This window comes from Rattus norvegicus, chromosome 8 (genome assembly GCF_021556685.1).
Source record: "Rattus norvegicus strain SHRSP/BbbUtx chromosome 8, alternate assembly SHRSP_T2T, whole genome shotgun sequence".
Classification (NCBI taxonomy): Eukaryota; Metazoa; Chordata; class Mammalia; order Rodentia; family Muridae; genus Rattus; species Rattus norvegicus.
Window position 1 is genome coordinate 36,255,419 of NC_141541.1, and position 60,948 is coordinate 36,316,366.

Consider the following 60,948-nt stretch of genomic DNA (forward strand, 5'->3'; position numbering starts at 1 on the left):
CGTTGGATGGAGTCAGGGTTAGAAACTCAAAAAGAACAAGAACCTGGAGGCAGGTGCGGGTACAGAGGCCTAGGAGGGCTGTTGAGATTCAAAACTTGTACCATTTCCTTCCCAAGTTGCTTTTGGTCATGGTGTTCATCACACCAATAAAAACCCAACTAAGACCGTAGTAATGCTTGTGCAAGTCTATAATAAAGGAAAAGGAAGCGGGGCGAAAAGAAATGTGCAGTTTGAAGAGAAGCAAAGGCACTAGGGAGCTTAATGTTCGGCCAACGCACGTGCTGAGAGTCAGGCTGTCATTAGTCGGATTAGCACAGTTTAGGGCGAGGCATCCTGCTCCATACAGTGATAAATGAAGAGTGCCTCGTGGCAAAGACCTCACCCAGCTAAACCTCCAATTTGTGAGAGAGCCTAAGAAGTTGTCTGTTCCTGGAAAGCAACCAAATTAGAAAAGAAAAAAAAAGCTGCTGCTAATATGATTCAAGGGGGCCGGGCATCCAAACTGGCGGCCACGCCCCACAGCGAAGTCTCCCATAATGCTGGCGTTAAAGGCACGAAGGATACAAGGATGAATGGTTTCAGGGAGAGCAGTGAGACCAGGCAATACACTTGGCAGAGAAATCTCTTCACGGAGACTGGGAGGGGCCATTGTGTAAAGCTGTGGAAGGCAAGGCTTGGTGGCAGTAATGATCCCGAGATTTTGGAGACGGCAGAATGTGAGAGGCGTACCCAGGGGAGCTGCACACAGGGAGTAGAACAAGCCCCAAAGGGAGATGAATGTTACCAGCAGCAGAGACATCTGAGAGACATTTGAGATTGAGTGGCGCTATGGGATCTGTGTTTGTGTTTGGTGTCTGTCTCGCTTTGGTCCCATATTAACTCCCTAGTATCCCTAGTTCTCCCTTCTCGAGAACTCTGCGCTATTGTAGGTTGGAAATATGTAATTTGTCTTTTGATTTTTACAGGCTTTACAATTAAGAGATTGCCTTGAGCCTTAAAGGATGGGCGTTTGAAGGGCGGTGAGACCATGAAAAACTACGGGGACTTTTAAAGTAAACGGCATTTTCCGTTATATATAGCCACAAGTCCATGGGGGCCAGGTACTGGAATGTGGTGGCTTGAGTGAGAACTCTCCCCTGTAGGATTCAGGTATTTGAATTTGAATACTTGGTCCCCGGTTAGGGGTGCTGTTTATACAGATAGCAAAGGCTGGTTGGAGGAAGGAGGTCCCTGGGACAGGCTTTGGGAGTCTGGAGCTGCACCTCACTTCCAGTTTGCTTCCTGTGCTCTCTGCTTGTGGTTGAAGTCGTGACCTTTCAGCTCCCTCCTCCTGCCGCTATACCTTGCTGCCATCCTGCCCCACATTACAGACCCTATGGAGCTTTAATACAAAAGAGACCTATCCTCCATAAGTCACCTTTGGTCATGGCATTTTTTTTTACAGCAATAGAAAAGTAACAAATAGACCGAAAGCTCGATTATCTTGTTAACATGTTCTTGGGAGTGGGGGGCTGGGAATTGAACCCAGGACCTTCGCATTTTGGGCCAGTGTTCTGAGCTCCATTCCTAGTGCTCCCCTTTATGAACTCACTAAGTAGCCTGGGTTAAGTTTGAACTCACTAAGTTGCCCTTTCTGGCCTTCACGATTTTTCCTGTTGCATTCTGTATGCTGGGATTACCAATACGGAAGCTCACCTATTTAAATGAATTGAAAATATTTTAAAAGTCTGTCTGTCTGTCTCTCTCTCTCTTTCACACACACACACACACACACACACACACACACACACACACACACACACACACAACTTACAGGTGTTGGTGCTCTAATGTCATGCTCATGCTGTGGGTGTCAGGGATCAAACTCTTGTTGTCAGGATTGGTACAGCAAGCGCCTTTACTGAGTAGCCCATTCAGTTGGGATAACCAAACAACGCACATCCTGCCACTCCCCTCCCCGCCCCTGCCCCCCCATTGAATCAAATGGCTATGTAGGTGCCCCTGTGTTTTCAATCATTGCTGTGTGGCCAGAGAAAAGAGCTGGCAGGGTATTCGTTACTTTCATTTCTATGCATCACCTGCTCTCTATATGTAAATGCTCGTCCCTTCTTTACCTGCCTGAAAGAATTCTCTGAGATTATCATGTTAGGAAGCAAGCAGCCATAGCAAGGATCTGTAGCCCTCGAGTCCAAAAGGCAACACGGAGAAACGGACTGGTTGTCGTCCCGCTGCTGATTGGTTCAGACGGACTGGATGAATAAGGGATGTGGCTTTTTTTTTTTGGATAAAGAGCTGGTGAAGCTGGGACAGGTGGACAGGCTGATAAAAGGGGAGGAAGCCAGAAGTAGGTGGGATGGAAGCCAAAGAGGACAGAGCAGGGAGGTAGTGCAGTGAGAGCCAGGTGGAGGCGTTGGGGTAAGTTAGGACGCTAATGGAGAGACAGCCCCAGCAAACAGGTGACAGCTTTAAGCTATATAGACGTCTCTGTGCCTTTATTATTAATAAACCGCAAGCAGAACCCAAAGGCCCTGAGACACAGGTCTAGGACCTACCTCTAAATAGATTGTTAAGGTAAGAGTCTTGGGCTGGAGAGATGGCTCAGTGGGTGGGAGCTCTGACTGCTCTTCCAGGAGTCCCGAGTTCAGTTCTCAGCAGCCACATGGTGGCTCACAACCATCTGTGATGGAATCTGAGGCCCTCTGCTGGTGTGTCTGAGGACAGCTGCAGGGTACTCACATAATACAATAGATAAACAATTCTTAAAAAAAGATAAGAGTGTTTAAGAGTTACTTCCTTATTTACTATTTCTTGTCATCTTTATTTCTTTTTGATTTAAGTATTCATGTAGGGCCGTTTTTCTTCTGCTTTTAATAAGTATGTACATTGATCTGTAAATAAATCTGCATGTTTGGAAAAATACTGCATTGTTGAGAAGTACTTCTCTTGAATATTATAGATTGAATTCCATCTCCCCGCTTCGTACATAAAAGTCCTTACTCTCAGTACCTCAGAACGTGGGATAATTTGGAAATAGGGTTATCACAAAAGTATTTGTATGCTTTATATATCTATATATGGATGGAATGAAGTCTCTTGTTTGTTTTTTGAGGCAGGTTTCTCTATGTCCTGGAATTCATTCTGTAGGTCAGGCTGGCCTCAAACTCAGAAATCCTCTTGCTTCTGCCCCCCCAGTGCTGGGATTAAAGGCATATGCCACCACCACTACCTGATTTAGAATGAAATCTTTTTTAAAAATGATCTTTAATCAACTTTTGCAGTCACTATCCCCCTCCTGTTCTGCCCTCTGTCTGTTCCTTATCCCATTTCTCCTGCCCAGTCTCCAAGAGGATGTCCCAATACCCCAACACCCTCCCACACATACCACCAGGCCTCCCCATTCCCGGGGCCTCAAGTCTCTCAAGGGTTAGGTGTGTCTTCTCTCATTGAGGCCAGGCCAGGCAGCCCTCTGCCATGTGTGTGTCAGAGGTCTTGGATCATCTACTGTATGCTGCCCAATTGGTGGCTCAATGTCCGTGAGATCTCGGGGCTCCAGGTTAGTTGAGACTGCTGGTCTTTAGAATGAAATCTTAGTCCAGTATATTTGGTATGTATCTAAAGGGAAGGGAGCATAATGCAGCCCAGGCTGGAGAATTCTAAAGCTGACGGGCAAACCATCAAAAACTAACAAAGGGGCAGGCAACATGATTCCCTTCAGAGCCCCACAAAGACCTCTAATTCAGAAAAGTGAGACAATGAATTTCTGTAGCTATAATATATGACAATAAATACATGATCAACTCACGATTCTCCACAATGTGAAGATGGTGTTTTGAGTAGGAAAGTCATATTCTGGTTGTACATAAATAACCTGAGGACTTAGGATGCTGGACATTCGTGGTAACCAAAATCTACTGTTGGGTGTAGCTTTTGCTACCCCGCCTAAGCTCCAGGAACAGGTTGAGATGCCAGCCCCTGCCACTGCCCAGAGAATATTGGATCTGTGGATGGAAAACGCAGGAAACGCACACACACTGTTCAATTTCAACCTGCTGTACTGGCTCAATTGCTGGGCTGCTGGGCACTACTAATCTACAGTGGCTAGTAGCGTGCCCTTCCCAATGCTCATCACTTCTCAGCCTGCCCCAGCTTCACTTGCTCAGTTACCTTTAGTCCCAGCTCGATACCCCAACCTCCCTCCCGGAGAATTGGCCTTTAGATGCTCCGCTGGAGAGCGCACGTGTCTGGTTGGCTTTTCTCCCTCTAAAGCATGGTGAAAAAAAACTACTTTCCTCTGTGTCTCCTGCACCTGCTAGCTCGCTTGGGGAGGTGGTGGTGGTGGTGGGGGCGGCTCCGAAATCCCGCCTCTTCCTTCCGCTCAGCAATTGGCCCATGACATCTTTACTGATAGATCAAGAACCAATTAGGCAATTGCAGGGAGCCGAGCCTGCTTAAGCACCCACTGTCTCAGGAATGTTTCAGGAATGTCAAGCCCACTTACACCCTCTGGGACACCTCACCAGTTATCTGATCTTATCAGCACTCCTGTAATTTGAGATTTAGGGTTATAGGAACGTAAAGAACAATGGGAGGGTGGTGACGATCTTAGGCCCTGCGTGGCCTTCCTGCCTGCTTGTCTTTATAAGCCGCTGTTTTTAATTAAAGTTTGAGAGCTTGATTAGACCATAGGCTTGTTCTCCTTCTTCGCGCCTCCTGGCCCCCATTCTTCCGCCCCCTCCCAGGTCTCCGCCGAACCCCCACACGCCGGGGCAGGGAATAGCCACATAAGACATTGGCTCCAAGTTTATCATCTCAAGTCAGTCAAAATTAAAGCTGTGGACCTCCTAAGCAGAAGCAAACTTTACCAAGAAGGAAGGAAAGGTGAGACAAACATCTAAAAGAAGAAGTGGTCTCCAGAATAGAGAGCCACAGAAGTGGTCTCCAGAATAGAGAGCCACAGAACTTCCTCCTCTGGTGTTTTTTGTATGCATGCGCCTCTGGCCCAAGCAGGGCATGGATCACCCACCGTTCCTGGGTTTTCTACTCAGTTAGGGATGGTTAGGTGCGGTTGAGGCATCACTTCACCCCACCCCGCTCCCACATCTATACTTGATTCCTGGTTAGTTAGCTGCAAACCCTATTGGCTGTTAGTCACTGCTGTTGCTACTGTTTCAGCCTTATGGGCAGTTCAAGGACTGTTAATTATAGGAGGCCGTTCTTTGTGCTCACAACCTCCAAGTAGCTAACTCTGCATCTGTGGGGTGGTCTGGGGGATCTCTTTCCTGAAGTTTTCTGAGAAGCTAACTTAAAAGAGTTCCTTCCTACTAGAATTGGTTCTTATTCTAAGCATAGTTTTGCTTTTTTTTTAAAAGATTTTTCTTATGTGATACTTTCCCCAAAACTACCATGTGTGGACCTCCAAAATGCTCACCCATTGTTATAGTATTCTGTGAAGCTTTTTTTTTTTTTTTTTTTTTTTTTTTTTTGATAAAGGACCTCATTTTACGTAAAACAGAGTTACAAGGGATTTTAGCTAATGGTATCTCTGGGTTTTACCATGTTTCCCACCATCTTGAAGCGGCTGGCTTTAGATGAAGGTTTGGTGGCCTTTTGGAGACTTTTAGGAAGTTGTTTAGTTAAATCCCGGTACCCATGCAACAACTTTAGCAAGCTATCTGGGAGGCCAACGTGGGTCTACTGTGACCAGATTAGTGGCCACACCATGAAAGTCTAGGGCAAGGTTTTCTATGGCTGCTACTTGGGTTCTGAGTGGGCATTCAGCATGCGATGCCATTTCTCCCACTGTCAGCATTCACGAGTTCAGCGATCAAAGATCCTCCCATTACCTCTAGTAACCCACAGAATTTATGCTTGTCTTTGTGACTTCACGCTCTGCTGATCCAGATGTTAAGTTTGTCCCTTTTCTTGTAGAGCTCTTTCATTTTAATTGAACTGTGACAACCCCCAAGCTGGAAGTTACCTGGTTCCTAGAACTAAAGCAACCTGTTCCTCTGGATTCTTGTCCTACCTACTCCATTGCCGGTCCCTCTCCCAAGCGCTAATGACCAGCCACGATTAATGCCTCTAGATTAGCTGATAGTCTTTAGCTGACTCAGTGGTCAACAACCCCCTGTCCCCAAACACACACACACACACACACACACACACACACCACTCAGAGACACACACACAGAGAAAGAGATAGACAGACATAGACAGACAAACAGACACACACCACACACACACACGAACACACACAGAGAGAGAAAGAGATAGACAGACAGACACAGACACACACACACACTGCACAAAGACACACAGACACTCACATACCACACACAGAGACACACAGATACATAGACACACACCACACACACACACGCGGAGAGACAGACACATACACACACTGCACAGAGACACACAGACACTCACATACCACACAGAGAGACACACAGATACATAGACATAGACACACCACACACACACACACACACACACACACACACACACACACACACACACGTAAGTCTCTTTCCCCAATTTTGTGTGTCCTGTTGGACCCCAGCCTGTAAGCCAATGGCAGGCAGGCTTTGGTTCTCGCAGCTGTCCTCTGCCGCCACTGAGCTCCTCACCACCTTCCAGTTTTCTCACTGCTTTGACACTGGTGGTCTGCACAGGGAGTTGAGTATGGGCTCTTCAGGGTTGTGTCCCTCTGCTCTTTTGTCCTTCCTGTTGACCACATGATTGTACCCCTTCCTTGGGAAACTCTTACCAGGATTATTTAACCACCACCAGTTGACAAAACCTCTTTCTAACCGTCCCCCAAGCAAACTTCCCAGAAGCCCTGGCACTGGGTACGGAGTCCTCTGCAGGTGGCACTAGTGATGTCCATTCAAAGGATCTGTGGATGCTGCCTGTCTTTATCTACGGCAGTGGTTGGTTCTCTGCCTCCCTAGTGCTATCGCCCATTAGTACATGGGTTCCTCATGTAGTGGTGACCCTTAACCGTGGATTTTTTTTTTTTTTTTTCTACTTCATTAAGTTATTTTGCTACTGTTATGAATTATGTTATAAATATCTGAGTTTTACGATGGTCTAAGGCAACCCCTGTGAAAGGGGAATTTTGATCCCTAAAGTGATCACTACCCACAGGTTGTACCTAAGGGGATACCCCTTTCTCAAACAGCCTGTCCATTTGAAAATTTCCTTTCTCACTCTACCGAATGGCCGGGTGGGACATTCGGTTAAGCCCAAACACCTTGTGTTCTACTGCAACACGGTCTGATTGTGTGCTGCGTCCTCTGTAACGGCCATGTTTGTTGGTTTTTGATCTGAGAGCAGCATGTTCAACTTACAAGTCCGAGACTTTCAATGTTTCGGCCAGAGGTTCCCTACATCCGGGCTTCCGGCTGACTTGGCCCCCGCTGTCCTTCCCCTCTGTTCTTGATACCCCACCTTTTCTCCTTCTCTACAAAAACCATCTATCCAGTCTCCTGAACTTTATCTCCCTCTTCTCAGATCTGACCTTTGTCCTAAGCTGCTGTGCTCGCGTTCTTTCTCTTGCTGTTAAAACTGCTGTCCTCTCTGCCAACGGTGTGCTACTTTTCAAATCCTGGAACTAAGAATGCACTGCACTAAATAAACTTTCTCTAGCTGGCTGGACAGCAACTGCTGCTGTCTTAAGTGAGTCTTAACTACAGGAGACCTCCCCAAGTGAGACACGAGAACGAGTTCGATGCCTCGAACTGTCTACCTTTCTAGCCAACTGTCTTCCCCTAACAGCTTAAGGAGAATCTAGCTCTCTCCAGCCAGCACCTCTTTCCTTCCAAGCCAGACAGCTTCCTAGACCTGGTAACAAGAATTCCAGCTTTTCCTTTAGGGTCTTATTCAAAGTCTTGCTCTTTTCCTTTTGACCTCTTCCCTCTGAGAGATTCTCTGTCAAATCTTCCCACTGCTCCATGCTTTCCACTCCTTTCCTTCCTGGCCTAACACTAACATTTACCAGGAGGCCTCTCCTTCACCCTTTACTCTGCCTGGATCTGCCTCTAGGGCTGCCTGCTCCAGGGGCTCCAGTAGCCGGTCACCGAATGAAAGAAAGAAATAAGGAGAGGAGAAGAGAGAAGAGGAAAGGAGAGGAGAGGAGAAGAGAGGAGAGGAGAGGTGAGGAGAGGAGAGGAGAGGACATGACTGCTCCTAGGTATTGTATGGTGGAGGAGAAACTGTATTGTACATATGTGGGAGAGCACAGTCAGGGGCGGACTTAATCTGGGAGAACCCAGAGTGATCGGTCATGAACCTGAGCGATGTTGGGAGAGGGGGAGGGGAAGGGAGAGAGGGGAACCAAGTACAGCAGCCAGTAGGCCAAAAGTATAAAACAGCAAAAGAGGGGAGAGCGCAGGTAACCAAAAGGTCTAGATTATATAGGAAAGAGCCTCTGGGGGAAGGGCAGCCCAACCCCTGGTCTGGAAAGTTCAGGATAGGGGGATGGGTATGCCAGCCATACCCTGTAACAGCTAGGAACTGAGGGATGCTGGGAGAACCGGGAGGCCATGTCTGCTTTGCTAAGTCAAATAGGCATCTCTGTTTTTTTTTTTTTCCTCCAGCCATTTCTTTCCCTACCCTGCCTCTACCCACAAATACTCGATTCCTCAGAAATGTCAAGCTGCCTCAGGCACAATGCCATTGCTGATTTGTGGCCAGTGTAATGTTTTCCATTCTACAGTAGTCAAACTAGGATGTAAAGCTTCCCATTTCTTTGAGTGCCTGACTCAACCCTATTTACATAAAAATAAAACCTGTGTTTAATCTAGACTTCCAAATTGCTTATGTAGCCTACAAAAATCCCTTCTGTCACCACCCCCTCCCCTGTTCTAGAAACCACACACCTGAGACCCAAATCTGATCCTGCCCTCTCATCTCCTGCTGAGTATAGCTCTTGGCCAAGTGACAGGAGACAAGAAGCTTATTTCCCCACGTATTTATTAGTTCTTGGATAATTTTGTACAACATATTTTGATTACATCCACCTCCTCCCTGATCTACCCCCCTCCCCACTTCTACACATTCAACTTTGTGTCTTCTTTCTCTTTTTAAAAGTCTATTAAGAAGGAGATGGCTTCTAGAATGTACCAGAGACCTGGGGAGTGAGAGAATATCAGGACTCAAAGAGAGGGACCCTAGATTAAAGGCCCTACAGTGGGGAGAGGGAACTTGTTGAATCCACCTCCAGCAGAAAGACAGGGCATCAAGTGAGGGATGGGGTTGCTACCCCACAGCCAAAGATATGACCCAAAATCCTTCCTGTCTGAAAGAAATGCAGGGATGGAAATGGAGAAGAGCCTAAGGAAAAGAAGGTCCAAAGTGAGTTCTAGCTCAAGGGGAGGCCCCAAGACCTGACACTGTTACTGAGGTTATGGGGAGCTCAGAGAAAGGGACCTACCATGACTGCCCTCCAAAAGACCCAACAAGCAGCTGAAAGAGTCAGATGCAGATCTGTGCACCCAAGCAAGGAACAGAAGCTGCTGACCCCTCTGGTTGAATTAAGGAAAAGCTGGAGGAAGCTAAGGAGGGTGTCCCTGTAAGAGGACCAGCAGTCTCAATTAACCTGGACCCCTGAGATCTCTCAGACACTGGATCACCAGCCAGGCAGCATACACCAGCTGAGATGAGGCCCCCAACACATATATAGCAGAGGATTCCTGGGTCTGGATTCAGTCAGAGAAGATGCACCTAATCCTCAAGAGACTGGAGACGCCAGGGAGTTTAGAGGTCTTGTGGGGTGGGTGGGGTGGGGTCATCCTTGTGTGTGGGGGGGCAAGGGAGTGGGGATAGGGGAGATAGGGAGGGGTAGGGGGGCAGGAGGGAGGTGGGGGGCGTAGGGAGGAGGTATGGGATGTGGAACCCTGGGGAGTGGACCGGGAAGGGAATAAAATCTGGAGTGTAAAAAAATAAAAAGTCCATTAAGGGCAATTTGTTCTACCCCTGTACTCTTGGGTGTGTGGCTGTCCACTGGAGTTTGGTGGCCTCACCCTTTAAAATAGTCGGACTCTCCCTGTCCCAGCAGCTGTCTGTTGCCAATGGCCCCACAGCCAAGGATCGGGCTTTGCGCTCATCTCCCCTCTCCGTCCTGAGAGGCTGGCTTCAGCTTGCACATACTGTGAAAACTGCTGTGAATTCACATGTGCAACTGCCGGGTTACATCTGGAAACATTGTTTCCTGTGTTAGGAATAAATTCCGATGAGGCAGAGCCAGGCGAGCCCACAGAAGAGGGACAGGAAGGATTGTAGGAGGCAGAGGGGTCCAGGACACGGTGAGAACATAGCCCACAGAATTAATTAAACAGGACCCTTAGGGGCTCACAGAAACTTAAGAGACAACCTCAGACCCTGTATGGGTCTGAGCTAAGTCCTCTGCCTATATATTATGTTTATATAGCTGGGCGTTCTTGTGGAACTCCTAACAGTGGGAGTGGGGGTGTCTGACTGTCTTATCTGCCAATGGGACCCCTTTCCTCCTACTGGGTTGCCTCGTCCATCCAGCCTCGACGTGAAGGTTTATGCCTAGTTTTATTGTAACTTCTTACACAGTGTTCAGTTGATAAGACCAACTCTTTTCTAAAGGGAAATAGAGGAGTGGAACTGGGAGAGAGGTGGGGTAGGAACTGGGAGAAATGTAGGGAGGTAGGGATGTAAAGTATGAGAGAATGCTAATTTAAAAGTTAATGCTTACTAAAAAACGTTTGGGTCCCTGCCCCCCAAAAGTGTCACTCCAACTGAAGTGTCCTGACACGGCAAAGCTTTACTTACTCTGACCAAGAGATGCACTGTACGTCAGAGCTCTAAAGAGCAAGCACGTGGGGGGCGGGGCAAGAAATGCTCTTCGGTATTAAGCTAGTGTGGGTGGAAACTGTCTTTTCTCTATAGGCTGGGATCTGATCTCACAGTCTTTCCAAAATTGGCTAGACTTAAAGAAAATAGCCCATGAAAATAATGGTGTGTGGGAAGGAGTGGTTCACGGAAGCTCCCTTCAGAGAAGGCAGCGAGCCTCTGAGTGAACAAGGTTTTATCAGGTTTACCTTGGTGGGTGGATTGACACATTTACACAAAAGTCGTAAGGAAGATAAGAAGATCTGGATTTCTGGTCATAAACAAGTTTTACGCAGTTTGACAGGGAAGACTGCCATATCTGTCCCTTAACAGTCTTTGGCAATGACCCCTCTGTCCCGTTTAGGGATGTCCCGTTTAGGGCTGAGCACACTGCAGTATCTTAATCTCTGAACCTTGACTAACTGGGTGTTGTGCCAGGAGCCAAGCCCACTTACACACCCTCTTCTCAGGAATGTCAAGCCCACTTACACCCTCTGGGACACCTAGCCAGTTGTCCGTTCTTATCACTTTTACAGCTTCTATCTCCAGCCTTCTGTGTTCTTATCAGTTTATACCTGCAGTTTATCAGTTTATACCTGCAGTTTACAGTTCAGGGATATAGGGAGGGTGGTGACGGTAGTGAAATTGGTCCTGGGTCCTGGGTCCTGGGTGACCATCCTGCCTGCTTGTCTTTATAAGCTGCTGTTTTTAAATAAAATTTGAGAGCTCGATCAGACCACAGACTTGCTCTCCTTCGAGACTCCTGTCCCCCATTCTTTTGCCCCCTTCCAGGTCTCCTCTGAACCCTCACAGGCTAGGGCAGTGTTGTCACCTTTGAGAACAAAAAGAAGCTTCTCTGTGGAGGGCTCAGAGACGCATTAATGCATCATTAGCAGCCGGGTCAACACTGTGTCTGTCCGTTTAGCAGAAAAATAGCAACAGCTTCTCTCCTGGAAACCTATAAGATGAAGTAGCTGTCTTCTCCCTCTGGTTGCTTTTGGCTTATTTTGTCATTTATTGCAGCATCAGAAAAACAACTAGGACATTATTTTTAGAAATTTATGGGAAGTGCTCTAAGTGTGAATTTCTGTAGAAGAGTTTCTAAGGTCACGACTACAGATCACTGTGAAATTAGAAATGAGTTCTCTGCGTCTGAAACAACAGTTTTCCCTTAAGATATTGTTCAAGGAATTGGCTTAGAAGACAGATTTTCTGCTTTTTGCTTTCTTTGACATGAGGGTCTTACTCTGTTGCCCTGGGTGGCCTGACCTTGACCTCATTGAGATCTGCCTGCTTCTGGCTCCCAAGTGCTGAGATCAAGGGCACACACATAACTAGCTTCCAGGTTTTATGTGAAGCGAGTTCCTTGTGTTTCCTGCTGATTTCGTCAGGTTTTTAACTACTTAGGAAACTTGACTTAACAAAGTCAAGGCCTATTGAGGTGTGTTTACGTCAAAACACTGTAAGGACAGTTTTATAAACAATCATTACTTTAAGGTGATCTAGTATATTCAATACTTATGTCTGTCGTTCACTGGAAATGGACAGAGCTATATATTTACATTTTATTTGTATATTATGAAAACGTTGGCGGGGCCAGAGTGTGTAAGTTGAATATATGCAAAGTTACCAGAAGTATTCTTTTTCATACAATATTACATCTAGACTTTCAACATAGAGTGGCTATTTCATTTTTTTCACATCTTCGCTATTTTTATCAGTATCTTTCAAAAGAAAAACCTGCTGTTGTTGTTGTTGTTTTGTTTTGTTTTTTTCTTTTTCAAAAGAAAAAAACTCGGCTGTAGCCAATTACTGGAGGGATGTGTTGTGACTGTAGGTGGGTTTGGAGTGACCTGTTTCAGGGAGAGAGGTGGGAGGGGCAGGGGAGGAGGAAGAACAAGAGAGAGACAGAGAGAGACAGAGACACAAAGTCACAGAGCAGTCTTGGTATCTAAAGCCCAGGTCTACATCTGTTTGCTTTGACCAAGCGTTTTGTTATTGTATGTGTGAGATACACTTTGTGCATCATAAAATGAATCTATTCGAAGTTGCTATCACCGGTCTAAAGTTCGGGGGCAGTCAGATGACTCAGTGGATGTGAAAGGTAAAAGTTTTAAAGTTGCCCCCCTAGACACAAAGTTTAGAGCAGAATAAAAAAAACAAACAAACAAACAAAAAAAACAAAACAAAAAACAGGTTAGGCCCCCAGAATTGTATGTTCCAAGAAGCCTCTCCTAGGGCTATAGAATGGGTAATTACATTGGCCAGTTCAACAGCTTTCTCCTAGAAACTAGCTGACCATAAATCTTAGAGAACAATCTTGAGAAGCAGGAAGCAACTTCTCCTAGGAACTAGCGGACTATGGAGTTAAACAATCTGAGAAGTAGGAGACAGCTTCTCCTAGGAAACAATCTTAAAAAACAGAGAGTTTTTCCTTGTGATTTTTCACTGTTATTCTACACACTTTCCAATGTCGCCATCCCTCCCCCTCGGGTTGTGGTTTCTCCCTTTAAATACCTCTTCTCCCAGCCTCTCAGGGTTGAACTCCACTGCCCCTGCGTGGGATACAAGTCTCGACCCCAGTGCACTGGTTGCTATCGATAAACCTCATGTGATTACAACAAGGACGGTCTTGTGTGAGTTCTTGGGGGGTCGAGTCATCCCGAGACTTGAGTGAGGGTCTCCCCACTCCGGGGGTCTTTCAGATGGACGTGCCTACTACCAAGCTGCATAGTACGACCTATGGGATCCACATGTTGGAAGGTGAGAACTGACTTCTTCTGCAAGCTGTCCTCTGACTTCCACATCATGGTACTAATGCACACACACACACACACACACACACACACACACACACACACACACACATACACACAGAGTATAAAAGAGACCTAATGTTTTTATTTTTGCTGCTGTTGTAGACTTGTTATTTTAAGAAGCCAAAAATTCTACATTTTTCTGCAAGAGCAAAATAAAGTAGAATTAGTTCTCTGTGTTAATTGCTGCTGACTTCTTTGGATACCGAATGCATTTATGTTCATTGAGCCTTCTAGACTACAAAGCTTAGAAGAACACATTACCAAGCTGTGCTCTCCAAACAGAAATTATCGGCAATGCAAACCTTCTTCTGGTGGGTGTTCATATTGACCCTAATTGTCTCATGACCAGAATATTTATTTATATTTACTTATTTATTTATCATGTATTCTTACTTATTATTTAATGTGTATGGGTGTTTTGCCTGCTTGTATATCTGTGTACCACTGTGTGTCTTCACAGGTCAGAGTAAGGCATTGGATCCCTGGAATTGGATGGTTGTGGACCATCAGGTGAGTTCTAGGATCAGAACCTGTGACCTTGGGAAAAGAGCCAGTGCTCTGAACCACTGAGCCGTTCCTCCAGCCCTCAAGACCAGAATCTCTAGGCAAAGATAAGGAGACTGTTTTGCTAACTGCTAAGCTTTCTGTGATGCTCTGATCAAGAGAAGTCTAAGGCTTTTGCCACCTCCATTTTGGCCTTCTCTAAAGAATTTACAACCAAACTCTTGTAAACTAACCCTAAATCGAAATTAGTATTCAACTAGCTTTCTTTATCAATTTGCTCCTGTTGGTTATGTTTATGTCCTGTTGTCTGTCCGGTATCCAACAGAGCTACAACTTCTGACACAAGAGCCTGAGCAGTAATTTTTGTCATGTCAAGACATTTTCCGCAGACAAGCAGAACACATCTCTAGACCCAGAGCAGACTTTCAGAGTTTTTACACAAGGTCCAACCTACTCAAATCTCTCAAGACAGAAGTCTTAACATGGGGAAGTGTAACTTGTCTGGCAGGGGCCCCCTCCCTCTGGCCACCATGGAAATGATGGGCTCCGAGGAATTTAAGAACATCCCCAGGGCTCCCAATCTGGAGGATAGAAGGACTGAAGTTCCAGTGCTCGCTTCTTTATTCTAGTGAAGAGGTTAGCACAACCTGTAGCAGGTTGGGTAGAGTTCCAAGGTCATTATTCCCTTTCTTGGACTCTATGCTTGCTGTCAGCATGTTTTGACAGATGCCAAGATAACGAGTGGGTTTGTGATGGTTAATTCATGTGTGCCCCAGTGCCCAGTGTGTGTGTGTGCACACATGTGCAGGTGAGTCACCCTCAGCATGTACACGGGGTCCAGAGGTCAATGTCCGGAAGTTTCCTTCATTGCTTCCCCTTATTTTTTTGACACAAGATCTCTCACTGAATCTGGACTCAGCCAGGCTAGTTGACCAGCAGTCTCGGGGGGATCTGCCTGTCTCTGCCTCTCCAACACCCCCACCCCACCCCAGCCCTGGGATTACAGGCACACAGCTCTGTGCCTGGCTTTGATATGGGCTCTGGTGATCAGAGTTCCAGGCTTCAGGTCTAGGCAGCGGGATCCATTGAGCCCTCTGCCCAGCCCTGTGAGGCGTTATCTGTGGACATGACTAGGCTAAATTAAACATGAAACATTCTGGGTGTGAGCGCTTCCTGGTGAGATTAGCAACCGGACCGGTGGACTCTGTAAAACCTTTATGAAAGTGTCCATCATTTAGTCTGTTGAGCAAGCACTTGGATAGGACAAAGGTGAGAGGAAGGAGGCATTCTGTCCCCCCTTCCTTTCAGATTAGGACTTCTGCCATGGGTTCCCCTGGCTCTCAGACTCTCAGACAAGATTAGACGCCCCGCTTTTTCTGGATTTTTAGCTTGCAGATGGCAGGTCATGGTGCTTCCCACTCTATGACTGCCTAAATCAGTTTCTCGGACTGATAAATCTCTCTCTCTGCTTCTCCACACATTTTCAATCACTTATTTACCTATTGTTAAGTCAGTGTTTCGGGCATGTATTCCTGAGATAGTTACATAGCCCAATTCCACCTTCTCTCTCAGCCTCCCAAGGACTAGGATGGCAGGCCTGAGTCCCCATACCCAGGTCTCCACACATAATGTGCTTATTATAAATGTATTTATGCTATATGTATACCAGTAATATAAAACATTAATTTTGCTTCTCTCAAGAACCTAGTCTAATACATTCTGATTAACAACTTTCAATGAATTTGAAAAACTAGAACTTTTTTTTTTTTTTTTTTTTTTGGTTTCTCTGGTAGCCCTGGCTGTCCTGGAGTTCACTCTGTAGACCAAGCTGGCCTCTGCCTCCTGAGTGCAGGGATTAAAGGAATGTGCCACCATGCCCAACCCTCTCTTGCATCTGACCGTATGTACTTACACATGTTTATGTGCAGTTGGCACGCTTGCATCTGTGTATGCATGCATGTGGAGGTGTTCCTTGTGTGTTGTCCACTCTTCTTTTTCTTTTCTCTCTCTTTTTTTTTTTAAAGGCAAGGTCTTTTACTGACCTAGAGCTCACCTAGTAGGGCAGGACCAGTGAATCCTAGGGATCTGTCTCTCTCTATTTCCCAGCATCTGTATGATGAGCGTGTGTCACTGTATCTAAATTTTTTTTTTAAATTTGAATTCTGGGATGTGAACTCAGGTCCTCATGCTTTCTAGGCGAGCATTTCACTCTATGACCTGTTCTACTGCCTCATCGTTCATTTGTCCTTCCTTCACCCCTCCCTCCATCCCTTGTGTCCTTCCTCTTTTCTTCCCTCCCTACCTTCATTTCTATCTCTTTTGTGTATGTATGCACGTATGTATTATATATATGTATGTATATGTGAATATATGTATGTATGCATGCATGTATGCATGTATACATGTGTGTGAGGGTACGTGTGTGTGTGTGTGTGTGTGTGTGTGTGTGTGTGTGTCTGTCTGTCTAGACCAGAGGTCAACCTTAGGTGCTGGACCTCAGTCCAGAGCAGGCTAAGATGGATAGCAAGCCCAAGTCATCAGTCTGGATCCAGCTTCCCATTGCTGGCTCTACAAGTGTGCACACCTGGCTTTCTTAGGCAGGAGCTGGATCAAACTCGTCCTCTTGCTTGCCTGGCAAGCATCAGTGGCCCAGCCATTTTCCCAGTCCACCATTTAACTGTCTTTCTCAGGGCCGGAGAGATGACTCAGTAGCTAAGCATACCATCTAAACCAACCAATGGTCATTGTTAAGTAGGGAAAGTGTAGGAAAATCTCAGGGGTTGGAGAGGTGGCTCAGAGGCTGAGTGCTTACTGTTCTTGTGGAGGATGTGGGTCCAGTTACCAGCAGTTACTGGTCTGTAACTCCAGTTCTAGGGAGTGTGATGCCTTCTTCTGGATCCACAAACTTATGCACTCATAAACCCACACAAGCAAGTACACAAATGCACAAATTAATAATAATAATAATAATAACAACAACAACAACAACAACAATAATAATAATAATAATAATAATAATAATATTTTTTAAGTAGGATCAGCTAAGAAGGCTTTCCCAACTCTGTGGGGCTTAAGAGCCACGAGGTAAGAAAATACACATCAAAGCTGAAGAGACCCCTTTTTCCTTCATGTAAAAGATGGTTTTAGGAACTGTCTGAGTCTTTTGTTACATCTCGAGAATTTTTCAAACATCTTGTGGAAGTCACGCTCTTCCACAGCACCTCTCCTGTAGGACTCTGGCGATGGGGATGGGTGGGGCTCTTCACGGTGACCTCTGGCCCAGTTAGGTGTGTGGGTTCAGGTGAGGTGGAGAAAGAACCAGGGCCGGGACGGGGACAGCTTTTGTCGCCCCCAGCTGCCAATCTCTTGCGCCGCTGCTGCTTGGATTGCTGGGGGGGGGGGGGGCGAGGGGTGCAGGGGAGCTTCTGGCGGCGATTTTGGGCAGAGCAGATCTCTTCCCCAAGCGGCGGTGTTACAGCTCTTATGACAGAAGCTCTCAGACGGTGGAATGATTCCTTCACACCTTTAATTCTGAACATGACAGTTAAACAGCTTTTTGGATGGGTCGGTGTCTGACAGCAGGTACTTCCTATTGATTTGGCCTGAGAGCCTGGGAAGACCTCATCTACATATTCGGGGGCGTGGTCCTGTTTCTATGACTGATCTGTCTTGAGCCTACGAGACCTGTGGTCACATCCTCACCTGTGGAAGAGGGGTTTGGGGTTTTGTCTTCGGCCTATGTAACCTGTGGAGGAGGGGCTTGGGGTACTGCTCTATGTGACTTGGTCTGTCTCAAAACCTCTCTATAGGGGTTTGTGGGGGGTGCAGCTACGTGACACCCTGATATTCTGGGAGAATGGGAATGCACCTGCCGTCCGATGGCTGCAGTCTGGGATTTTTGAGGCTTGCTTTTATCCCTGAATAGGGTAGATCTGAGGCAACTTATCCTCAAGGGCTAACTTAGCCATGTGGAGGGGACACGCTTGGAGGACTGCACCAACACCTCACACACACAGAACAATGTTTCCCAACCTTCCTAATGCTTTAAAACATTCCTCATTTTAAAACGGTTCCTCATTTTGTGTCCACCCCCAACCATAGAATTATTTTCATTGGTACTTTGTAACTGTTGTTTTGCTACTGTTAGGAATCATAGTGTAAATATTTTTGGAGATGGAGGTTTGCCAAGAACCACTGGACAGGAGAGTCTGGCAGTTTAGCTTGTGAGAATCCTGTTTCTGGCCCTGTGTGAACTGAGACAGCTTTGCCCATCCCTTCCCGGTTCCCTTCAGGTTTGTGGCTTCTTGGTGCACATCACAGTGCTCAGCCAAGGGCTGGGGGTGGGGGGACCTTCCTGCGGTCCCAAGAGACTTCTCTCCTTTGATACTTGGCTTACTTCCCTTGCTCTGCTGGAGCCTGAACTTTGCCTTTGGGGAGTCTGTTTGGCTACATTTGATTCCTTTTTTTTTTTTTTTTTTTAATGGCAGTCCGCTGGAAGTTCTCCAGGCAGTGAGTTGGCTCTGGTGTTGTCCAGGTCATTTGTTTCTTCCTCTCAGTGATCACTGTTCTGCATTGGCGTGGCCCAGTGCCATTTACCTTGCTCGGCTTTTAGTTTTGAAAGTGGGAAAGGTAAATCCAGACTCTGATGTTCTATCATGCTTGCAAGCAGCATTCTGTCTGGTCAACATTTCCAATCTCTTCTCAGGAGTCGCTGTTCTTGTTTTAGCGTTTTTATTGGAAGACACATGAAGAAAAATTGCAATCATAAAGTTAGATGAGTTTTCTTAATTTGGGGGGTGTAACAATTTATATTTATATCCCAGAATTCCCATTCTGGGATGACCCTTACATTTTTGGAAGGAACACCTCTGTGTAGGGACTAATTTTACATGATTAAAAAAATACTGGTGGAGTCTGGTGGCTCAAACCTGTAACTCGGACTCTCAGGAGAATAGGGCGGGAGATGGCAAGTTCAAGGCCAGCCAAGGGATACATAGCAAAACCTAGAAGCAGCTTGCTAGATTGATTGCATCTAAAGAACTCACAAAGATTTACAAGTTGGTGCTATGTAGAGGTTTTTTGTTTTGTTTTCCCTTCAATAAACCGATTAAATATTTTCATGGTCTGACAGTTTAGAGGTCTTTTTCTCTTTATTTTTAAAAAAGATTTATTTATATATTATATATACATACACTGTAGCTGTCTTCAGACACACCAAAAGAGGGCATCAGATCCCATTGCAGATGGTTGTGAGCCACCATGTGGCTGCTGGGATTTGAACTCAGGACCTCTAGAAGAGCAGTCAATGCTCTTAACCACTGGACCATCTCCCTAGCCCCACTTTATTTTTTTGTTTTTAACATTTAGAAGCATTTTTAGTTCTCCATATGTTAGAGTTACTGAAGTTGTTCCCAGTGTGCTAACACTATTTGTTCTCAGCATTTTTCTGTGTTTCAATCTGTGAGCTTCACGTTCCTCTCTTTTCAAGTCCATCATTTCGTCCCTTCAGTTTCTACTCTGTTTATCTCATTCATTGTATCTTCATGATTGTAGTGTATTTTTTTCTTTTCGACATTGTGGGTTTAGTCTCGAAAGTTCAATTTAGGCAGTTGATTCATTCATTCATTCATTTAAAGATGGACTCTTGTTATCCTACCATGGCCATTCTTTTTTTTTTTTGGAGCTGGGGACCGAACCCAGGGCCTTGCGCCTCCTAGGCAAGCGCTCTACCACTGAGCCAAATTCCCAACCCCCTCTTGTTATCCAATATGGGTATAAACTCCTGATATTCCTGCTTTGGCCTCCTGAGTAGCCAAGACTACAGGAGTAGTCCTGTACATATGTCATGTATATACATACATCATGCATGTACACGCATTCTGCATGGGCCAATGCAAGATTATTTCCTCCTCACCTTCCTTTCTTCCTTCTCCCCCCTTCTTCCCCTCCCTCTCCTATCTCCTCCTTCTTTTCTCTCCTTTCCTTCCCTCTCCTCCTTCTCCCTCTTCCTCCCTCCTCTTCCTTCCCCCTCCTCCATTCTCCTCCTCCTCCTTTTCCTCCTCCCTCCCCTTTCCCCTCCCTACTTCTCTTTTTCTGCTCCTCATGCTTGAAACTCCACTCGCAGGCTTCTGCACAAAGCTGACCGACATCCTTAGCCCTTGATTTATTTTGAAAACCGTCTTCCATATATTCAGCTGTAGTCCTTTCTCTTCTTCAATATAGAGCATATAATGACTGTTGTAATGACCTTGTCTCCTAATTCTAACCTGCTAATTGTAAAGTCTGTGTCATTTCTCGGTCAGTTTTCATAATGCTTTTCTGTCCAAACCGTGTTTTTCTTGCACTTTTGCCTGCCTCTTGATCTTTTTAAATTGGGTTCATGACATCACGGATTATTTACCTGGCGAGGCTATACAGCTACCGCAATTCCCGCAGAGCTGACACAGAGCCCCCTCTTGTGGCTGCATCATGGAAAGCAAGCACAGTGACCCTTTGCTTCAGGTCCGTGGCTCAGAACTGCAGTGATCTGGACAGCTGTGGAGCCAGCCGTCACCGCAGAGCCCATTAGAGTTGGATATAAGGTTCCGAGTTAGTAAGACATAAAAAGGATGGAGAACAGTCTTCTCAGAGGAAGAGCCGGATTTAGTAACTCTACAGAAATTTTAAAACCACAATACTGTTTATAACAGATAATCTAATTACCACCCCCAATCACGACGGTACAGACGCGCGGACCTCATCACCACCGACCGTCCATACAGAGTCAGGTAGGACGTGAGTTGGACTTGTTTATATTCTCACCAGGGGCGTATAGCAAGGGTTCTCTATTGTCTAAATCCCCACTAGCATTTTATTATTTGTTTCTTAATGGTTCTCATTCTGACTCGGGTAAGGCGGAACCTCACCAAAGGGTCCACTTTCCTGATGACTAGTGAACTTGGACATTTTCCTCTGTTTTTGTTTTTACTTTTGGCCATTTGTATTTTATTTTCAGAGAGCTGTCTGCTCATTTAGTGTATGGATTGATTCGGTTGTTCGGTTTCTTGTTTAGATTTTTGAATTCTTCGTACATTCCAGGAATTAATCCTTCATCAGATGGGCAGTTTTCTCTCTCCTTCTGTAAGGCATCTCTTCACCCAAGTAGGAAGTCACACTTCCCATTTGATGGTCGGTTTCCTGAGGCTGGAAGATCTACTGAGAACGCCTTTTCCTACGCCTGCATCTCCAGGTGTTTTCTTCACTCTTTCTTCCAACGGTTTAGAGCTTCAGGTTTTACATTAAAGTCTTTGAGCCTCTTTTTTTCTTTTCTTTTCTTTCTTTTTCTTTCTTTCTTTTTTCTTTCTTTCTTTCTTTCTTTTTTTTTTTTTTTTGGTGGAAGGTGAGAGCTAAGCCTGTGTATCTAGTGCGCCATCCCCCCCCCCCCCCCATTTGTGGAAGAGACTGTCTTTTCTTCAGTATGTATTTATAAAGTGTGTGTCAAAAGGCAGGTGGCTCTAGCTTTGAGGGTTTGTGTCTGGGTCCTCTATTCTAGTTGGCTGGTTGACATGTCTGTCACTGTGCCGTCATCTGGCTGTTTTCGTCACCACGACTCTGAAGTTTAACCTCCGATAGCTTTAGCAATGTTTTCTCTGCTGAGGCTTGCTTTGGCTGTTCATGGTCTTTGAGGTTCCAGATATATTTTTTGGATTGTCTTTTCTAGTTAGTTCTGTAACGAATATCACTGGAAGGTTTAGGGGGTTAAATTGAACCTGTAGGTAACCTTTCTTTTTTTTTTTTTTTAAACATTTATTTATTTATTATGTATACATCATACAGCTTTCTGCCTGCATGTATGCAACTACAGGCCAGAAGAGGGCATCAGATCTCATTACAGACGGTTGTGAGCCACCATGTGGTTGCTGGGATTTGAACTCAGGACCTCTGGAAGAGCAGTCAGTGCTCTTAACCACTGAGCCATCTCTCCAGCCCGTAGGTAACCTTTCTAATGTAGCCATTTCCACAATATTAACTCTTCCAAGCTAGAAGCACGGAAGGCTTCCTGGTGTGTGATTTCCCATCTCAGTATCTTCACGTTTCCCCTGTGGAGGTGAACTCAGTGTTTTATTGAGAATGTTTGCCCCTGGGTTCACTGTATAAATGTCTTTGTTATATCTTTATCCACTTTGGCATCAGAGCAGAACTAGCTTCATAAAAAAGGTTTGGTATCCTTCCTTCTTCTTCTGTTTTGTGGTTAATGTGACCATAGTAGAATTTAGAATTAATTCATCTGGGCCTGAAATATTTTAGTTGGAGCTTTCTTTTTTTCTCCTCCTCCCCCTCCTCCCCCTCCTCCTCCTCCTCCTCCCCCTTCCTCCTCCTCCTCTTCCTTCTCCTTCTTGTTTTGAGGCAGGGTTTCTCTGTGTAGTCCCACCTGTCCTAGAACTCACACTGTAGACCAGGCTGGCCTCAAACTCACAGAGATCCACCTGTCTCTGCCTTCACGGTGCTGGGATTAAAGGCATGTGCCACTCTTACCCGGCTGAGTTTCTTTCTTCTTTTCAATTGAACATGTCCTTCTTTTCTGTTAGCTTCAAGGCTGCTTCTGTGTTCTTTAGAGCTTGTTGTTTAGTTGTCAGGGATTTTCTCAGCCTGTTTATATTATGGGAATGTTCTCTTTCTGCTCAAATTATGACATAGTTTTGCTGGGTAAAGTAGTTGTGACTGGCACCTGTCATCTTGCAGAACTTGAAATGTAGCACTCTTAGCCCCCTTGGGTTTTAAAGCATATGCCAAGAAACCGGATGGGTCTGTCTTTATATGTGAGTTGATGGTTTCTCTTGCAGCTTTCTATGTACTTTCTTTGTTTAACTATACTATGGGCCAGGGATGTTATTTTCTGGTCTTATTTCTTTGGTGTCCCATATTCTTTCTGTATCTGGATGGCCATCTTAAAACCTATATTTGGGGGCTGGAGAGATGGCTCAGTTGTTAAGAGTACCCGACTACTCTTCCAGAGATCCTGAGTTCAATTCCCAGCAACCACATGGTGCGCTCACAACCATCTGTAAAGAGATCCGATGCCCTCTTCTGGTGTGTCTGAAGACAGCTACAGTGTACTTATATATAATAAATGAATAAATCTTTAAAAAACCTATATTTGGACAATTATCTGCTATGATTTTGTTGAAAATGTTTTCTATGACATAATTCTCCACTTATGCCCATGGCTTACAGATTTGGTTTTTCATATTGTCCCATAGACCTTGAATGTTCCATTTGTACCTTTTTATTAATTTCTTATGAGAAAATGAGAGATTGAGAAAGAGAAGGGGGGAAGAATGGAGAAATGAGAGAGATGGGAGACAGAAAGGAAATATAGAGGAGAGATATTAAGAGGAGAGAGAGGGGTGGGAGGAGAGAGAGGGGTAGAAAGAGAAAGAGAGAGGAAAGAGAAGAAAGAAAGGGGAAAGGAAGGAGAGATGAGAAGACAGAAAGAGGAGAAGAGAGAGTGGTTGAGAGAGAGAGGAGAGATTGAGAGAGAGGGAGGAGAGGGGAGACAGAGGAAGAGAAGAGAGTCCTCTTATTGAACAGAAAGCTCTCCATTTCAGCTAGACTGAGCAGCCCAAGCCTCTCAGGCAGATATAACTCAGTTCTGGACTCAGAGGCAGGTAAGTCTACATTCCTGCCCTTGTAGAGTTCTAGAAATCCAAACACAGGCTCTCATGCTTATACAGCAAGCACCTCACTCACGAAAACATGCCACACTCCCACACCCTGAATTAAAAAGAAAAGTTGTTTTTCTTTCAGCGGGAGTGGTTTGCTATGTTCAAGAGGGACTGGGTAGTGGTAGGGTTTAGGCATCTTCCTCCTCCTCTGCTAGCTCGATGTTTGGTACTACAGCCTACTCAGTACTCCTCTCACAGCAGAACACTTGCCAGGATCCCAGATGCCTATCATAGCCCTGGATGTTCCTTTGTGATGTTGGATCATAAATGCTGGTCAGGGTGGTTCTTCACGAGCTGTGCTGCAAATGCTATTCCTGCCTGCAGGCTTTCCTTTGGGAGCCTTGATTATAGAAGCAGGTCTGGTCAGTGGGAGGTGCTCTCAGACCCAGTTGCCTATGCTGGTGGCCACACCCCTGGGAAATTCTTCAAAAGGAGTCCAGTTCTGAATCTCAGTCCAGCCCTTGTGAAATCCTTCCTAGTACCTGGTGTGCTGCTTGGAACCTGTGTTTATGTCCCCTGCAGATTCCGGTTTTGATTACATTTCCACGTCTCTGAATACTGCACATTCTGATGCAGTTTCATCCCTATAGTCTAGTGGTGTAATGTTAGCCAGATTTCAGAATACGGACCTACGGCAGTCTGAATTTCCCAACAGTGCGGTTCATACTTGGGAAGGTTCTTATGTCACGGAGCCAGCAAATCGGCAGCTTTGCAGTTGCTGTTTGCTTCTTGAGGCAGAGTCCCCTTCTATAGCCCTGGCTGGCCTGGAACTTGCTATGTAGATTGCTGGCTTTGAACTCATACAGAGATCTGCCTCAGCCGGTATCTTTATGAAGTTGCTACAATCAAAGCTGAGCAGAGTCGTGCACGTCTTTAATCCCAGCACTGAGATTAAAGGCAGATCTCTGTGAGTTCGAGGCCAGCCTGGTCTACAAATCAAGTCCAGGACAGCCAGGACTCTGTTACACAGAAAATCCCAGTAGCCCAAACCCAACCCAACCCAACCCAACCCAACCCAACCCAACCCAACCCAAACCAAACCAAAACAAAACAAATGGAAAAATGTTCCTATGTCTAATTCGTTAAGGCATCTCCACACTGATAGTGACTTATGGGAGCCAGGTGTTATCTCACTATGATTTACACAACTCTGATGATTGATGATGTTGAACGTTTTTTTCCACATATCTGCCATCTGTATGCCTTCTTTTGAGAAACATCTATTTATGATCTACTTTGTTATACTATCAGACTGTATCTGTCTGTCTATCCATCCATCGATCCATCTATCATCACTCTATCTATCTGTCATTTCTTTTTCTTTTTGCTCACATGACAGATATTTTATTAAGTTTCTTCTACACAGGACAATAAGATCAAATTGTTTAGCAGAAAATGTTCAATTGACAGGACAAATGGGGGGGGGGGTTGGGGATTTAGCTCAGTGGTAGAGCGCTTGCCTAGCAAGCGCAAGGCCCTGGGTTCAGTCTTCAGCTCCAGGGGAAAAAAAAGAGAGAGGCCAAATGGATCCAAGGAAGATGAAAATTAAATACTTAAATTAATCAAAAGGCACTACGACACCACCTAAAACCCACCACTCAGAGGCTAAGGAAGATTGTGCTGTTACCTGATGTGAATGTTAGCAGTTACATAGCAAGAAGCAAGGGTTGGGGATTTAGCTCAGTGGTAGAGCGCTTGCCTAGGAAGCGCAAGGCCCTGGGTTCGGTCCCCAGCTCCGAAAAAAAAAAAAAAAAGAACATAGCAAGAAGCAAGTCTGTCTTACAGAAGATTTTGTTACAATGATCACCAAGTCCAAGATATTTGACCAGGAAAAGAGAAGACGGCTGAAGGTGAAGCCAACTGGAAAGGAACAGCTGTAGAAGATCCAAGCTATAAGTTAAACAAATGGCTATGGATCAGGCTTCTTCCTCCCCCAAATTTATTACTGTATTGCGCTACCTGCCCCTGCCTTACAGGGCACTCAACAACTGAACTATGTTTAAGGATGCTCAGGGTTCTTGCTACAGTGTAGCATAGACCTCTGAAAATGTATCGCACATGGGCTGACTTTGTGACTGTTATTCTGAATGAAGAAACCCCCAAAGCATTCACATGTAATGGAGTATGAGCTCTGTCAATCCCGTCCTAAGGACCTTACGGAATACTCTCTTAACAGTCTATACATCTTTCAACAGCCGAACTCAACTTAAAGCTGCAAGGTTCACAAAATAAACAAGAAAGACGGGATAAAACAATGCAGGTAGGGCATCCTAGCAGTTACTAGCCATCCGTCTTTATCCAATGTAGGACAAATTTTAATATAGCTAATGTGGGATGTACAAAGCTATTATGGAGCAGGCTGGGTCTTCTGCTGAGCTCACCAATACCAAGAAAAACAAGGGGGTGGGGGTGGTTTTATTTTCTAAATGCTTCAGAAGCTATAATATTATAGAGGGGCATGGCTGACCAGGTAGGAGACAGATTATCGGTTGTGGGTTCTCCTGATGGCTTCTGCAAGGATCATAGAGATGCCAGTCACCTGCCGTTTGGAGCAACGTTCCATCCTGTCCTCCTGAGGTATGGTATTGCGAACTACTACTGCTACAAAGCATTCACTGTTGATGAGAGAAATGGCTGGGCCAGAAAAGATTCCGAGCGTCAAGATAGTATAAACTCTGGTAGCTCCAGCTGACAGAAGTTTGTCAGCAGCATGACAGGTTGTACCACAAGTGTCAGCCAGGTCATCCACAAGCATAGCCACACGATCCTTCACATCTCCTACCAGAACTGTGCGGTCCACCTCCTTGGCCTTCTTCCGTTCCTTGTGAATCAAAGCAAAATCCACATTCAGTCGGTCTGCCATGGAGGTCACTCTCTTGGCTCCACCAGCGTCAGATGAGACAAGAGTACAGTTTTTCCACTCAGATATGTTCTCCTGTATCCACTTTAGGACACCTGGCTCTGCATGTAAATTGTCCACTGCTCTATCAAAGAAACCCTGCATTTGAGATGCATGTAGATCCATGGTGATGATACGATCCACACCTGCTACAGATAGCATATTTGCATAGCTTAGCTGAGATGGGAGCCCAACTCTTAGCCTTCTTACCTTGGCGAGCATAAGGGAAGGGTGGGATGACTGCAGTAGTCCGGCTGGCTGAAGCAATCTTGTAAGCATTTATTTTGATCAAAAGCCCCATCAGATTGTCATTTTTCTCACCACACCCACTCTGAACAATGTAGATGTCTTCTCCACGAACGCTTTCCTCAATTTCCACACAGGTCTCCTGGTTGCTGAATTTCTTAGTCACTACCTTGCCCAGCTCCAGGCCCAGGCGGTCAGCAATTTTCTGGTTTAAGTTCTGGTGGGAGTTCCCACTGAAGATTTTGATATTCGGCATCTTGAGCCAAACATGCTCAGTGGTCACCGCCACTGCTGCCGCTGCTGCCACAGTACCGCGTTGCTGTTCCGCCATCTTACATTCCCTCCCAGAGCACCCATCATTTATTTTTCTAATATCGTGTATGTACAATTCTTTATATTCAAGACATTAATTCTGCAATTCCCCCAAATTAACCTGTAAGCCTCACCAAAGAACCCGACAACTTTCTGGACTGCTGGGAGTTGTAGTTCTTAAAAAAGTAACAAAGCCTCATGGGAAAGTACGGTGGCCTATGAGTTTTGTCCATGAAAGCCTCCACAACACGTGTCTCAAGGCCACTCTGCTGGAATTTCCAGGGGGTGGTCTTGACCAAAGTCCATCTCTTGGTGGTTTTTTTGTTTTTTTGTTTTTTTTGTTTTTTTTAAGATTTGGGCTTGCTTCAAATTTGGCCTGAATTAGTGAAATGGATTTTTCTCCCTCGAATCTCAGGATTAACAATTCCTTGTCAGATGTCTACTCTGTTTTCTCCCATTCTGTGACTACACATAAGCTGATGAATGGATAGAGAAAAGGTGGTAGATTATACACAGGGAGATGCTATTCACCCTGAAAGAATGACGACCTGTCATCTAAACCCTGGGTCACTGCGTTAAGCGATGCTTATGGTGAAAGGCTATGATGCCCACTCTTGTGTGACACCTAAAAACGTTCACCTTATAGAGGTTGAGAGGTGAATGGTGGTTCAGGTGGCTGATAGAGTGGGGTCCAGGAAGGGATGAGGAGGGATGGTGAGCTGGTGAGTGGGTACAAACAACGGCAATAAGAAGTTCTGGTGTGCCTCCCTCTGTACAGCAGGAGAGACTTGTAAAAGGTTTTTTGTTTTTTTCTTTAAATTTCATACACATATATAATGTGCATATGTATGCATTGGGCATATCCACCCTCTGTTCCTCCAGCCCCCTCTCCCCTAACACCTTCCTTCAAACTTCATGTCTTTTTTTTTTTTAAATCTATTTAGATTTTTAAAAGTGTGTGTGTGTGTGTGTGTGTGTGTGTGTGTGTGTGTGTGTGTGTGTACCTGTGACAGCCAGAAGAGGGTGTCAGGTCCCCTGGAGCTAGAGTTGCAGGTGGTTGTGAGCCTTTCATCCCATGTGCTAGGAACTTCTTAAGGTCTTCTTCAGGTCTTCTTAACCACTGAGCCATCTCACCAACCCCTATTCATTTATTTTAATTTTACTTGGACATTTTGCATGCAGGTAACCTGGCACACGCCTGATGCCTGCCCACAAAGAGTATCTGACCCCGTAGAAGGAAGTTACCGATGGCGGTGAGCTGCCATGTAGGGGCTGGGGATTGAACCCAGGTCCTCTGAGATAGCAGCCAGTGATGGTAACTGCTGAGCCATTTATCCAGTCACCCCCACAATGGACGTTTTAGCTCCTTTGATCTTGTGGAGGTCTTGTGTGGGGAGTCACCTCAGCTGTGAGTTCATGGAGTAGCCATGCTGTGTGCAGAGGCGAGCCTGTCTCAGCACTCCTCCTAAGCCTCCATCCTTTACTTTCTTTCTGCTCTCTTTCCCTAGACATTCTCTGAGCCTGCAGGGAGCAGAGCTGATAGGGTTGTTCTCATCTTATTCCAAGGCTGAGTACTTGAAATAGCTTAGTCTCGACACTGAACAGTTAAGAGTCTCTACACTAACCCCTATCCTGTGCACTAAGAGCGCCCTCCCACCAAGGTTGAGAGCAGTACAAGTCCATGGACAGAAGACGGTGTGACAACACTATCATTTAGCAAAACAACACCAGTAGATGTCCCTCCTAGAACCTGTAACTTCCCCAGTCATAGATTTCAACCATGTTTGCAATATCAGGCCTGAATCCCCTCCCATGGAGTGGGCCTCAAAATCCATCAAGAAAGCAGGTGGTTGTCACCATAAACGGTCATGTCACATTGAACCAGTAGAACATCTCTACTGACAAGTCATTGTTATAGCTCGAAGGATCCAGTGCTGGGTAAAGTCACTGACATCTTTCCTCTCCCATGAAGCCTGTCTGTCTGTCCATCACTATAAAAGCAGGCCAGCCAGGAGAGGGTTTTCCTGGCCAGTTCAAGATTGATTTTTTTTTTCTTTGAAGTGGGTGATGTCTTTAGTAATAGCCTCACTAGCCAGTAGTTATGCTGGGCAAACACAGGCAATGCCAACAACTCAAGCAGGTAGAACCTGTGCATGGTACTGAGATTCTCACTGAATAGCCATGTCTTCTGGGGACAGCACTGTTCACACGTGTGTGAGACCTCCCTTCAAACTCCTTTAAAAATAGTTCAGCTTGCGAACCTGTGGAGTCTCACAAGGTTTCTTCCTATATCCTTAGTATTGGTTAACCCACCCCCTACCCTTTACCTCCCTCACTCACCTGTCACCTTCACTTAAACCTTACCTCCCAGTATTCTCTACCCCCAAGTCTTTCATATCACGTGTTCCACTATCAGCTTCAGTTGGATGACAGATTTCCAGGTAGCCTCTTCACAAACCCTTCATTTTGCCTACGTCTTCCCTTACCCCCCTGTTCCTCGATTCCCACCACTTCACCACCTGCTTGAACCTTCCTGTCCCCAACATTCCCCTCCTCTTGCTCCCACCTCACCTGTAATCTACTATCCCTACTCTCCAAACATACTCCCACCAGCTCATTACTAGTTTCCTAATTTTCACACGTATTCCAGGCTAAACACACAAGACCTGGGTCTTTCAGGGGCTTTGGGGGTTGAGTTGCAGGAGTTTAGAGGGCCCAAGACCTGAGTTGTTTCTGCTGGGTACTCGGTGTTGGTGCAGGGAACCCTGGAGGAAGGAGGAGAAAGGATGGGGAGGCAAGCACAGGTTGGAGTGAAGCCCTGGGGTTAGGGGGTGATGAGCGAAGGAATATACACTAGGTGAGAGGCGAGGGAGAGGCAGGGGAGGAGTAGACAAAGGTGTGGGTTATTGGGAGTATTAATGGTGTTTTGATATGTTGTTTACTGGGCATTTTCTTGGGGTCGGAGGGATGGCTCTGTAGCTAAGAGCACTGGTTGCTGTTTCAGAGGACCTGGGTTTGATTCCCAACACCCACATGGTAGCTCACAAAATGCTTTGTAACTCAAGTCTCAGGGATCTGGGGCTCTCTCTGGCCTCTTGCTGGCATTTCATGCACATAGTGCAAGATGCAAGCAGACGTCTACACACATCGAATGAAGATGAAGATTAGACTTGCTTTTTAAAGATCAGCATAGTCTGGGAGGACTTGGGAATAGCTGTTTGGAGCTTTTGACAAGATGGCAGACAAGTATAGGGAGTGAACGTGAGGGACATGGTGATCTGTAATTCCGTCTATTCAGGTGACATCCTACCACTGTCACCAGGTGGTCACTGTCTTTTACACCCTGTTCTCTCTAAGAGTCTCGAGCCAATCTGAAGTCTTTAAGCTGCGTTTCCAGGAGCCCTAGGGGAACCTTTTTCATGGTCTGTGTCAGAATTCACAGCTCTTAAGCACCAGTGCTGTGGCACTCTATGGGTGTGGGGAGCCTCTGTGTTTGATTTGTTCTGTTGCTTCAGCTACCTTTGGCTGGACAAAAAGACAATTCAGTGCTGGGGATGGGTCCTGGGGTCTTCAGTAAAGTGGGCAGAAGGCTGTCTTTATCTTAATATTTCTATTGCCAACCTGGGAAGGGAAGGATCTATTTCAGAGTATAGTTCCATATTGGAGTCCATCATTGAAGGAACTCAAGGCAGGAATTCAAGGTAAGAACCTGGAGGCAGGAAATGAAGCACAAACCAGGGAGGAATGGGTCTCCATGGTGCTTGTTCAGTCTGCTTTATTACGTACCCCAGGGCCACCTGCCTAGGGGTAGCATCACTCACAGTAGGTTGGCAATCGATCACTGAAGTGCCTACAGGCTTGCATATAACCCAGTCTTCAGGAGGCATTTTCTCAGGTGTGGTCCCCCTTTCTCAGAGAACTACAGTGTTGTGTCAAGTTGACAGCAAACTATCCAGGACAGTCTCTGAGTGTCATCCTTCAACACTTCTTAGGTTTTAGTTTTCTGTTTCAGAAATGGCTGCTTCAATCTCTCTTTTAAGTAACTGCTCAGTACTGGGTGCCCAGCTGTATTCTGCAAACTTTGAAAGCAAGAGACGTGCTTTTGAGGTATAATTATTTGAGATACAGTTTTCATACGGCGGTATACAATACATCGTGTGTCATAGGTAGCTTTGATGAGTGTACTGAGAATTGTGTACATTTATATTAAATATTTGGCTCTCTGGTGGGATGAAGAAGCCCTCCTTTGATAGCATTTGTCAGTCTCTGTGGTGTAAATATATGGCGATTCTACAACTCTGACTTGAACCAACTTGCAAATGTCTTGGAATTGTAAAAACCTGATTTCAGAAGGTCTAATGGGCTCAGGAAAACCTGGACTGTTTACTTCTGTGTGGCCAACATCCAGGCCAGGATTCAGGCCAGTTTCAACCCCACCTCCATACACACTTCTAGTGCCCCTCTGTACTTGCCCCCCGACCCCCAGCTGTGCTGATTTCTACCACCATAAGGAAGATCTTGTCCTAGAACAGCAGTTCTCAGCCTGTGGTTTGTGACCCTCCCAACGACTGGAAAACACAGATATTTTTACATCATGGTTATAACAGCTAACTTAGAGTTATGAAATAGCAACAAAAATAATTTAATGGGGTTGGGGATTTGGCTCAGTGGTAGAGCGCTTGCCTAGCAAGCGCAAGGCCCTGGGTTCGGTCCCCAGCTCCGAAAAAAAAGAATAGAAAAAAAATAATTTAATGGTTGGGGCCACCACAAAATGATGAACTGTATTAAAGAGTTGAAGGGTTGGGAAGGTTGAGAACCATTGTTCCGGACCATTATGACAATGCAGCATTTACAATTTTAGTCTGAACTCCCCTCCCCCGGCCTCCCCCGGTTCAATTCCACACTCACTCCAATTGTGCTCTTCTTGGCTGTTTGCCCCCTTTTGCTATATATCACAAAACCTTCTCTGGATAAGGAGCACACACTTCCCAGTGTTGAGATTTTCTGACCAATCTCAACAGTGCCTGAGAAAGTATAAAAGAAGATGTTCTCAGAGCTGGAGAGATGGCTCAGCAGTTAAGAGCACTGACTGATCTTCCAGAGGTCCTGAGTTCAAATCCCAGCAACCACATGGTGGCGCACAACCATCTGTAATGGGATCTGATGCCCTATCCTGGTGCGTTTGAAGACAGCTACAGTGTACTCATCTATAAAAAATAAATAAATCTTGGGGCTGGGGATTTAGCTCAGTGGTAGAGTGCTTACCTAGGAAGCGCAAGGCCCTGGGTTCGGTCCCCAGCTCCGAAAAAAAAGAACCAAAAAAAAAAAAATCTTAAAAAAAAAAAAGACGTTCCCACACCCTTGACCAAACCGTTTCTGGTGGGGCTTTAGAGCTCCCCATGACACCGAAACGAGCACTTCTGGGCCGTCTAGCGCAGGGCAGACACTCAGTCCATGTTGTGGAGACTCTATTGGCAGAAGTTTGTTTCGAGGCCTTTACGCCCACTGGGTAGATTGTCTTTTGGAGAAGGGTCAATCATTGTAGAGAGTGGAAAGGCTACTTAAAAAAAAATACCTCACAGAGTTCTTATTTATCATTTGACAAACCTGCTTCAGAAAAAGTTCACAACTTCAACAATGCCCCTTCCCCAATTTCTAGGAGAATTTTTTGTTGTAATTTAAGGCCTATTTCTTACATCTACCCTCTAACTTAATGCACATTTGATTTTATCTTATGCGCATTATTTTATTTAAACATTTGTTCGGTGCTGAAAGAAAACAAACCTTCTTTACAGATAAAACGAACAAACAAACAACACCCCACCACCACCACCACCACCAAGTTTTGCGGTATTAACTTTCCTAAAACCAGATTTCAGTCATTTAACTTAAGAATCCACGCTTTGTTCGTGGCCACACGAGGCCCGACGTTCATGCCTCACTACGACAGGGAACACACATTATTAAAGAGTTGTGTTTTATTTTCACAAGTACCTAATGAGAGACCAAATTGAACTTTGCTGGCGAGGCAGCATTTTTGTGAACTGTAGATGGTGCTGTTTCCATAGTTTTGTAATGGGAAACACCTTCCATGGCCACCAGGGGGCGCTTGTTGCGCCTGGATAATTAGTTGTCAGATCCTGACTGACCAAGAAATGAAAGCCGGTGTGTTCTGTACAGGGACGCTCAGCTTCATCTCCCGGAACTCTAAACAGCTATGTTTCTAAGCGCGTAGGATTAGTCCATGAGGCACTTCCTACAGCCGGTGCTTGGCTCTTCTGCAGTCGTCAGTGCGAAGAGCCCTCTCTTCCTCCATCCCCCTGGTCCTCTGAGGTATGTCTTTGATCCTACACACCCCAGTTCAAGATCTTTTCACAATGGTATCATATCCTAGCTTCTTAGTCTTTTTCCATTCTCAGAGGTGAGAGAGGGTGCCAGACCTTGGAGAAGCAGGCACGAAGGGCGTTCCGAAAGGAGCTAAGCACAATGATCAACGGGGGCGTCCCTGCTCCACCCTGGGAGTTGTCTGTCAGCACAAGGCTGCAGCTGAGGTGCAAGATGCAGTCTCTGAACTCGCCATCCAGGGCTAGCATGAATTGTTCTCATTGTTTAGATAGATGAACGTGGGAAACATTATGCTAAGTGGAGTAAGTTAGCAATAGAAAGTCATAGCTTGCATGAATCCACTTACCTCAGTGAGGTGTAGGCTGCACTGGCTTCAGTGGACTCTGGAAGCCTGTGAAACGAAACATAAAGTTCAGGACCTTTCCCCTAAAACCGTCCTCCGGGCCTGGGTGGAGACAGGCTGACAGTATCCCTCTTCTTCAAGTCACTCTGGCTAGGAGCAAGGGAGTATCCAAGAGGCCCTCTGTTTACCTCCACAGGGTTTTGACTGGGAAGCTCATTTCTCAAGGTCAGGAGAGAAGAGAGGAAAATTCTTCAAACATGAACAGACGTGAACTGGGTCAGAGTGAGTCCGTTTGGACTCTAGAGAAGGGTTGCAGAATGGAGAAGAGGCTATGGAAATGCTACTGTTTAAATAGGCTTGTTGCTGTGTTACTAATATAAAAAATGTCACACGCTTAATGCACGTAGTTCTGTGAGTTTGGACATTTGTTACGTATGAACCATCCCCATAGTCAAGGTTAGTGTCACGTCCACCATCTCCCCAAGTTTCCTTATGCTTGTTATTCGTGTGTGTGTGTGTGTGTGTGTGTGTGTGTGTGTGTGTGTGTGTGTGTGTGTGATACAAACACCAAGATGAGATCACAGGCCACATCTTGAAAACTTAGGCATTTCAGGAGGACAGATGTCCAGCACTTACCCACCTTCTGTAACTGTCTACAGCCTTATACCTGCTGGCGCCTTCTGTAAGCAGAGTCACAGAGCTCCACTGTCACCCCCATGGTTACATCATATAGCAGAGCGTCTTTTGGGTGGACGTGTATACACATGATAGGGTTTCCTTCTAGAATGTGCCTTACCGGAGATAAAAGAAAGGCAGGAAGGAAGAGCACACAACAGTCACAGACTCACTCTCTGACAGCTTTTGAAGTGGGTTGGGCCCTGACAACAGATATATAGAGGGATATAGAGGGAGAAGAGCCCAGTACTGGCAGGTAGGTACAGTGCTCACTGGGGCTGCTTCTCAGTCATGGAGTGTGGGCAGGAAAGCCGACTTTTCAAGTTTGTTGAGAATACCTTTGTACTGCACTGCACCGTTGGAGTGTACATATAGATATACGCCTTCACCTCAAAGTTGCTTTGTAGACATTGGTCCCATGTGTCTATGCAATTATTTCCGTCGTCTGGCTAGATCTACCTGTAAATTCTCTTTTTTCCCCAGGGGCTTACTCACTTTCAAGCTTGTCTTCAGGACACAACCTGAAGAAGAGAACCTAGCATACAACAGACACACTCCCCAGGTATATGCTGAGTGGGTGGAGGGAGGATAAAAACTCACATCATTTTATATTTTTGACCTGTATTGACATCTTATCAGAATAAAGCAATTGGTCTGATGCCTTTCCATTGGGCACACACGTGTACACACACACACACACACACACACACACACACACACACGTGTACACACACACACGTGTACACACACACGTGTACACACACACACACACACACACACACACACACACACACACACACACTTGTTATTTAATAAAACTGTCCCTCCTTTTCCCACTGGAAGTTCTTCCGGGATTCTGTGTTGCAAATTCTCTGCCCCCCCCTCCTTTTTTTTCTTCTACCTTTCTTTGTCTGGAGACAGGGTCTTTTTATATGGTCCAGGCTTGCCTTGAACTCATGACCCTCCCGCTTTACCCGCCCCAGTGCTGGGATTATGGATTCATTCGGCCACATCTGCTCACAGGTTAATTCTTGCAGAGTGGTGGATTCAGGTGGCTTGGGCTGCATTGGCAGGTCCGAGACTCTGGTACCTCAAATATCTTCTTCTAAGTTAACATTGCAGAATGTCAAAACAAGCTTTCAGTGAGAAGGGACGCTCACGGACAGTGGGATACTTAAGTGGGGTGCTTAGTTTGCCTAGGTCACAGAGGGTTCACCACTTGCCTGGGGGTCCACTTCAACAATTCAAAAGTTCAGGCTTTCTGTTCTGGGGAGAATCTCCATTGGCGCATGCGCACACTTTCTATCCGTCTCAGACCCATTTCCAATTCATGCAGCGGCATGGGCGCCTCGGAGAGGAGGGAGAGTGTGAGACACTGCAGGCTGCTGGGTCATGAGAATCCGGTTGGGTAAAGAGTGTCTTATTTTTTTTCTTTTTAAAAAGTTAGCGTACATGTTCTTTCCCTCTGTTTCTCTGTCCTCGTTCCATCTTCCTATTCACACAGCTTTCCCGCCTCAGCAGTAGGACACATGGCAGAGCATGGGCTGGGAACTTCCTGGGTTCAAATCCTGGCTTTGACTTTTGGTTGGCTGAGGCATGACATTAAGAAGTTCACTTTGTGCCCGCAGTTAAATCACCGCTTTTGTAACGCAGGTCGCCTCAAAAGACGCCTGTGAAATGAGATGAATGGCTAAGATGCTTCCAACGGCCTTTGGCATTTAGGCCTGTCCTCTTCCAGCCTTTAATACAGTTTCTAGTCATCTCCAGAGCACTCGCTGGTATATGGAAGTCCACCCAGGGAGATACTCACCAAGATGAGGTGTGGTCTCTGTTCTCAAGGATTTGTAATAAGACGCGGAGCCAGAGGCCAAATGCTTAACCTAAAGAAGGAGGTAGGCTGAGGCATGCCATGGTACGTCAGCGCCATTAGAGCAGGGCGGGCAGCTGGAGAGGGAAGGCGTCGTGAAAAAGCTGGCCACCGAAAGGTGGCAGAATGTGGAGAACAGACATGACTCTTCCACCCTGACAACGGTTACTCCCTGGCCTGCTTTTACTTCTGTGTCAATATGGGAAGCACGACTTCTACCATTGAGCTCCAGGGCGTGTCTCCTAGGTAGATCATGTGCAAGCTTAGGCCACCACTAAGTAAATATTCCCAAAGCAAATGTGGGATGACTTCCCTTCCCCAAGTCTGCAGCGGCTCTTCTGTACCATAGCTGCAGAGGACTTGAGTTTGGGTCAGTAAACTCCACTTCTCTGAGCTGGAGGTCTATGTCTCCCCTCAGAAGTCTATGAAGTACAAGGCACTATACATATACCAGCCTAGAGGAGACAGCTCACAAAAGCTGGGAACCTGGAGCACACTGTACAGGCAGCTCAACAGGTTGGAGAGGGCCCTTTCCAGGTGCCTCAACTGATCTGAGCCTCTTCCAAGAAGACCCTCTGCTCTTAGTCTTTTCTCAAAAGTTGATTTGGTCTCTGCTTCTTCCAGGTAGGGCTGGAATTAGCTGAGAGTGACTCTCAGTAGTCTTTAATATTTGTCTATCCAGGTAGGGGTAGTGAATCTGTTCAGTTTCAGGGACTTCCTGAGGCTGTTTTGAGATGTTTACCTTTTGTCTTAAAGAACTTGCTTTTAGAACTCTTTTAGATTGAGTGTTTCAGTCTTGGGGAAACTGCTCCAGGGCTTGCACCCCAGACCTATAAACACACAGTCCTGGAATTTTCTTCTCCTAGATCTGTCATTAGCTTTGAAGTGGGCTCAAGCAATGCAGAGTGAATTTAGATGCCCATTGTAGGTTTTGGCCTCACTGGTGCAATATGGACCTAACACAGAGTCTCTGTGGGATCCCTACTTGATGGCTTGATCTGAGAGCTTAGGGAAGTTTCCTGGATAGGACCTCGTACTTGGCAGTTCTGAGTCAGCAGATTTTGAAAGGGACATCTTGACAAGCAAGCAGGTGATTTCAATGAGAAAGTGAAGGAGGGACAGGAGCCAAGGATGATAGCTGTTTCAGGACTTTGCTAGGGAGATGTAAAGAAACATCTATTTGCCCCAGATAGGAGGGTACTGGCAGATTAAAAAAAGAACTGACTAAAGAAAGCCCAGCTTACTGAACCAATGAGTTTACTGGAGTTACCTTCGAGAGGATGGGTGTTTCAAAGTCACTACACCCCAAGAAGTGCTGTGAGCAACATATGCGTATCCACCATTGAAGAGTCTCCTGTGTGACTTATGGGGAGCTAGCTATACAACTAAAGAGTCCTCCTGGATGATGTGTGGGAGGCTACATTACTGGAGAGCCTTCTGCAGGACATATGGAGAGCTATACTACTACAGAGTTCCCCTGGGTGATGTCTGGGAGGCCTATACTACTAGAGAGTTCCACCACAGTCATTGTCTGCCTCTTTGTAACGTAGGAGAGGGAAGGAGTATGAAAATCTTGTGAAGGCTTTGGAGCTCTGACTCTGATCTCGTGAGAGACTTGTGCAGGTTTTTGATCCAGAAAGGCCACGGTCAAGTTCTTCCTGAAGAAAATACGTTCCCAACAGCACCTGAAGCAAGGGTGGGTGGGTGGCCGTGACTAGTTCACAATCTTACCGAGGAGGATATAAAAAATGAGGAAACCCATTGTTACCTCAGGCTCACAAATGTCTAGGCAGGGAATTTAAGCTCTGTCCACAGGAGACTTCCAATCCAGTGTAGGATATTGAAGCTGCAGATCTTGAGGAAAGATAGCACGAAGTCAACCTGCTCTGCTCAGACCGCGCTCGTTTTGACTGAGATTTGGCTCTCGGGATTCTGGGTATCGTTCTGTCTGAAAGTTGGCTACTTTGAAAGGAAGCTGGAGAAAGTCGCTGACCCAGACACAAAGCCTCAGACCTTGGCAGCCCTAGGTCTCCCCAGGGAGCGGGTGTGCTCTGAGCTGTGTCTGCAAACGGTTAGTCGTCCAGCCTGTGCATTCCCTTTGGCTCTCTCTGCCCTTTTCTCACTTTAAGCCTGTTGTTTCTCTCAGTTTTGATTCAGATCCACTTGAAACTTGCACGAGAACTTTGAAGCTTTCTTTGCAAAAATGCACACAGGCACGTTCAGTCTCAGTGGAGGTCACAGCCGGAGAGACCTACCTGGGCACTTGGTGGTTGTTCCCACCTCTTTTTTTTATTTTTATTTTTATTTTATTTTTGTTGAACTCTCTGCGGTACTCCTGATGTTGCTCTTTCAACACCCCTCAGCTAGACTCTGAGCTGCTTGAACGCAGTGCAGTGGAAGGTAGATTTTTCTACTCATTTTCAGTATCTGCTCTCCTGTATTTCTGTAATATCGCTGTGTCAGCATAGTTCACACAGTTGAAGCATTCTTTGCAGGTGGATGCTGGGACTTCCTGACGAGAACACAAGAGGTCGGGTGTAGGGTTTTCCACTTGGGGCATCATGTTGATGTTCAGGTTTTTAGATTATAGAGCATTGCATATTTTGGAATTTTGGGTTGTGGGGCTTCTCAGCATCTCACTGTCCAACAAATTAACTATTTCAGTCTGGGCCACTTGTTGCATAATTAGAACTGCTGGTTCTAAACATGTCCTGCCCCTAGCTTGTACTATCGAGGAGGTACCTGGAAAAGATAGCCTATAGACCATGCACGGCCGCGTTTCAGACTTTCTGTCCCATTAGGTGGAGAGGCCTCCTTCCCTGTCCTAGAGTTCCTGCTACAGCTTGTGTTAACTCACACTTCGACAACTGTCAATGGCTGCGGCTTAGATTTTCTTTATCAGAGGAGATCTGAGGAAGGTGGTGGAGACAGTGGGCCGGAAAGAGGAGTTATCCCAAGTTGTTTGTCAATATCGACTCAATCTCACAAGACACCAAAATAAAGTTTTGAGGAAAAAAATGAGTAGGACTGGCAAGAGAACACCTTGGCCCCAAAGGACTTTTTAGCCACGTGAGGCTTCATCCCCCCTTGGAGTATTTCTCAGAGCAACTGCCAGACAGGACCAGTCTCTCAGCAGTTGTCACCCACTTATTAGTGGACTCTGCAGAGGCCAAGAGAAAGGGAGGGGCACTAAAAATGGGGGAAAATAAGTTTGTGCTCAGGGCCGGCGCAATTCCGTGATGCCAAGGTGACCGGCCTACGTCTCCTTCCCGGGCTGGTGTTGGGTGGCTCTGACAAGTGTCCAGAGTGCTCTTGGCCCCGCAGCATCTGCTGCCCGATTGCCATGGAGATGGCAGCTGCAGCGAAGTCCCCTTTGAGAGCACGCCGAGGAGATTTCTAGAACCATTTTGGAAGCATTTGTCTCCTCAGTGCTCACTAATCTCCCTTTCATTCGTAATTATTTTATCGCCTTGATTCTGTGCATTGGCACGGGGCCCATGGCTGATGCTGCTCCTTGCCGGGGTCCATCGGGAGGTGCCCGCGCCCCGCCGTCTGCGTGGAGATGAAAAGGGTGGAAAGAAGACGAACCCAGTGCCCTGGCTTCAAACAGGTTCTGTCTCCCGTGGGCAGCCCGGGGAGGGCCTGGCTGATTGAAGTAGCCGGAATTATGAAGCTCATAGCCTTTGAGGCCTGCCGCCCCATCCCGGCCAAGAATAATTGAACAAATAGTTTATCTGGTGCACCAACAGCTGTAGAGCCGGGCGATTTGAGAGGATTAGGACAGAGTAGTGAACGGATACTCCCACAGCGCCTCCAAATCCTAACCCTGAGTCTGACCAGCCAAGAACACATGGTGAAGCCCTGACATCACCTTTTAAAGTCCATTTCTCTCGCTTTCCAAGCTACTCTTCTCAGTGCTTTCAAGAATTTTAAGTGGACAACGCAACTACCTTTGTGGGGGGGTCCCCACCGCTGGATGGCATTCAGTGGTTCCTTGTAATCACCCCAAACTCATTTCGTCTCAGACGGCTCAGATTCACTGGGGCTGGGGGTGGATTCTGGTAGGTCTGGGAGGCAGAGGCTGCTGCCTTTCCTGAAGTCTGTGCTGCCGGCAGCTGTTGTGATGTCTAAGCAGGGCCAGGCCAAGTTCAGGGTAGGATGAAAGGGACATTATTTAGGAGGGTGATGCATGATGGCAGAGGAAGAGGAAACAGGAATCCTCCTCCCTGAGGGAGAAAAAGTAGCGACTCCAAACGAGCCAAAGGTTTATTTATTTATTAAAGCATATTTAATATAACCTAGTTAGATTAGCGGGAAACAAAGGCAATCGTTTAGAATTATACAGAACTATGCGGGGATGTGTGCTCAGCAGTACAGTATTTTCCCAGCATGCACCGGGGTCCCAGGTTCCATCTCCAGTGCCACAAAACAAACATGTTCAACTCTCCGTTCCTTAAAGAAATACAGATCTAAAGCCAACAGAAATCCCAGGGTCTTGTAAACAAAACAAAACAAAACAAAACAAAACAAAATATTGCTAATGTTAGGGGGAAAACAGAACAACTTGAAGTCCAGGACGTGTTTCTTTAGCCCTTTTCATAGACCTCAAATTTATATTAGAGGCGCCTTTCCTTCTGGACCTGGGTACCGTGAAAGAGGTTTATATCTCCCCAAATAAATTGAGAAAATGTGTTACTTTCAGATTCCAGTATGATCCTTGTCACAATGTGAGGTGGCCTGGGTGATTCATCGCTCTCTTGTAAACAGAACTACCTCTGGCTGTCCAAACCATGGCTAATTATTTTTGCTAATTCTGTTTTTTTTTTTTTTCAGCAAGTTTTAAGGCACTGTCTGGACTTTTGGGAAGGAAATAACCTCCTGGTGGTGCTTCCTTGAGTTCTTTTCTGAGAACTATGTTAATTCTTTCCTTCAAAGGTTCATACTTTTCAGCAATGGAGAGCCAGGTTTCCCACCCCAAACCACCAGGTCCTGTTTACCTTCCACTGAAGAGATTGTGGTCAACCTGTGAGCAGAGACCAGACAGTCTCTGTTCTTCCTAATGCTCATGGTCTGGGACACTATAAGGGTACAGTTCTATGATGGACTATGTTGGTGGAGATCATTTCCTTTCTAGCCCGGAGGCCAAGATTCCCCCCATGGCCCCTTACTGAGTCCTGATCTCTATGGGTATGCTAAATGAAACACCCATGAATATAGAAAGCAAGCATCCACATTTGAGAGAAAACATGGAATGTTTGTTGTTCTGGTTTTAGGTTACCTTCCTCACAAGGATTATTTTCAGCTCCATTTATCTTTATATGTCACAATTATTCTTTTTCTTAATGATTGAATAACATTGCATCATACAAATATACTATATTTTCATTTCTCATTTATCGGTTATCGATGGCCATATAGACTGTTTCCCAGCTATTGTGAATAGAGCGGCCATGAACATTGATGAGCGGATATCTCTGTGGTGGGGTACGGGGTTCTTTGGGTATGTGCTCACAAATGATTGCAATGGCTGTGTCATGAAACTCTGCACTGATTTCTACAGTGGCTGCACCAGTGGCAGCCATCTCAGCTGTTTTCACTCAGTCCTGCACCCTTAGCAATGGGCATCCACGAAACAGTGATGTTGTAAAATGCTTTAGGAAAGCAAGCCAGTTGCTGTTCTTCTCACTGGGAAGGCATCTTTCTGTTCTTTGCTGGGAAGCTGAGAGAAGTCGAGTCAGCGTTCACTCTGTCATGACTGCAACTCCTGGAACAGCCACAGAATTACAAAGACATTTTCCTTTGTTCATTTTCATAGTGTGTGTGTGTGTGTGTGTGTGTGTGTGTGTGTGTGTAAAATCTTGGCTGTCCTGGAACTAGCTCTGCAGACCAGGCTGGCCTTGAACTCATAGAGATCCACCTGCCTCTGCCTCCAGAGTGCTGGGATCAAAGGCATTCACCATTACAACTTGACGATTTAGTCTTTTCAGAATTTCAAGTACTGCATTTACCTCATTCCTACTCTCCCCTCTCCTCCTTTCAGCTCCCTCTCAATACCTCTTAATGACCCTCATGGCCTTTGCTTCATTCTTATGGTTTAACACAGGTGGACCCCCCCACACACACAGATACACACACACACACAAATGCACACACACAGATACACACACAAATGCACACACACAGATACACACACAAATGCACACACACACACACAAATGCACAGACACACAGATATACACACAGGTACACACACAGAGATACAGACGCACACACACAAATGCACAGACACACAGACATATACACAGGTACACACATACAGATACAGACACACACACACATAAATACACAGACATATACACAGGTACACATACAGAGATACAGACACACACACACAAATGCACAGACATATACACAGTACACACACACACAGATGCACAGACAGATACACAGTACACACACACACAGATGCACAGACAGATACACAGTATACACACACACACACACACACACACACACACACACACACACACACACACGCACGCACGCACACACACCTTACTGAATCCATTTAGTGTTGCTCATGTATGTGTGGGTTTAGGTTGACCCCTTGGGTCTGGGCCTGGCTCTTTAGAGGTGGTCCACGCTGGTGTTGGGATGGGAATCTTTGCACTGAATGTACAGTCGCTTTGGATAATAGGGCCATTTTCATGATACAGTTTTGCCAACCCACGAGCAGTGTCTTTTTTAGTCTCATGCCTCCATGTTTTAAAATTTTCACCATAGACATCTTTCACTTCCTTGGTTTGGTTTATTAGCATGAAGTTCATTCTTTTTGACCTTGAAAGTGAGGTTGAAGTTGAAAGTGAGATTCTTTTCCTGATTTATTTCTTAGAATGTTTGTTATTGGTATCTATAAAGGCTACAGGTTTTTGTTTATTGGTTTCTTTGCACGCTGCTATTTTATTGAAATTGTTTATCGGGTCTATCAGTTTATTTGGTTACTTACATTGTCTTGGTTTAAATTTGCTAGACCATACATGTCTAGAAATTCATCCATTTCTTCTATGTATTCTAATATCTTTGAATATAGGGTTTCAAAATGCTGTGACTTGATTGGTGCTGTGCCTTTGACTGGTCTCTTTTTGTTTCTAGTTACATTAATATTAATTATATTATATATTGATCTCTTCTTTCTTTTGGTTTATTTGGCTAAGGGCTTGTCACCTTATCCTTCTGAAGAAATGATTATTAGAAATGATATTTGAATTATTAGAAATGATTATTGGTTTCACTGATAGTGCCGTTCCCTGTTGTTTACACGTCATCAAATTCCACCCAATTGTTCTGCTCCATGAGTATGGGGTATGGGAGCCACCCACACCCACTGTCACTGTGTGGAGGTCAGTCTTTGTGTCTGTTCAGTTTAGAATGCTGTTGTACCAGCATCTGGTGCATGTGCTAACGGCTGTTCCTGTTGCTGTGACTGGAGACCCGAGGAGAAGCAACTTCAGGAAGGAAAGTTTTATCTTGGCTTACAGTTTGACGGGGTGCAGTCCACTCTGGTGGGGAATGGCAAGGAAATGGCGTGGGCGCAGGCAGCTGATCTCATCATCCATGAAGTCAGGAACTCATAGGGATGGATGAGAGTGCTCAACTCATTCAGTCTGGCATCCCAGCCCACATTTAGGGTGTGTCTTCTCACCTCCGTTAACTTCCGGGAGTCTAGAAACGCCCTTGCAGATATGCCTATAGTTGTGTATCCATGGTGATTTTGAACCCCACCACGCTGACGATCAAGATTAATCATCACAGAACATACTTGCTTAGAATTGTAAATATCTGTTCTTCCGTGTGGATGCTGGGACTTGGACTCAGGGCCCTCACGTCAGCACAGGAAGTGCTGTTACCCACGGAGCTATCTCTCTAGCTATGAATTGTGTTTTTGAATCTAACCCACGGGCCTGCGTCTTTTGTTGGAGATTATTGAAAAGGACTCATTAATTCCTGCTGTTCTGTTGTTTAATGTTTGTAACGTACGCATCCTCACGTGTATAGTCACCGGTCTGCAATTGGTGCTCTCCCTGAGCCTCGTGGGTAGGTTTATCTTGTTCTTTAGAGTGTAGCTTCTGTGGGTGCCGCTGGAGTGGTCCTGGGTTTCTTTCATTTGCGTTTGTTGTAGAAAGTCTCTCTTTCTCCTTGCTGGATACAGTACTGTGTGCTAGCAGCTTTTTCTTTCAGACCTTGAAATAACATTGTCCTGTATGTTTTTAGAATTTTTAGGCTTTTAGAAGTTTTGTTGAAATTTCGCTGTTATTATAAAGGGGTTCTCTCAAATGGCTTTCAATACTCCTCCTTGGTAGAGTTATTTCCTTAATCTACAGTGTTATGTGGAAAGGTTCTGTTCTGTTTGTCATCTAAACACGCCTCATGTGTGGATGGCTTTCTTCATTCCTACATTGGAATATTTCCTGCTACCAGTTTATTGAATATGTTTTCTGTGTCTTTGGCTCGAGTGTCTTCAACACTCATCATTTGAAGACTTGGTCTTCCGATGATCCCCTATAGATCTTGTATGCTGTGTTTGTACTTCGTTGCTGTCATGACATTATCTGAATGGTCCAATCCATCTGCTCCGGACCCAAGCCCTCAATCTGTCTTCCACTTTATCCATTCTGCCCATGAGACTTCCCATCAGGTTTCTTGCTTTGAACTTGGCTCTCTGAGCTTTTCATTCCAAAATGTCAGTTTCACATTTCAGTCTTTCCGTTTCTTTATTGAACTCATCTTTTATATTTCCTTATGGACACCCACATTTTATTTAGTTGTTTGTTTTGAATTTGTATAGGAATTCATCTAGATCCTTTTCGATCTCACTGGGCACCCCCATAGCAATTCTTTCAAATTCTTTATTTGGAAATTCACCCAATTCACGCTGTTTCTGAAGTAGGCTAAAGAGGAAGCATGTGTTTTGTGTTTCTGAATTGAGACTTGAGTCTCTGGCATTAGGCCTCTGATTGGATCTTTTTTTTTTTTTAAAAAAGAGGCACCCATATTATTTTAGTGGAAATATTTGCATTTAGATTGCAGTAAGGCTAAGGTCTTGTTTCCCCAAGTGGTCTGAGTGCATAGCTCAGTAGCTGATCTCTCAGCCTATGTTGTTAGTCTACGTTGGGAGTGGAACTTTAAGAGCAAAAGCAGTCACAGTTGATAATTAAGCCTGCTATGAAAACATAGCAATAAGCAACAAAATAGCTACTCCTTCAAGTCCTATAATTGGGGGAGAGAAAAAAGCCAGGGTAGTATGCAGGTACTAAAACATTAGTCAATAAGTGTAGAAATTGAAAAGAAAGACACATAGAATGATGCGTCACTGTTGTCATAGCAACGGAGCAGAAAAATAGGGAAAAAAGCAAAGGGAAAGGGGCAACAGGAAAGGTGAAGCCAAGACAAGGTGGCTCGTGCCAAAAGTAGAAGAAAAAGAGGAAGAGGTAAAGAAATGCGATCAGACGGCCTAAAGCAACTCCAGAGTCTGGGAGGTGGAGACGGGGCTGACTTTGGACGCATGCGCATCTTAGGGAAGCCGCAAAGAAAGAGAGAAACAGCATAGGACCAAGCCAGCACACTGAACTGAAATCAGACATTGAAGGGCAAACGAAGAAAGCAGGAGGAGACATCGCCCCCCTGGTGGCGAAGCTCTTGCCTTGAATGCACAAGGACCCGCCCGAGTCCAAATAAAAACCAGAGGGAAGAGAACTTAGTACGGAGCACACAGTTTGCGGTCTCTTACATGGCCTCACTCTTGTGTATCACTGTAAAGGAAAAATACTTAGTAGATAATTGTGCATGTCATAGAGACTGAAAACAGCAATTTCTTTTTCTTAAAAACCTTTTAAAAATTTTACTTCTTTTCAAGATAGGCTCTCATATGTAGTGTAGGTTGAGTTTGTGATCTTGCGTTGGTTTTCTTTATTTAATTTGTACTTTTTAGGTGCTGGGGATCAAAGTCCGAGGCTTCTGCATGCTGAACAAATGCTCTGTCACTGAGTGACACTCCCCTTGCTCTGTAGCTCAATTTTATTCTTTTATGTCAATGGAATGACAATGCTTGTAGTTTTTGTTTCAGTGTTGTGAACTGAACTCAGAGCCACAGGCATGCTGAGTAAGAACTCTACCCCTGAGGCATGTCCCCAGTCCATACAACACTGATTTTTTTTTTTGAAAGTTTTAATGTGGGTTTGAAATCAATCACCTTGATTGATCTCTACTTTTGCTCAGAGGAGCAGAGAGCCAGGTGTTTCCAGAAAGCATAGACAGGGTTACTTGGCTGTCTTTGTTAGTGGGGTGGAACTAGGCCTGTTACTGATGACAGGAAGGTGCCCAGGTCCAGATACACAGTCTCTCAGCAGATAACCCCTCAATGAATGTAATCTATATGGACCACTTGAAACAGTCCACGTGCTAAATTTTCCTCATGCACGTAGACAGTCTGAATCTAAGTTTATGTCAGACATTCCAAAGCTCTGGATGTCCAGAAGTAAGACCATTGGGATGGAAAGTAAAAGCAGAATATTTTTCTTTTACTTTTTTTTTTTCTGGAGCTGAGGACCGAACCCAGGGCCTTGTGCTTCCTAGGCAAGCACTCTACCACTGAGCTAAATCCCCAACCCCTAAAAGCAGAATATTTTGGTGAAAGTCTCCTGCCGTGTTGTTTTAAGTCACCTGGGAAGGTCTTGATGGAATTTCGTAAGGAGCAGAATCTTGCATTCCAACAGCTATTGCAGTCGGCAGTAAAATGCTCTAATCAGAAGTGGATGTTTCTATGAAAGCTATGTATGGGAGGAATTTGAAAGAAAAAAAAATGAGTAAGACATCAGCAAACACAGAACGGAAATGATGTCAATCAAACATCACACTTTAAATTCTCTCTCTCTCTCTCTCTCTCTCTCTCTCTCTCTCTCTCTCTGCCTTTCCCTCTGTTTCTCCCTCCCTCACTCTTTCCTCCCTTTCTCTGTCTCTCCGTGTTCCTGTTTGTGTGAAGGCCTTGGGTTCATCTTCAGCAACACCATCTACCTCCTCAGGAAACAGGGTCTCTCACTGGCCTGGATCTCACCAACTAGGGCATTGAATGCCAGGGACCCTCTAGTCAATCCCTCCATGGTGCTGGTATTAGGAGCACACACCACTATACTTAATATTCTTAGGTAGGTTCTGAGATGTGAGCTTGGGTCCTCATGCTTTCAAGATAAGCATCTTATAGATTAACTTATCTCCCCAGCCCCATATTAAACTATTGGTGGTTTGGTAGCATTTGAGTGTCATTTGGTTATAATGGTGGTTTGAAAATTAGTTAAGCAGAGTTTTCAGCTGTTCACAAGTCATTTTCAAATATAAGGAATATACTAATAATACGGTAATATAATAAAAGTAGTCCTGGTTTTAAATAATGCCACCGAGAACCCTGTCAAGGTCTTAATAGAAGGTTGGAAGTTGTCACATTTACAGTGGCTAGTTTTACAAAATGTACTTTTTGCTTGGAAGCTTGAGTTTTGTCGTTGGCAACAAAGTATTGCTAACTGTTTCCATCAAAGTGGCAGTCTCATTTTATTTATTTAAAGACAAGTCACAAAACCCCTCTAAGTATCCATGTTCCAATGAAATGATTGCTGATTTAGCTTGCAACTTATAACACTTCCCACCTTCAAGAAAACCAACCATTGTACTGTATGTGGCAAAGTGATTGGTGGGTTTCGTGACCATTCATTCATTCATTTTCATTCATTCATTTACTTTAAATGGGCTCCTCATGCAGTTCAAGCTGGCCTTGACCTTTTGATCTTCCTATCTCTGCCTCCTGTGTTCTGAGATTGCAAGCTCAAACCACTGTAAGATATGCAAAGGACTTAGATCAAAGAAGATTAATTTGTTTTAATGTCTTCGTCAAGGAGAGTCTTAAGCGAAAGTGGCATCTTCACTTTAGCTGGGAGTGCATGGCTAGAAAGAAGGCAATAGTTACTGGTAATTCCTTGATTTGTACCAGGGGACAAGCATTTTGGCCCATCTTTTCTTTTGCCCCATCAGTGCAAATGCAAACACAGTAAAAAAAAAAAAAAGATAAATATCATGTTAGTATTATTTTTGAAAACTCTTGTACAGTTCTGGAAAACTCCTTGTGATCTGTAGATCAGTGTAAGAACATGGCTATAGAATCTTGGGTGTTCTCAAGTGTAAAACTCATAAAATTGATCGCCTTGGCAGAACCGTTGCATTTTTAGAAAAATCCAAGTAGATGTATTTAGCACGTGAGGTGATTGATCGGTTGCTCCCGAGTGACCATATCTGATATACAGAAAGTCCAGGGCTCTTTCTTTTACCATCCAAACCCTAAAATTCCCCAATGGTTCCGATGCTGAAATAGGCCTACCTTACTTTTAGACTCAACAGAAATAGAACCAAGATGTGCCCGGCTTACAACACTGAGACTGCCAGTCATTTCATTGTGCAGGTGCCCCACAAATCTCTGCTGTCAATGTTTCTGATTCTCCGTGATTACTAAGTTAGATGGAATGTTCTAGGTGTTCTATCAGAGATTGACATATGATTAAAGATACAGTTTTGCGATACGGTTTCACTGTGCCTGCTTATAGGAAGGACACAGACTCAGGACTTGAGTTTCTGAATGTTCCTGGGAAAATGAGCCCAGATGGCACTGGTTACCTGAGTCTTCTGCTTCGTTGGCCGTAAGATGAACTCATGAGATGACAGTCCCATTTCTCTACCCCTGTTAGGAAGGAAAGGTCCACCTCAGGTACCGGGCTCCACAGCAGGAGCTTCAGTTGGGCCGACTCCCTTTGAATCTACTGTGGGGTGGATTGAGGATGCCTGGAGCTGCTGGAAGGGACCGGGGACAGCATGGGGTCAGGCCAGTGCTTTTACCATTGCCTCTCTTCGAGATCACCTGCACATTTGTGGACCCTACATGCATGTTCTGCATGGGCTGCCACACCGGAAAGTCGTGCTGACGAGCATCGGCAGGCTGTGGAGAGATGGGGGGCTTATAATTCAGGAGGTCATTTACAATTGGCAGCAACACAGGGAAGTTGGGTCATGTTCCAGACCTCTCTACAACTGTTTTCGATTCACATTACATGTCGGAGTGCCACTGGGGAGTTCGTCTGTGAATTCGAGCATTCATGACCTTTCTAGATTTGCTATTATTTCTTGGAATGTTGGTGACTTCAGGCAGAGATTTTTTTTTTTTTTTAATATAAAAGCACTTTACTATTACCTATACCTATACCTCTACTATACCTCTAGGGGGCATACCAGGACTCCTGATGGCTTTAAAAAGTAAACTGGGCAGTCCTTTACTCCCAATGTCTCTGGAGACCTGAGTTCTTAGTAGAAGAGAATTTACTATCTAGGAAGAGAACCCAAGGCTGAACTCATAAATGAGTAAGAAAGAGATGGCAGTAGCTACTTCCGGGGAGAAAAGGTTTAGAGACGGAATCAAAGGAGGGGTCCAGGTGTGTAATGAACACACTGCTGGAGGGCTAGACTTGGGGACAAGCACAGAAGGAACTTTGTAGCTATTCTGAAAACGAGCCCAGTTTTCCCACATACTGAACACTCAATAATCCAGGAGCACACCAGGTAAAGAAGATGGACTGTCAGACCCATGAGCAGCTGGCCATCGCTAAGATGATCTTAGATGGGCTGAGTTCAGACAGAGGACAATACACATCAGGGACAAACAACCTGGTCTAGGGGTCAGAAGAGAGCCAAAGGCAGCAGACTGTAAGCTTAAGTAGGAGTTAATGTGTGAAAAGAGAAGTTGAAGGCAGTGGATAGGATGGAGGGAGGAATCCATACGAGAGACATCACTGAGGGGGACGCAGTATGTAGGTGTGGAGCTTGTGCGGTGTAGGGGCGGGGCCTGTGCTGTGAATGGGCGGGACTTGAGCTGTGTAGGGGCAGGGCCTGTGTTATGTAGGGGTGGGGCCTGTTATGTGGGAATGGAAAGACAGAGATGGCTGCTTTCCTGGAGGAGAGATAGAGGACTGATTAGAAATAGGCTGCAGGGATCAGAGGGGACAGAGTACATCAGGAGTCTGAACTCAACACCAAGGACCACAAGAGCCTTTGGAAGCTTTGGGAGGTACATTTATAGGAAGGAATATAAGACTATCCAGGGACTCCAGTTAGCATTGGTTACAACCATTTCAAGGGAGAGATAGTGTGAACTCACAGGCTCTACAGGGCACTGAAGAGGACTGAGGTGTTTAGTAGGTGGCCAGACTAGGTTTTCAAACTCAAGGCTTCATCATCAAGTGAGCAAAACTGATAATATTGTGTTCCCTCATGCAAGATGGATAATGTGAAGAAATACTCCTGCCACTGTGACCTCCTTCCTCTTTAATCCCACTGTAGTACCTGTGTGGACAGGTAACTACAAAGAACTACTCCACCTTGGGGGCTCTGTTTGCCCCCCAGCTAAAATACCCTGGCACTTTAAGCATCATTGAAGAAAGAGATAAAACTCCAGTTGGCCTCTAACCAGAGACCTGGATTAATGCGATGCTATCTATTACCAGGAATGGTTGGTTGCAAGAGTTTCTCCACTCCATTGAAGAAACACTTTCTTCTGGGATTCTGTAGACCATCTGCTTTCAGCAGAGGTAGTGACAGAGCAGGCTTTGTACTTGGAGCCTTGCACTGGAAGGATGGAATGCTCTCGTAGCTAAGAACTGGCTTCACCACCTTCCGTAGCATGGTACAGTCTCAGAAGTGGGTCACGACCCATCAGAAGAGCAAGAACTGGGACCAGTGGCAGGGTTTTCAATAGGAACAGCCAGATACGCTGCTCGCCGCAAACTTGGAATACAAGGTTAGCTGGCTCATGTCCTGAGGTCAATCTGAGCATGCTGGAGATGTGCTCTGGGACCCTCAGGGGGTGGTGTGAGTGCCTGGTCTCTAACTTTAGGACTGCTCAGAGCTTAGGACAACCGTAAACTCAAGTCTGTCTATTCTTATCTCCTCACAGATGCTGGCGAGTTCACAAGCACACCCGGGCCTCTCAGAGGCTCAGGTTACACCCCGCCTGTGTGGTCACCTGCTGCAGGAGCTCCAGTCTCATCCCCTCCTGCTTCTCCGTGGTTCCCACTGCACCAGGCACAGCAGTGACACGACAGAGACAGAAACAGCACTGCGGTTGGGGAGCTCACCTCTAAAATTATACGAAGTTTACAGAGTCATCCTGAAATCGCCTGCTATCCTCTTACACCTTAGTCAATGAAATGTTTATATGTTGTCCACTGCCTGTTAGGCAACTCTAGGTTAGCAGACGATCTCGGTAAACAAAGACCTCGTCACCAGGGGAGCTTTTGTTATAGTGGAGCATGGCAGAGAAACACTTTGTTTCTTGTGGGCTCACAATTCAGCCTGATCCACTTGGGTGGAAACATCACATTCTCTCTGATATGAGGTGTGGCAAGGAGCCCTGCCAGTCACACTGAAGCCTCTCGTGGGGCCTGAGATTCCACTGCAGAGATCTCTTCTGCTGTGAGCTAGGGTAGAGAAGCAGAGGGACCACGAGCTGATCCCTGCACATGTTGGAAATTGAGTCACAGAAGAGTGTGGAGGTGATTAAAAAAATGCCAGTCCGTGTGGGTGCTGCTGCTGCTTTAACAACATCAAACTGTCCAATCCAAGGCATCTTTCCATCTATCTAGGCAGTCTTCCTCTTTCTTTCAATATTATTTTGGACATTTTTTTTTCAAGTTCAGAGTATAAGCATTACATAACTTTTGGTAAGTTCATTCCTTGGTATTTTCTTGTTTCCATGTTAGTGTAGATGAAACTTTCGTTTTATGGTGTTTATTACCTTGTGTAATAAACTTTATACAACTCTCACTTTGGGTGGCTTTCTGGTTGACTTCTGTGAGTTCTCCTGAGGCCACAACAGTGCACCAATGGAGAGTTTTTGCTCTTTTCTTTGCAATCTGCACGCTGATCACTTTGGATGGATCTTCTGAAAATAACGTGGGAATACATATTGTGCAAACAGGGAGGGGGGGATGAGGCTAGATACACTGTTTCCAGCCCCTTACAAATTTTGGTCCAGACCAATGTGGCTCTTTGATCCCACAAAAGAGATGAGGCTAGATACAGTGTTTCCAGTTGTTTACACATTTTGGTCCAGACCAATATGCTCTTTGTCCCCACAAGATGTCACCTGAAGTGGGGAGTGCTCATTAAGAGTCGGGAAGGCATAAGCTGAAGTAGTGTTTGATTATTACAGGGTTAAGACCTTTTGTTTTTCATTTATTATTTTATAAAAAGCATTAGAAGCACATGATTATACCTGTGGAGGGCTGGACTTAGAACTTATGGGAAGACAGAAATACTAAAAACTTCTCAATGGGTGGAATGATCAGAGAAAGAACTGAGCCGGGCAGTATCCAGGTGCCTCAGTCATGTGGGTGAAGCCCTGTGGACGGGTGGGCTGAACCCTGCAGAGCAATGCTCCTTTCTGACCTTTGACACATGGGATTTCAGGCCTTAGTTCGCTGCCAATGAAGCAGGAGGCAGGGGAACTTACTCAATCTCTTCCTGTGTTTGCTAATAATTATCACCCAGTTCATAATGGGCTTTGCAACGTTCCCACTTCCTTTAATTAATTTGCCCTGTATTAATTATTGGAGTATTTTGTTTTATAAAGGTGATGACTAACCCAGCCGGCAGGTTCAGAACTGCCCTGTTGGCATTTGACTGACAAGGGCTTGGTCTCCCTATTCAGCCCCATCCATTCAGGAGCATGCATCATTCTCTCTTGATATCAGGTGTGGCAAAAGGTGCTGGGCTTGCCAGAGAGCCTGACCTCCTGGGGCTGAGATCTTGTCAGGACCTCTGAGTCAGGGAGGTCAGTTCTGTTCATAACCACATGAAACTGAGCAGAGCCAGCCACTGCTCAAAACATGGTGGAGTTGGGGACCTGCAGGATAACAGCTGCCAGCCAGTTGACTTAAGGCTGGAAGCCAGAGGCCTGGAAAATTCAGCTTCTTGGAGAACCCTAAAGTATTCTTCCAGGATATAGGGCAAAGCTTTTCATGGAATGAAGAGATTTACTTCTCTGTTTTTCTCTGGAGTCCTCCCACCCCCCGACACACGTACCTTTTCCTCCCTCTCTGCTTTCTTTCCTCCTCCTCCTCCTTGGCTGGAGATTGAACCTAGGACCTAAGGCCACTAAATGAGCAGTCTAACACTCAACTACGTCACCAACCTCTGAACTCTTTCCTTAAAGCTGGTTTTTATCTTTCTGTGTTTCTTCCTCTTGTAGAAGCTGTTTCTCTGGCCCCTGCCCCAGCATTTCCATCTCAATTTTATTCTCCCCTCCTGAAAGAAATCTTGTGGAGCTTAAGGTTAGACTCACAGTTCTGTGTGATGGACACCGAAGTTGTGGGAGTCAGGCCACGGTAGAAAAGATTCCAGCACCCAGACTTCTCTCATGATAACTGCCTCTGAAAGTCTCCGGTTATTGGGCAGAGCTGTCCCTCTCCAGTCTACATCCAGGATGGTTTCCACAGGACTCAGGGCTCTTGCCACCTTGTCCTTAAGTCTGCCCAATGTGTCTCTGTCACCTGCAAATAAATCTGCAATTCAGTAGCTTGGTACCAAGGTTCTCCAAGTCCCTGTTGCTACCCTTTCCCATCCCTGGGCCAGCCGTCAGCACTCCCTCATGGCTACTCAGAAATAGTCATGTGGGGGAAATTCTGAGCACCTCTTGATGCTTCAGCCGCAGTGCTTTTGCATGTTTTGTTTGACTCCTTGATGGCTCCTTTTCAAGGTCCCTTCTTTATGAGTTCCCATGAGTCTCCTGACTCACGCTAGGCCCTCCATCTTCTTGCTGTAGCTTTCACTACAGCAGAACCAGCCCCATGTGAGAATGACTTAGCACTCCCTCTCATGCCAGATTCCAACTGCTGGATTATGCCTTTCTCGGGGCTGGGGACGAGGCTGATTTATCTTCCTAATCCAGGTCTCTCAGAGAGCTTTTCCCACAAAGGGAAAAGAATGACTACTGCTTACCGGGATGAATAAAGCGTTTAGCTCAATGCAGTCTTTGCTTCAATAAAGACGTATGTTATCTAAGAACAAAGTTGCACAATTTTCAAAAGCCACCCCCTTTTGAGATTAAACATAAGACTCTTTCCTTTTCCCCCTAATGCTATTGAAATTTCAGAACAAATCAAATCTTGATATTAAGCCAACTCGAAGCAATTGGGCTCACACACGCTTATTCAGTCTCCCAACCTTGCAATCTTCCTGCTTCGCGAGTTGTCAGCCTGCTCAGACTTTTGATGTAGAGTTCTTGGCCAACCCCTGACTTTAATTTGCTACGAGTCAGTCTGTACGTTCACCATTTGTCAATTGTCTTTTTGTAAGGTAGCCCCCTGCCATATCTTAGAAGGTCCCCAGAAGTGGGGAAGATACCGCCCCCACCTATGCTTCTCTAAGCAATGTCCTGACAAATTTTTCCATAACTGGAAAATCTCTACCATTGCCAAACAGAAAGTTGCCTTCAGAACCTCTTTTTTTTTTTTTTTTTTTTTTTTGGTTTTTTTTTTTTTTTTTTTTTTTTCGGAGTTGGGTACCGAACCCAGGGCCTTGTGCTTCCTAGGCAAGCACTCTACCACTGAGCTAAATCCCCAACCCCTCAGAACCTCTTTAAGCCCAGACTGTGCAACTCCACAGGCTGGAATTTATGTCTCATAGTGACCTCCGTTTCTTCATGCCGCGCTCTGAAAGTTATTCTCCTACTCCCTGCTCAAGAAGATGGGAAAAACCTAGCGCCATCTTGTGCCTAGTGGGTTAGGGATTCGAGGAAGGAAACCCACAGAACGATTTGCTTTCATACATGTTCAAATTCCAACTACATGTGTGTGGGTTTAGAGCGGGGTATGGTGACAGAGGAGTGGGATTCAATCTACCTGTTTGGTCTCAAATCCTCCGGAGTTTGAGAGAGACTGTGGCGGGAAGGAGGGGGCGAGCTGTGATGCCAGAGATGATTTGAGGAGTGTTAAGGGCTTGTGGCTCAACATCAACTTGGGTGAATCGCAGGTGGAAAAGGGCGGTTTCAGGTGGAGGCGCTGAGGGCAGAATTGGTGAGCTCAGCAGAGATGGGCTGAGCCCTCCAGAGTGGGCGGCAGAGGTTGCTACTCACCAGAAGCAGCCAAGGATGTTGGCCCTGGAGCAGAGCCTCAAGTTCTGGGAATCTGGGGGGAGGAGATGAGGACAAACGGACCTGGGTAGAATCTGCCAAAATCCGGAGAAGTAAACAGCCTCAACCGGAGATGTTCTTCTGCCTCAGGCTGGGTTTGAAGGTACCACTCAGCCTGAGTGGGTCTTAAATTCTGTAATCTTTGTGTTCTAAAATAATCATCTTCCTTAGTTCAAATATTTGGGGCCAGACCCCTTCAGATCCTCTCAGCAACCCACCCCTTCCCGGGGATGGCTTCTGAGGTGCTCTCCTTAGGGTGAACTTCTATCTCCTTCTCCCGGAATTATTTTTGCCCGATTTCCTCTTGTCTCCCTAAGAATAGTTAAGGGTGCAGAACAAAGCAGGAGGGGCCAGATTACCCTGGACCTTTTCTCTGTCCTGAGATGTCCTGTCTCAGTCTTGGATCTTGACCCCCCCTCCACCTCCGTTTGTAGAGCAGGCAACAAGCAAGTTCACTACTCCAAGCAGCCTCGTTAATCCCCATGCCCAGTTCCCAGGGAGCGCGGTGCCCCGAAGCTCTCCAGGATGCAAATTGGTAATTTCTATTTTTCTGCCAAGCCTCTCACAGCAGGCTCCAGTTTCATAACCTCAGTCACCCTTCCCTTCCCCTCCCTAGCTGCACGTACGGAACCCTCCCCTGTAGCCCAGATGCACACCTGCAGGAAAAATTGGCACCGTCTTCTTCCCATCTGTCACCGCTTCAAACAGCTCGAGTGTGCTGATGACAGATAAAGTAATTGCAGAACGTACAAATGACTTAATATTTGATGTGCTAAAATAATTTTTAATGCCATGTGTTTGTATAATTTATAGCTGGAATCCATGGTTTTCGTATTGCTTCCATTGGTACCTGGCTACCCTTCCAGGGGAATGGTGAGAGTCTTCGTTCTGTGGCTCAAGTCTTTGCTCACAAGGAGAAACAGACATTGGGCAGCATCAACAGTAACTCTTGATTTCTAAATATCCAGGGCCCATCCAGTTCTTAGCATGTCAAGGAGCTTAGAAATGTTTGATGAATACACTGTTAAGTAGCATTTTGAGAGTCACCTAACAAATATTTTTCGAGTGCTCATGTGTGCTAAGCACCATCCCAGGCAGTAGATACCACAATGAACAAGACGGACAAGGCCCATACCCTCAGGGAGTTTAGCATTTGGTAAGAAAGATAGACACTGAGTGAGGACGTAGAAAGGGATGGGAGGAACAATGTCAAGCAGAAGAGAGACACGATTAAAGATTCCTACTGAAAAAGTCCTACACTGACATCAGAGGTTGATGAGTAGCCAATAGGAAGGGTAGACTGGAAGTTAGGTTTCTGACAGTGGTGGAGGTCTGTCAGTCACACTGGCTCAGATTTGGAATAAGGGGCAGGCAAGGCCATAGAAGAGATGGGCCCATTCTCTTTAAAAAGAACATTTTTGTTTTAAAGCTGGCATCTGTCCACTGTAGATAGTACTGGATTACATAAGAATGTTTTTCATCCCTGTATGTAATGTAACCTTGTCTACGCTATCTGCCCACTTCCCAACTCTTCCCACCCACACCTATCCCTGGTTAGTCCCTTTCATTCCTCAGACACTTTGCACTTCAACCTTTGTGCCATTTGAAACACGTACACAATTTTACACATCCGTGAAAATCCAGAATCCACAAATCAGGGAAAAACAGCAAGATTATTTTTTTTGTCTGAGTCTGACTTAATTCATTTAATATGGTGATCTCTGCTTTGGTCTGTTTTCCTGAAAATGACACGATTTCACTACTCTTTGTGGCTAAAGAAAAGTCCACAGTGTTTAACCCACATCCTCCTTTTGCATGTATGTGCAATATATGTGTGTGGTATGTGGTGTGGTATGTGGCACGTGTATGTGTGTGTGTGTGTATGTGTGTGGTGTTTGTGTGTGTGGTGTGATATGTGGCATGTGGATGTGTGAGTGTGATGTGTGTGTGGTGTATGTGGTGTGATATGTGGCATGTGTGTGAGTGTGGTGTGATATGTGGCATGTGTCTGTGTGTGTGTGGTGTGTGTGTGTATGGTGGAATATGTGGCATGTGCATGTATAAGTGTGTATGTGAGAGTGTGTGTGTATATATGTGTGTGTGTGAATGGCGTGTGTGTGTGTGTGTGTTGTGTATGTGTGGTGCAAAAGCATGTATATTCCCAAGGCACTGATCACTCTTCGCCATATTCACAGAAGCAGAGTCCCTCACGTGAACTCAGAACTCAGCAATTCAAAACGTCTAGCTTTCCAGCTCGCTCCGGGGAGCCCTCATCCTTGCCTTCTGATGCCCGTATTACAGGTAGACCACCACGCCCACCAGCATTTACATGGGCACTGAGAACTGGAACTCTGATCCTCACCCTCACATAGCTAGCGCTGTACCCGCAGAAACCATCATCTCAGGCCCTTCCCGTTTTCCTTATCCATCCCCCAATAATGCACACCTAGGTTGGTTTCCTAACATAGCTGTTGTGACTAGGATGCAATTAACATTGATGTGTGAATGCCTCGCGTACGCTGACTTAGAGCACCTCTGGTAAACAGATACCCAGGAGTGAGACAGCTGGCTCATATGATAGATGCATGGTTAGGTTTTGGGGGACCACCATACTGATTTCTATACTGGTTATATAAAGGTCCCCTCTTCTCTAGATCTTTATCAGCTTTTATTGGTATGTTTTTCCTAAATGTTTCTAATTGGATTAAGATAGAATCTCATTGTATTAACAGTTTTAATTTGCATTTCCTTGCTGTGCACGAGAGTCAGTTCCAAATGGATTAAAGCTCTTAATGTAAGACCTGAAGTTGTGAAATCATTAGAAGAGAAACCAGGAAGAACAATTCAAGATAGATCTAGGCTAGACAAGGACTTTCTGGAAAGGACTCTATCACTCAAGAAGTGATGATACCAATAGCTGACAAATAAAATTTCATGACATTGGAACACTTCTGGGCAACGGAAGAAATAATTAAGCCTAAAGAATGGGTGAAAATGCTAATTATACACATTTGGCAGAGGATTGATATCTAGAATACATAAATAACTAATAAAAGCCCTAAAGCACCAACAAATCAAAGAATACATGGGTTAATGAACTCTCTGAAGACCGAAATACAAACTGGGGATGGCGATATCTTGTACACAAGGCAGGTACTGTATCAACCACTGAGATATAGTCCTAGCCCAAAGCATTGTCAAACAAATCAAAAGAAGAAGTCCAACTGGCCAATTTCAAAAGAACTTTTAAGAAACAGAGAAGATTATCAGACAGAAACCTTTGTCCCCCTTCTACTTTATTTCTTAAATGCCGCCCACAGTTCTGTGTACAAAGGTCGGATGACAAGAACATAGCTCAAAGACTCTTCCAAGATGTCTATTTCTCCCTCCTGTATTGCTGAGTTTCTTCTTTGTCTGAGGCCCTCTCAGATCTCCAGTGCTGCAGGTGGCGTCCAGTGCTCCCCGTTGATGTCACCCTGGAGGCTGAGAACGACCACGGGAGTCATATTTGTACCATGGAAATTAAGGAGATGGCCACACACTCTGAAAATTTTTCTTGAAGAGCAGATAAATTAATCACTTCCTTCGGTACCGTGACCTGCTATTCTCCAATGAAGCTAGAGGCTATCTTCCGAAAGCCCTCAGGGATTGCACAGGACTGTTCTACCCCCAGCATCTCATTCCTCGCTCACTCATGGAATCATGCCGTCCCTCCCCATCTTTAGGCTAGTTCCTCTGGCTCTGAATCAGCCATCTTTTCCTAGCTTAGTTTAGTATGCTGTCAGTTCCAAGGGCAACAGAGACAATGATGCTCAAATGACGGGAGTGTGTCCCTCCTTTGGAGAGGGAGGGGTAACTTGGTTTTAGTCCTTTGTCCCAACCGTAAGTCAACATTCTGTATTCCCACTGGTATACCTCCTCTGGGACAGCTGTACCTTAGCCCACAGGATGATTTGCTGTCTGTCTTCCAATTCCTTCTCTCTTGCCCACTCGAGACATTTGTGTATTAGAACAAAAAGAAAAAGCAAGACAAATTAGTTTTGCTCATTAACGGCTCCCATGAAAGACAATAAATTGATTATGTAATCAATGTGGTGTGTCGGACGTGTTCTGGACATAGAAGTGGGCTTTCCTGCCCACTCACCACGGGACCCCTCTGTGCTCCCTGATGGCATGGGGGAGGGAATTATACCAAACACACAAGCTTGGCCTATGGATCAAGCATGGAGCTCGCCAGTATCCTTAGATGTATTCTAAAACTCTGTGACTTCACTTTCTTTTCTTTTCTTTCCTATCCTCCACCCCCCTCTCCCCTTCTCCTCCTCCTCTTTCAACTGAACTCAGGGCTTGTGCATACCAGGCAAGCACTCTTGTCACTGAGTCACCTCCCTAGCCTACATTAAACTTTAATGTGAAATTTGTATATTGGCTCTGAAGAGATAAGGGAGATCACCCGTGAGGACACACAGCCTAACCTTGCCCACACTGAGCCAGCAGCAATGCTAAGGTTCAAGCATTTGGGGACTTTTGAGTAAGGTGGTCGACTTGAAGCTGCCTCTGTGCTGTTGGTGTGAGAGAACAATCAGGGAACAAAGTAGACTCTATACTAAAAGGGGAGGAAAGGAGGAGCAAAAGGAAGGAGAGAGAGAGAAGGGGGAGGGAGAGAAGGAGGGAGGGAGGAAGGAAGGGAGAGGAAGGGAGGGAGAGAAGGAGGGAGGGAGGAAGGGAGGGAGGAAGGGAGGGAGGGAGGGAGGGGGAGAGAGAGAGAGAGAGAGAGAGAGAGAGAGAGAGAGAGAGAGAGAGAGAGAGAATGAACATTGGAAATCCACAAAGATACAGGACAGTTGAAACATGGAAGAGGTCAGCCAATCTGGACACAGCTCCGGCCTGAACAGGCAGAGGAAGGAGAGGCCCCACCCCAGAGTTTTTTCCCCCACCTCTGTAAGTGGTGCTGGGAATGGAGCCCTCAACAATGAGTCTCCAATAAAACAGGAAGAGATAAGCAAGTCACCCACGCATTTCTGCTACAAGCCGAGAACAGTCTATTGTTCAATCCGAGACCTGACTTTCAAAATGTCCCAAGGAGACAGTACCG

The 60,948-nt window shown here is 45.5% G+C and overlaps 1 protein-coding gene and 1 pseudogene across 5 annotated transcripts; one reads left to right on the forward strand and one right to left on the reverse strand.

The window, feature by feature from the left end:
- The first annotated feature begins 20,233 nt into the window (after nt 1-20,233).
- Nucleotides 20,234-59,943, forward strand: LOC148004012 (uncharacterized). 5 transcript variants are annotated; one of them, XR_015627119.1, is made up of 5 exons: nt 20,681-20,953; nt 35,194-35,272; nt 51,618-52,383; nt 58,049-58,154; nt 58,586-59,943. XR_015627119.1 is itself a non-coding variant. In XM_087564012.1 (3 exons), the coding sequence occupies exons 1-3, from the start codon at nt 33,592-33,594 to the stop codon at nt 51,867-51,869; spliced, it is 420 nt and encodes a 139-aa protein (XP_087420138.1). In that variant the 5' UTR covers nt 33,483-33,591; the 3' UTR covers nt 51,870-52,486. The 5 variants fall into 5 exon arrangements, 1 of the variants encoding a protein (XP_087420138.1); XR_015627120.1 differs by having other exon boundaries at nt 58,052-58,154; XR_015627117.1 differs by lacking the exons at nt 58,049-58,154; nt 58,586-59,943 and having other exon boundaries at nt 20,268-20,953; nt 51,618-52,486.
- On the reverse strand, nt 26,265-27,450 carry Prps1-ps1 (phosphoribosyl pyrophosphate synthetase 1, pseudogene 1; annotated as a pseudogene).
- Nucleotides 59,944-60,948: the final 1,005 nt, after the last annotated feature.

Excerpts from the sequence above, each read along its gene's own strand:
- LOC148004012 (XM_087564012.1), top strand. The coding sequence starts at position 33,592 with ATGAGGCACTTCCTACAGCCGGTGCTTGGCTCTTCTGCAGTCGTCAGT. Across the intron at positions 33,681-35,193 it reads CATCCCCCTGGTCCTCTGAG|GGGCTTACTCACTTTCAAGC; the intron begins GTATGTCTTTGA and ends TTTTTTCCCCAG. Across the intron at positions 35,273-51,617 it reads ACAACAGACACACTCCCCAG|ATGCTGGCGAGTTCACAAGC; the intron begins GTATATGCTGAG and ends ATCTCCTCACAG.